The sequence below is a fragment of the Alosa pseudoharengus genome, unplaced genomic scaffold, assembly GCF_046254945.1.
Source record: "Alosa pseudoharengus isolate Yale_2024_CS ecotype anadromous, Long Island Sound unplaced genomic scaffold, YU_APseudo_1.1 YU_APseudo_1.1_scf_22, whole genome shotgun sequence".
Classification (NCBI taxonomy): domain Eukaryota; kingdom Metazoa; phylum Chordata; class Actinopteri; order Clupeiformes; family Clupeidae; genus Alosa; species Alosa pseudoharengus.
This window is the reverse complement of record NW_027468680.1, coordinates 30,289,138-30,348,938: the sequence shown is the minus strand read 5'-3', so window position 1 is coordinate 30,348,938 and position 59,801 is coordinate 30,289,138. Positions and strand designations below refer to the sequence as shown.

At 42.5% G+C, this 59,801-nt stretch overlaps 1 protein-coding gene across 1 annotated transcript; it reads right to left on the bottom strand.

Moving 5' to 3' along the window:
• Positions 1-438: 438 nt before the first annotated feature.
• snx9a (sorting nexin 9a) lies at positions 439-21,045 on the bottom strand. Its single transcript, XM_076299667.1, has 18 exons — positions 20,736-21,045; positions 18,520-18,606; positions 17,779-17,853; positions 16,505-16,594; positions 10,108-10,219; positions 8,679-8,814; positions 7,991-8,075; positions 7,738-7,863; positions 7,480-7,597; positions 6,785-6,915; positions 6,318-6,421; positions 5,869-5,972; positions 5,705-5,782; positions 5,516-5,592; positions 3,473-3,562; positions 3,059-3,173; positions 1,721-1,812; positions 439-1,568 (listed from the first exon to the last, which is right to left on the bottom strand). Exons 1-18 carry the CDS (start codon positions 20,745-20,747, stop codon positions 1,521-1,523), a joined length of 1,680 nt encoding a protein of 559 aa, XP_076155782.1. The 5' UTR covers positions 20,748-21,045; the 3' UTR covers positions 439-1,520.
• Positions 21,046-59,801: the final 38,756 nt, after the last annotated feature.

Genomic DNA, 59,801 nt, shown 5'->3' with positions numbered 1-59,801 from the left:
CTGCAGAAATGAAAACATCTTTTACAGAATTACTCAAAGCCTCTTGGAGATTGCAGTGAAGGAAATAAGATTTTTTTCAGGGAACTGGAAGTAAAAACAAATAACACCAGGTGACAAGAAAACCACAACAGCTACCACGCTACCACACACACACACACAGACACACAGACATCTGCTCCAGAGGTTGACATTGGATAAACCTGCTGTTCATTTCCTTCCCTTCCTGTTTAGTGCCAGTTGGCTGTTTCCTCCTCCAGACTGTCTCTCACCAATCACTCTCTTTTTCATCCTGCTCATCCAGACTCACAAGACTAACGGCCATCTAAAAGCATTCTTTGGATTCCCTGTCAAGTCTATCAGACTGTGCCCTAGTATACCTCTGTGAATTATGAAACAAAAGCTTTACACACCAACAACAAAGTACTCCTGCACACATGGTAAAGTAGTACAAATAGATATTATTTATTATTCCATACAATATATAAAGTTACATTCATTTAAGTGTAATGTGTATTGAGATGAGGATGAATATGATGACTTTACAATATAAGTATTACGTTGAAATGACACCAAATCTTACATGAAAATGAGAACTTTCAGGTAGAATCTGGATTATCAGCTACATAACAAACTGTGTATGACATAAAAGCCCTTTCAGGATAAAAAAGATGCATTAAAGACATAGGGTATTAAGGGTTTTGCATTTGGTCACATGCCCCATAAGGACCAGCCTCAGTGACTTAAATCAGTGGAAATGACATAGGACCCTAATTGAAAAGGCCTACAGATTAACTAACGGCAATTTAATTGCGAGGCAAAATCCTTTGCTAATTAAATACGATGAGCAAGATCTTAAGATCAAACATCAGTGGGTTAACTCAGTGTTTGCCCACACCACACAGTGTTCATGCATAAGACACTTAGCTCACTGAGAGACTTTTTTGCCCATCATTTAAGTCAGGGCCCATGGAATCTACAACAAAAATGGAGATAGGAGCAGGAAGCAGCACTGCATCTCTGAAGGCAAACTTAAATGACTGCCAATGAGATCACAGAAGGAGAAATTTAATGGTGAATGTGAAAGTACATGTATGTTACACATATCTGTTACTAGTTGCCTCTTTGAACTGAATTCTAATGTTGTCTGGTGGCTCAGCAATGTTTAATGGCTTTAAGACACTAATTATTTGTCCAAATGCCACATTACCATCTGGACATGCTACACGTGGTTTATTAGATGGATGGACATGTATTCATGTGATGGCAAGGCGCAAAACTCGATGGCATCCTCAGTTTGCTCTCAGTTCCTCTTTTCAAAGTTCAGTTCCTTGAAATGTCAAACCAAATTCGTCTGCAAGACTCAGGTGCATTTGCTTATGTATCTATTTTAAACATCTGACTCACGTCACACTGAGAAAAGGCATTGGTGCATTGCACAGATTTCTGGTCATGTTAAAAAGAAGTTTTAGTTTGAAAGTGAAAAGTCACTTGAGTTACGCGGGAAGTTGAGTTACGCGTCTTCATAAATCGGCATACTGACCGAGTGCCTGCCTCAGTTTGTCAGCAATCTAAAGTAAAACACAACAAAGGACACAGAGGAATCCATTATACAAACACATTCAGACAATGACCAAGCATGTAATATGTACAATAAAAAAGGAACAAAGTTTTTATTCCACAATTACAGTTAACATTTGCTGTCCAATAAAGCAGTCGTTACCGTTTCATAGAACTTGACCTGTTGCTCAAGGTAGAGGCGCATGACCCTGTTGTAGTCATAGATACGGTTGCTATGGAAGTGGTTCATCTCGGCTGGGGAAACAGATGCCAGGTTAAAGGTGTTGGGTTACACCACACACAGGTGAGAAACAACACCACACTCTCGACCAAATTATACGGTAGGTGACTAGAGAAAAACACTAGATGGCACGCAGGTCTTGTGACAGACTGTGGTAATGAATGACCACGCTTGACATGTGGCATCAGAGCTTCAACAGCAACAGGTAATGGAAACAGGAAGTAAAGTATACATACTCTTTTGATCCCTTGAGGGAAATTTGGACAAAAGGATGTTAGACATCCACATCCAACCACAATGGTATCAAGCCAATGAAAAGATCTGTTATGTAAACACTGTTGTGGTATATGACACGTAAAGGCAAAGTGTGGTCTGTGTCTGGTCTATGTCTGTTTTTCTTTTTTTAATCTGGAGTCCTGGCTCTATGAATGGGAAACAAACATGGTGGCTCAGACAGAGCCATACGCTATTATACCAAACAATATGTTGCTTTGTTGAGCTCAAATATCGCACATCTTTCCACCAGAATCGTGATATGTAGAGCAGTGGTTCTCAACTGGTCTGGCTTTGGGACCCACAATTTCCCATGTTCATTAAGTCGCGACCCATATATATTTTTAGCGTTCAAGCCAATGGATATGGTGAGCTACATGGTAAGACAAGCAAAGTGCCTGTAGGCCTACTATGCGGATGTTTGGCATTAGCCTACATTTGTGAAGTCTTCAACTCTTGATGTCACCTTTCAAAGTACTCGACAGGTATGACTATGACTGGGGTGCCTTGTTTCCATGTGGCATTGTAGTTTTGATGGTTTCATGCTCTCATGTGCCAACCATCTACTGCACACCACACAATGGGGTTTCTGCTCTATTTTGTCCATATCCAAGCCTAGGCTACTTCAAATAATCAGAGTAGCAGCTTACTTGCGTTTACCACTAAAATTATGTCTAACACGACATGTCACATAAACATTGTCTATGTCCATGGCAATGACTGAGGCTACGAATGAAGTTTATCAAAATAAAGGTCCGATATTAGATCTGATAAGGTAGCATTTTAAATTGGCAATTTTTTATTTATTTTTAACCACAAGCTCTGCGACCCACCCAGAACGGTTCCGCGACCCACTTTTGGGTCGACCCACCAGTTAAGAACCACTGATTCTACATTTAAGATGCCTTTAAGAGGCCACTTTAGACTGTAGAGAGTGTATGAACTCTGGGGTATTTAGCAGAGTGCTAACAGTGTAGTGTGACTTACCCTGCAGCGAATAGGACATGGTGCTCAGGCGCTTGGCCATAGTAAGTTTGTCCTGGTGGTTGATTTTGTTCATGGCCACCAGACGGTCTGCCTCCTTCCATTTCTCAATGGCTGCCTGCAGAGACATATCAATATCATACACTGGTTTCTCACTGATGAGATTAAATCTAAATAACACCAACTTCTGATAGGATTCTTCTGCATTTATATACTGTACACCAACCTGATTGAAGCCAACAGTAGCTTGAAGTGTACATATCTTGTGTGTACGTATCTTATTGTATTTGCTCTACAAAACCAATTGCTAAACAAAATGATCCAACTGGGCCTCTTCAGCAATAATGATGAATGTTACAAAACAGTGTTAAGTGCCACACATACTTGACAGAAGTGGGTGTGTGCTTTCTACTGTACCTTATGGACTCCTATGGTGTCTGGGAAGCAGCCCAGCAAGCCTTTGTATTCACTGTTTGTTTCCAGAAGGAAATGCAGATCTTGCTTGGGCTGTGATAAGATGACAACAATATCAAACATGCAGTCCTCTTTAGGATGTGTCTGTTTTGTTCCTCAAAAACCTCTGCGATAAAATATATTTAAAAATAGAGGCTGGTGGAGCTGCACCCGTGTTGTGTCAGGGTTTAAGGTATCAGGGGAGGAAGTGAGGAAGCAGGCTGCAATATCCGATGAGGGGGAGGAAGTGAGTGTGTTTTCAGCCATCGAAGGGTTCAAGGCCAGGGGGCCGCACAAAGGATGCAGATAGGGGGGTCTCAGAAATATGGGGCCTGTGTGTGTGTGTGTGTGTGTGTGTGTGTGTGGTGTGTGTTTAATGACACTATGGTATTGTGAAGGTAACTGAATAACCAAAGAGAAGAAATATGAAAGATCTACATAGGCTTCTGTTAAATTCATGAAAATAACTAGATGTACCGCAGAGCGGTACAAAATATGACCGCCGCCCAGTCCAGCACATTTTTTCCACAAAAATAAATCACGCTGAAAGGCCTATATGATTCTAACTGTCTCACTAAATTGCATTATCCACACTCAATTATCACTGGTATCTGCTAGACAACAAGTACCAAAACATGATTAGTTCATAGATTTCACATGTGAAATTCATTTTATACAACCCCACCTCCATCTTGCCTGTTCATAATTCTGAGAAATTCTTGAATTGTGTGCATGTGTGCATGTACATGTTTATGTTATGTGTGTGGGTGTGTGTGTGTGTGTGTGCTTGTGTGTGTGCCTGCGTATGTGCCTGTGCATGCATGATGCATGCGTACATATGTCTACTGTGTGAGTATGTGTCATACGTATGATTACTGTGAATGTATGTGTGTGCGTGTGTATCTGTTTGTCTGGAGGCAAACATACGGAAAAAATTGGTCATCCTAGGCCCTACATTTCTCAAGATATTCACAGAGAACTGTGTCTGCCCTACCCTCCTTTCAGGGGGTCCAGCGGGGGGGCTACAGATCAAAACGAAAAACGACGGTTCCATGCTATCCATGTGGGGTTACATGCCCACCAAGTTTTGTGTACCCCGGTCTTTCAGTGTCCCGGGAATCCTTATTGGTGTACATCACTAAATTTACACATAAATTATTTTATTGTAAGGCCCCCCATTAACGAAAGTACACAAAACTTTGCATGCATTCGGAGGGTGTCATAATGATCCTACACTTTTAATTTCGTGCAGTTTTGACCATATCAGCCAGAGATATTTTGCTTTTTTGATTTTTTGCTTTTTCATTTTTAACTAGGTGGCGCTATACATGAAATAAGTGGTAATGGGATGGGTTGACATGCCCCCTTAAGACCAACATACATAAAAAAGGTGGACCTCCTAGGCCCTACGGTTCTCAAGATATTCACAGAAAACTGTCTCCAGCCACCTACAGGCCAGTTGGTGTATACTAAGATAAATTAATTTATTGTGTGGCCCCCCATGAACGGAATTCCACGAAACTTGGCGTGCATACAGAGGGTGTCATAATGATCCTACACTTCGTGCAGTTTTGACTATGTTAGGTCACAGATACCTGCGATTACAACATCTCATTTTTACTTTTTTGTGTTTAACTAGGTGGCGCTATACATGAAATGAGTAGTTATGGAATGGGTTGACATGGCCCCTTAAGATCAACATACAAAAAAAAAAAGGTCCTCCTAAACCCTACGGTTCTCGAGATAATCACAGAAAACTGTGTCTGCCCTACCCTCCTTTCGGGGGGTCAAGTCCAGCGGGGGGGCTACAGATCAAAACGAAAAACGATGGTTCCATGCTATCCATGTAGGGTTACATGCCCACCAAGTTTCGTGTACCCCGGTCTTTCAGTGTCCCGGGAATCGTTGACGGAAAAATTTGGGCATGCGAAAAAGAAAAAAAAAGAAAAAATCTGACTAAACCGCTTCGCTGCGCGGCGGTCATAATAATGCTGTACATTCTGTTACCTGTGATGCCACGATTTCCGCAATTTCTTCATAGGTTCTTCCTGTTGCAGTTAATGCTTCTGTAAGTGTGGGTTCTCCTGTGTGCAAAAAAAGGAAAACACTAAGTGTACTTTTTCTGTAGAGCACATACTACAAAAGAGTCTTAAAATAGGTTTTTGTCTGACAACAGTGTCTGTGTGCATACATTACCTGTATATCCACTGGTAGTGAAAACGTTGGAAAGGTTCTGAAACGCTTTCCCAATTTTTTGGTATTCTTTCTGTAGAGCTTGAGGACACAAAGTGACAACAAAAGTTTAGTTGAATGCTGATGTTTACTTCATGAAATAAAGCAAGCCTGTAACGGACACTTACGCCCTGTACACCTCTTCCAATGTAAGTGCCCAACGTTGAGCAGGTCTTTGACTCCATCGTCCATGGATTTTGTGAAACGGCTGTACATGTCACATTTCTGTTCACTGTAGTAAATAAGGAAGAGAAAAAGAAGACTTCAGAGGATCTTCACAGGAGCTGTGCAAAGAGATAAGGGAAACCTGCACACCCACCGCAGTTAGAATGCAATATCATTCCTCACGATAGTAAGTTAGAATCTACCACAAGTTTCTTGTAACATTAGCATTTTAGCCAGAAAGCATGGGATGCATAGTATGCAGCAACTGTGTTCGCTACAGTGCCTTACTCATGAGGTGGTGCTTAAGCCCCGAGAGTGGTTAAGCACCACCGTTACACCTGCTTTAAGTCAGGACAAGTGCACAGGTGGGACCAGTGATAGATAAATGGTCAAGGGGTTGGAGGTCACTGACACTTCTATGGGATCCAGATCAGGTGCCTCGGGCTCTATTGTGGAGAAGATCATCACGCCCATGGTTTCGTCTTTCTCTGCTTTCCTCTTCCCCACTTTCCAATCCTAAACCAAAACAGAGATGAATTCACGAGACTTCAAACCAAAATATCAGCATTCAATCTGTTAACATTGATGTAAAGTACTACGGAAATAACTGCTTTTTCATTTTTTTATTGTCAACTGAAACAGCTTTCAAGATATCAAGAGACTATCACCATACATTCATTTAAACAATCAAATACTTGAAACAGCTGTAGTTGTCCATTATTTTTTCAGCTTTGAAAAAAAAATGCCACCAGAGGCAAAGGCAAAACCACCAACACACAATGCGACAAAATCTATGTGCCTGCCTTATATTTTGCTCTGTAATTCTACATGATCAATAGCTTGATAAATACTTCTGCAACATTATATAAGCGACATTACCCTCTCATCCTTGTAGTTGACAAAAAGCTGGAAGACTTCGCTTTCGCAGACGACAGGATGCCGACACATCCTGCTCATCCAGCCCTGCAGGCGCTCCATTCGAATCTTAATAAAGTCATCGTCAAAGCGCCCTGGGCACACACAGACAGAACAGGGCAGTTTGCATGCCTAGTTTGTGTGGTTGGCACCGGGCAATGACTTACAATGATTCGAGTTATGCAATAGTAGATATACCTCAGCATCAGGCTTTCAAAACAATCCAAAAAATGCTATGGCTATTTTATGTAGACTTCACATATACAGTGGCAAGAAAAAGTATGTGAACCCATGCTAAAGAAATTGCCTTAATAAAAAAACCAATTTTCTTTATGAATGAATAATGTTTCGTAAATAAATAAATAAATGTTCTTTAGAATACAGGAGGCAGTATATGAACTCCTATGTTAAATTCCCATAGAGGCAGAAAACTGGTGTCCTTAAAGGTTGGATTTTTCCTTATTTTTTTAATTAAGGTATTAAGATAAATTTGTATTCCTCTTTTTAGTCAACTTTGGCATGGGTTCACATACTTTTTCTTGCCACTGTACATTGAATGAGCATCTTTTTACTATTCCCTTGCAACAAAATGCTTTGATATCTTCAAACAATTGACAAAAATATGCACCAAACAAACAGCTTCCGCAGCTGTGACAGACCTGTGATCTGCTTGTCTGGCAGACAGGGGATCGGGATTGCTGAGCCAAACTTTTCCAGTAGTCTCTCATACAGCCAGTCAAAGTGTTTGTATCTGTGGTTGACAGCTCTGTTTGTGGTCTACATAAAGGACAGAGCAACATAAAGGAAATTCATATATTCATTCACAAACAACTACGCATATAAACATACTTGGGCTGTATTCTGGAAAATTAGTTAAATACATCAAGTATGCGACCAATAAGCAATGTCTGACTTACACTTGGTGTGATTTGATATTCAATGTAACTCTTCAAGCCGTACATTTTGGTGCCCTTTTTGGGATCTGCAACGATGCAGTCGAGAGGTGTTTGAGGATACAGCCACACAGGACCCACCTCTCCCATCTTGACATGGAAGACAAGACATTCAGAAGTCCACATCACTGCATATTTATTAGAACTCATCAGAAAGCAGAGCCTATGCAGAGTGTGTAAATTATGTTACAGCAGGTGGCCGCCAAGCCTTTCTTACAAATATCGATAATCTTTCTTTTCCTTTGTTGGGAAGTTTTCCAAGAAGGTAGACCTCTGGATTTGGGGTCTTTGAAAAGGGAAACCTGCAACACACATGAAAGAAGACTTCATGAAAGATGGCCACAAAGGCTAGAGGAAAACCAGGCAGGTTTCAGCACTTTCTTGACTGGTCAAAAGATTTTTTCAAGATTTTTAAGATTACCCATATATCAGAAAGTCACCTATTTACGCCCGTGCCCTATTTTTTTTACCCTTTTACGTGTATGTGACACATAATACTAATTTCTATACAAACCAAGACAGCGGATTCCTAAAGAAGCGCATGCCATGCACCCATCCCATAAGTGTATGTAAATTAGCTATGTACCAAAAATGACATTGTACAGTGACTCGAAGCTGTAAACAGTGTTGTAAAGCTGCGTGTACAAATCTGCTTGGAGCTCCAGTGGGATTTTGATTTCCCAACGAGAATTCTCAGTCTAACCGTTGATGTGCCGAGTGAGTGGGGGAAATAGGGCACCCACCAGCCCAGCACCAAAAAACAGATTTTGTTCAAATCTACACACCTACAGTATGGCTACTGAAAAATCCTAATTCCAATAATAATTATCGCTTGAATACAAGTGTATGCAACATCACTGAATGTTACTGCCAAACTGCGAGTGGTGTGGTTCTGTTAGCCTCACTTGTTGAGGGAGATTTTCATGGAGGGGTGTGAGGTACCCCCTCTCTGTGTGGCGCCCCCATCCTCTGCCTGGGAGTAGCCACCGGCTGACCTGCCATCATCAGATTCATCATCCCACTCGTCGTCATCTAAGGACCCTGTGAAACATACCCACGTAAACACACACACACACACACACACACACACACACACACACACACACACACACACACACACACACACACACACAGTCAGGATGAGACTTCCAAGAGCAGTATCTCAGGTCTCAAGCATGGCCCGCAGTGTAGTGTAGTAAATGGTCAGAAACTACACAGACACCCAAAGCTAGTTTAGTTCACCTATAGCCTAAAAATAATGTAAGCAACTTTATGCATGTACATGATTTTTTCTATTTTTGTATTGTATACATACAAAAATAAATGTAAATTATTATAGTAAATTGTTATTGCTGTAATTTTATTTAGAATACAATATTAATTATATATATATATATATATATTTATTTATAATAGGCAGAACAAGACAAGACATGCTGTATTTAAAATATTTAATAGGCTGCTGCTATTTACCTTGCTCTGATTAACGAGAAAGTAAAAGCCTCCATAATTTGTCTAGATTTACAAATTACCCGGATTGTCTTGAAATCGTCTTCATCAATAATTGAAAGATCCATTGTGGCAGCATATTAAAAAGAATGTAATAATAACCTTACTTTAAACACACAACCATGTTTTTAAGTGTTTATATATTTCAGTGTGCATGGCACATACATAAATATTATGATGACCATTTATAGACAAAGAAATACACACGGGTACTATCTCAAGAGGTAGCAAAACATCCCAGTATGAACATTATTTTTTCCACCGCTTAGTTCAAAAGGTCAGTATGGTGTGAAATGAGTGCTGTGTGGAATGAATGTTTGTTTTCTAAACTCTGAGCTTCTCTGTGTGCCCAGTGTCTCGGCACAGTCTCCCCCTCGGTGGCCCCGACCCATCTTCATTCACTGACTCCCACTGACCCCTGTCTAATCTACAGCCACAGTAGCCATGGCTCTCGGGCGCCGGACAGAGACTGATGAGATTCACTGCGTTGGAGAGGGAGAGTGCCCCTTTCCTTGCTGGCTGTCTTTTTTTTTTTTTTTTGAGAGGGGCCAGAGAGAGGGGCTAGTCTGTCTGCAGGACCACATGAGTTGTGAGCGCCTTGAAAATTCTTCCGCCCCGAGAGCGGAGAGTGGCCGAGAACACAGAGTCCAATTTGAAAAGCTGCCAACACTGAGCTGGGTGTCAATGTTTGCCTTTCGGTTTTTAGTTCAGTTGTGTTTTTTGTGTTTGTGTTTATGTTTTTGTTTTGTTTTGTCTTTTTTTAATTTCAAAAACAAGTCATACAAAGGGTGCAATAAAAGGGCGTAAAATAGAGCAAAAGTTTACCCTGCTGTTGGAAGGCGGGTGTTTGTTGTTGTCCACCATAGTCCCAATTCCCAGGGGGACTGTTATTGCCTGTCCATGCTGAGGAAGACCAAGGGTCACTGCCATTTGTTCCCTGCAAATGTAAAACAAGTCAACACAAAGCAATCAAATGTGCAACAGACTAGCAGGCTAACATGGTAGTTTGTATAGTTTAAACTCTCTCAAACTTTTATTTTTCTGGCCTTGGGAGCTGACTACACCACATACATGAGACAAGGTTCTCTTACATGGAAAAGTTCCTGTCAAGAACATTTACTATGTTCGGTCACGTAAAGATGTCAATTACAGTAGTCTTTTTTTCCGGCAGTCTGCAAATGGCCTATGAGCACAGAAATATTACCACAGGCTCTGCACTTCATCAGAGAATGGGCATTAGGCAGGGATGTGTGGTGGCTCATTCCTCCTAGGACTAAATACAAGGTGGCTCTTAAGTCCCCTCTTCAGACGACTATCAGTGGGAGGGATGTGTCTTTAATGGCCCATCTCTCATTGATGTGTGCAACCTTGAAGCTCCCTAAAATGAGGACTCCTGATGCGACTGCCTGAGAGAGCATTTCCATTTCTCTTTCCATCACTGGTGAGTCATGCCTCTGGTTTCTAGTTTAGTGGTGGAGCAAACTTGACTAAAAAAATCAATGCAATGCTTTGCCATTTATATGACTCTGAGAGGCAATGGATTTCTGCTGAGGGTCTTTGGCCATTCCTCAGATTCAGAAACATTTCCGACAAAAAACTATACCATTCCCATTCACAAAAACTTCAGCTGGCTTTCTCTCTGCTGAGATAGTAGAGGTCATAAATCTAGCTGCAATGCTTTGCCATGCAAGTGGTTCTGAGGATGGCTGAAAAATGGGTTTTGGCCATTCCTGTGAGAGACATTTCCTACAAGTGTGCGGCCCTGTCACAGTCTTCCTGTCTACGGAGAAAGAGGTTGAGAGCTGCACTCATGCCAGAAGACACAGTGAGAGCAGAAAAGCTGAGGATGAATCTGCAGGCCAAAGTCAGAAACCATAGGCCAAAGTCAGAAACCACAGGCCAAAGTCAAAGACCACAGGCCAGAGTCAAAGACCACAGGCCAGAGTCAAAGACCACAGGCCAGTCAAAGACCACAGGCCAGAGTCAAAGACCACAAGCTTATCTCAGACAGAATTGTGCTTATACTGCCCATGCACTTGACAGCCCGTCATCAGGAATAGGATACATCCTGTCAGTAGACTGTAAGGGGAATACTTTACATGAGCCTGAAACCAACCATCTGACCCTCAACCAGACACCCACAAAGCTTTTGGTACGCATCATGACCATGTCCATGTGTGCAACATATTGTACACTTGGCTGTGGCTCTTCTGTAAGTGTGAGAATGAACATAGCAAGTCAGAGTTCAGGGTTCCCACTCTAAGTCAAATGTACAATTCCATGACCTACAATATAATGAATGGTACAATATAATGACCAAAGATTTCAGAGCAGCCGTGTAGCGTTCAATAATCTTTTACTTTTTTGCACGGAAGATGAATGGGCATTGAATAAACAAAGTTGGGCTAACCACAACTACTCAAGCAAGCAGTAAAGCTAACTAGATGTACCGCAGAGCGGTACAAAATATGACCGCCGCCCAGTCCAGCACATTTTTTCCACAAAAAGAAATCACGCTGAAAGGCCTATATGATTCTAACTGTCTCACTAAATTGCATTATCCACACTCAATTCTCACTGGTATCTGCTAGACAACAAGTACCAAAACATGATTAGTTCATAGATTTCACATGTAAAATTCATTTTATACAACCCCACCTCCATCTTGCCTGTTTATAATTCTGAGAAATTCTTGATTGTTTGTGTTATGTTTATGTTATGTGTGTGTGTGTGTGTGTGAGTGTGTGTGTGTGTGTGTGTGTGTGTGTGCGTGCGTGCTTGTGTTTGTGCCTGCGTATGTGCCTGTGCATGCAAGCGTACATATGTCTACTGTGTGAGTATGTGTCATACGTATGATTACTGTGAATGTATGTGTGTGTGTGTGTGTGTATCTGTGCACATGTGTGCACATGAAATGGGTTAACATGACCCCTGGAGGCAAACATACAGAAAAAAAATGGCCATCCTAGGCCCTACAGTTCTCAAGATATTCACAGAGAACTGTGTCTGCCCTACCCTCCTTTCGGGGGGTCCAGTCCAGCGGGGGGGCTACAGATCAAAACGAAAAATGACGGTTCCATGCTATCCATGTGGGGGTACATGCCCACCAAGTTTTGTGTACCCCGGTCTTTCAGTGTCCCGGGAATCCTTGTTGGTGTACGTCACTAAATGTACACATAAATTATTTTATTGTAAGGCCCCGCATGAACGAAAGTACACAAAACTTGGCATGCATTCGGAGGGTGTCATAATGATCCTACACTTTTAATTTCGTGCAGTTTTGACCTTGTCAGCCAGAGATATTGTGATGAAAACACCTAATTTTTTGCTTTTTCATTTTTAACTAGGTGGCGCTATACATAAAATAAGTGGTAATGGGATGGGTTGACATGCCCCCTTAAGACCAACATACATAAAAAAGGTGGACCTCCTAGGCCCTACGGTTATCGAGATATTCACAGAAAACTGTCTCCGGCCACCTACAGGCCAGTTGGTGTATAGTAACATAAATTAATTTATTGTGTGGCCCCCCATGAACGGAATTCCACGAAACTTGGCGTGCATACAGAGGGTGTCATAATGATCCTACACTTCCAATTTTGTACAGTTTTGACTTTGTTAGGTCACAGATACCTTCAATTACAACACCTCATTTTTACTTTTTTGTGTTTAACTAGGTGGCGCTATACATAAAATAAGTGGTAATGGGATGGGTTGACATGCCCCCTTAAGACCAACATACATAAAAAAGGTGGACCTCCTAGGCCCTACGGTTATCGAGATATTCACAGAAAACTGTCTCCGGCCACCTACAGGCCAGTTGGTGTATAGTAACATAAATGAATTTATTGTGTGGCCCCCCATGAACGGAATTTCACGAAACTTGGCGTGCATACAGAGGGTGTCATAATGATCCTACACTTCCAATTTTGTACAGTTTTGACTTTGTTAGGTCACAGATACCTTCAATTACAACACCTCATTTTTACTTTTTTGTGTTTAACTAGGTGGCGCTATACATGAAATGAGTGGTTATGGAATGGGTTGACATGGCCCCTTGAGATCAACATACAAAAAAAATTTTTTTTTCGAGATATTCACAGAAAACTGTGTCTGCCCTACCCTCCTTTCGGGGGGTCCAGTCCAGCGGGGGGGCTACAGATCTAAACGAAAAACGATGGTTCCATGCTATCCATGTGGGGTTACATGCCCACCAAGTTTCATGTACCCCGGTCTTTCAGTGTCCCGGGAATCATTGACAGAAATTTGGGCATGCGAAAAAGAAAAAAAAAAAAAAAAAAAAGAAAAAAATCTGACTAAACCTATATGACCGCCGCTTCGCTGCGCGGCGGTCATAATAACTAGATATAACCAATCCTGCGTGGAAATTTATTTCTATTAATGTATTTTGGCAAGAAGATTTGAAACTGCTACAACAAAATTCCCTGATATTCCATGACTTTTCCCCAACAATGATGTCTGGAATAGACTTTCCAAAATTCAATGATATTCCAGAAATTCCATGAGTTGTGGGAACCCTGTGAGTTACACATAGCTCTTTCCCACACTCGACTGCATGTGAGTGCTGTCTCTCTGGGCTGCACGGACCCAACGCCACCACTCCTTCTGGGGGAGGAATCTGACTATGTGCGACAGATGATATTTTACCAGAGAGCCAAGACCTTACAAAACCCTTATGGAACTGTTTACCAGAGTCCTCTTCTCTCTTTCACAGACCATATTTTTCCATTTGTAAGGCACTGGTATCCATCTACAAGGTCAACTCATCTTACACCACTAGGAGAGTATTTTGATTTATCTAGAGCGTCTTTATTTTATTTTATGTATTTGTTCTTTCTTTTTTCCATTTCTAGTCAATATAACAGCTCAAGGCATGAAACTGTATCATTAGGCTTTGTTATCACTGTTTTTGTGCATATTAGGTTGAGCTTACAGATTACATTCTTATTATTGGCAATGGTTAATAAAATGTTCATAACAGGTTAATTTTCAGACTGTGGCCATACATGTATTACATAATACATTTTAACACTAAAATAATTCACTAGATAATGCTTGCCCATTACATTCAAGTGTTTCCCAAATGGAATGGTAAACAGCCATACATACAATGCCTAGAGAGCTAACTGGGGATAATGCATGTGGGTCTTAAGGTCATTCACTTCTGTTGACTTTCACATTATGTTCACATTATGTTCACTTTCACATTTCCATAATGATTCAAGAACTAGGGAGCCCTAGGATAGCCCTTTCCACTAATCCAGCGGTTCCCAAACTTTTTCCCCCGCGGACCACCTTCTACATCCTGACTCGGCTCGCGCACCCCCACCATCCAACACATAAAAAAGTAACTCATTCTATTGACGCATTCCAGGCATCGTTGTTTAATTAGCCGCCCTACATGATAACATAATCAAAATGTGCAACTGGTCTATGAGCTCTCACGTTACAAAAAACAGTGGAGAACCACATTAGAATGGTTAGGTAGCATCTCACTGCAGACCACGAACTGTGGCTTTGGGCAGTCTGTCTCCCAATCCATCATACTTTAGCTTTCTTCGCGCAGTCTTTTCTGTCTCGTTCTTTCTTTTATCCCCCTGCGCTCCATCTCCACCTTCATTAGTCTGCCCCCATCCAATTCCATCGTTACCTGTGTCCTGCTCTGTTTCTCTCGCTTCTCCTCTTTGATCGCTTTAATTGGGCCTTTTGGACAGTGTCCCTGTTTTTAGCCAGTTTTCCATGTTTACGCAGCCTTCTACCTAGCCTATACTTCAACGAAACTAACGCGCCAGATATTCTGGCTGCCCGCAGGAAATCACGTGTAGCCTATTGTGTGTAGCTTATTTTTTAATGAAAACATACCCTATTATAGAGTTTACAAATGATTTCCTTTAATTTCACGTTTCCATATCATTATAACCCGATTCAAAATTATGTATTATTTATGAATTAATTAGAGTATTAATTAATTAATTAATCATTTTCAACTCCTTTCCGCCATTGCCCTTTTCATCTCGCGTACCCCATAGTGGCAGCTCGCGTACCACCGGGGGTACGCGTACCACAGATTGGGAATCCCTGCACTAATCCATACACAAGGACTTTCCTCTGCTGGGAATAGTGAAGTATTTACTGCTTTTGCGCTCGAATGCATGTCATGCAATTTTACTGGGGTTTCCCAATGGCCTAGCCAGCTGCAAGATACAGCCACTGCTGCACACTGACTAGAGGACCACCACACTAGCCACTAGCATGCATGTGTATTGTACAGTATGTTTTACAACAGAGACATGACATTTCCTTGACAAAGGGACATCCAGATGCAGTACACACAAACAATGTGTGCATACAGAAACATATTGTCATGTAGCTTCCCCAGCAAAAACCCAGGAATGGTAATGTTACAGGACTACATTTAGTTTTCCACTTCTCCTCTTCACTTCGACTCAGCAGTAAACACAGAGCAAAAATGGGCCACTGTGACAGTGAATTAGGAAAAAAATAGAGCAAGAGCAGATCACTGCAAATCCTGCTCGCTGATGGCGTTCAGATGTCAGTGGCTCCTCAGCAAGGGGTACAGCTCAACAACAATCAGCGTGCATTCAGTCAGGGCTACCCCCCCCCCACACACACACACACAGACAGACAGATCTCTAGAGAAGAAAGCCATTGGACAGGATTCCCTCATCTCTAGATCCATAATGATGCCTATTTGCGATCATTCTCATTTGATTTGGCATGAAACAGAGGACGACAATAGCTGAGCACACAGTGGCCCAGTCTCATTATGCCCACACTGACTTCAGATACACAAGGCCAGCCGATGAACAACACACCGTGGGGCAACAAGAAGGTGGAGGATTTGGGGTATATGATGACAAATAGCATCTAATCTTTTCCCAAGACAACCAGAAACCTAATCTCAAGCTTGCAGCTGCACACTACACAACACAGGATGAACCACAGACAGGATGTCATGCAAAGACATCTGAAAAGCCTATTTGATACCAAGCAACACAGGCTTTTGTTGTATGTGAAGGCCCTTGATGGTATTCCATGCAAGATTTGCGTGGATATCTCTATAAGGGCAAATACACATCGTACCAAACAGGGACCAGAATCAATGCAGGGACTTAACCGATGTCCTCATAAATCAAAGATTGTGCTTGCTGAGCTGCTGGGCCGGAATCTGCATCTGTACCTGAGTGTGTGCTGGTTCAGAGCTGTGAGCATCATAGGATCCTATTGTGGCTTGTGTTTGCTGTGCACTGGGAGCTGCACTAGAGTTCACCTGGGGTGGGGGAGAGGAAAAAGGGAGAAAGAGGTTAGCACCCTCCACAACATTATACATTTAGTAAACATTATATATTTAGTTAACAGAATATTAATATATAGAAAATAATATATATATATATACACACACTGAACACTTGGTTAAACCTCCTAAAATATAGACTCTAAAATACAAAGAGTTCTGATTTTAAAATAGAACTTCCTAACATGGGTGAAGTGCTTAGCCTGAGATTGCCAGAGCTCTGAAAGACACAGCAAGCGTTGCTTGCTCTTGGAGCATGTGGGAACAATCTGTTATGAGTTGGAAGCATGTGTGTCGGGGGCCCACAGCCTCCATTCTGCAGCCATAATCAATAACATCTGCTCCACACAGTGATGGTGACTTTGCATTCTTCCATGGACAGATGTTTCTTTGCTTACTACACAGAGGATTGATGTGCAATGAGGAGGACTAAGAGACAGATGGATAGATGCATGCAATTCAATTTCAGTTCAAGTTGCTTAGTGCCGTTAGCAACTGACACCGTCTCGAGGCACTCTGTAGAACACCTCCCCTACTCCCTTTGGAGCAACAAATCAGTTCTGAAAAGAGGAAACCATCTGTCTCAGGCCATCCCAATACATCACAATACCGATAGAATCTGATTCATAGTGATGGTGATGATTGTACATGATTGTACAATGTTTTTTTTTTCTTTGCCTAATATATACAAGTTTGGTGAAATACGCATAGCACTAACAGAGGCAGATGTAATGTTATTCTGATGTATATGTGCTCCTGATCTAGCCCAGAGTTGGCAGATTAAATGCCAGATCAGAGTCTCAGATCTGATCGAGAGTGCAATGATGTATCGCCGACACCCTTGTCACAATACTGCAAGGCCTTTCTTAATTTGTGACCGATGACACACTTGCTGTGGATGTCTGCTTTGGCCTAAAGTCACCACTTGTTCTAAAGACAGCTTATTTTAAAAGTATTTAAATGACATAGAAATGTGTCTCCTTGCTGGTAAAATCATTTCATGGCAAGTACACAGTCACAATTCTGAGAAAGCAGACTCACTTTGTTCAGATATATTGATCAACAGAGACATTTTTCAAATAGTTTGCATGAAGAGTCACAATGGGCAGTACTGACACAACACTGCTGCAGTTCTCTCTGGCTGACTCCTTTTCTCCTACCTCTATGTAATCTTCCGGGACAAGACCCACATCCCCGTTTGAGTTCTGAGCTTCTATCCAACCACCACCTACATTCTTGGAAAGAGATATGAAAGGACTTTTTGTAAAGGATAATGCAAAGAATAAACAACATCAATTTATAACTTTATAACACTACATAACTAAAAGAATAGTTAGTCATAGTTGAGAGGAATGCTTCATACTGCTGTGATATGGTAGACTGTATAAGCGCAGAGAAATCTAGGTCACTCAGAAGTGAACACTGCAGGAAAACATGCAGTCACAGATAAGCATGGAAATGCACCGTGAACGCATGTATTTGCATATGGGACTATTCTATACTGAATGCAGACAATGTTTTCATACACAGACATACTGCAGTTTCCTATTGATTGAGCAACTTCTTATCGCAGTAAAGAGCATAAAGGGACACAGGAAACTGCATGTAATTAAACCTGCTATAATTAATGGATTAAACACTCGACTATGAAATGGACTGATAGATCGATCGGTGTAATTAGTATGAAAATTCAGCTTCTTAATCATAGTTTCTGGGTTGTTTGCTCCTTTGTGGTTGTAAACTGAACCACTTTGATATGTAGACAGAATAAGACATTTAAAGACATCATTTTGCAGTTTGGGAAATACTGATAAACTTTATCTGACAGTGTACCCCGAATAACTAATTGATTAATTGAGAAAATAATCAACAGATTAATCAAAAATGCATTAATCTTTTACCTGGTTTATGATTGTGATGGTCTCTCCTTCTCTCACAGAAAGTTCATTGTTACCTGCTTCAGCTATAAACTCATACAAAACCTGCGCCTATACAAATACAGAAGAAACATGTTAATCCACTGTTAGTATGTTATGTTTATAAGTTCAGTAAACTCACACAGACCTGTCCCTATAAAAATACATTTCAATGAAAGAAAAATACACTATTGTGAAGCACTATGAGTTTTATGAGCAATACACCACATTCCCAACAATACACAACAAAACACAGATTGGAAGGTGGAATGCGACCGACACCTTACTGTAGAGGCCTGAGGTGCAACATGTGATCTTCCACTAACATAATTACAACAAAGTTGATTTCTTCAGAATGTCTGTGCAGAGCAGGGAAAACCACAGCTGTTGCGACACCATGACAGGACAAACAAGTCGACCTGGATGCATTTACACCAACAGAAAACATTGCTTCTGGCATGGGGGCACAGCAGAGAGTAAATAAAACAGAATGAGAGTGAGAGGGAGTGTAAAAAAAAGAAAGAGAGAAAGAGAGGCCGTAACCCTACAGTGTGGAATTCCTCTTGCTACACAAAACAACCAACAGAAGCACTCATTTTACACACATATTTTATGTACTGTAGTGGGGTCTTGCACCGAGGAGACAATGAGGGGACTATCCTTGAGCGGTTTGTCTTTACCACTCTGTTCCTGACATACCGTTTCCTTTTCCTGTTCAGCAAAAATCACAGCATGAAAACGACACACCAGTGTTCAGGCATGTCTAGGCTTTTAGGATCAAATGCGAGGCATAATAGTAAGGATGCCTGCGATGGAGTGAGTGTCTTTCTCATAGAAATACAAACTATGTTTGGGCCATGACATACATACATGTATCTGTGTGGAGCCAGAAAGATTGAGGCAACAATGGGTGACAATTAGCCACTTTTTGAAGTATGTTTCACTAAGCTGTTGGTAAATCATCAAACTAATTTTGATGTTGGTCAAGTGAAGACATATTAACACATTCTCATTGGCCATCCAGACCACACACTATAGGCCTAATTTAATTGGTTGGGTATTGTTTGGAACATTCCCAACAATATCTTCAAAAGAGATCAGTTGACACTGTTTTAACTGAAGTGGCTTCAGACAACATGCAGCACTCAAAACTAATCTTTACTCAAAACTTTACTATAACTTGGAGAAGCTATAGACTGGCTGTCCTGATAAATATCAGAGGGACAAACATAAGTTTCTGTTGACATAAAGTATTTTTGTAACATTTGGTTTGGTTGGAATGACTTGTCATGATAACTGCAGAAGTGACTAAGCACAGTTCTAAGATGTCAGACTGACATTAGGCTACTGATGATGGGAAGTTTTGTAGGGTACCATGGGTGCTGATTGTCTAGAAAACGTTTTGTCATCCTGGCATGTCATGCTGGCCAATTCCAAATGAGAAGCTGTCATAAGCTTTTGTAAACAAAAAACAACCTTGCATAGGCGTTATGAACTTGATATAAAAGTTGATTAAAAAAGACGCCTTTACATGACAGGTTGGAAAATCCTGTAGGTCTTATAGTTGTAGATAGTTAGTCTCATACTTATGTATGTTGGTTATAAAGTCACGAAGGGCTAAAGTGTGTGTCATGTAGCTGGGTCAACCCATGGTATTAAGTAAAAAGTTGCTACACTATAAGGATGTTTTTGAAGGATATCTACTACATTACCTTGCCTATCCACCCACAAAGTAAACCTTAGGTTATGGCTTATGTCTACATTGTCCTACCATTCAGCACATGTCCCTAAATCAACAAAATGCACAGGGGACTACAAATAGCCTTCTTCTCACTACTGTTGTGGCAAAATGACGTTTCTCAATGCGTTGGCCTCCTCTACTACGTTACCAACTCCATCACAACATACCATAACAGTCATGTTTACAACACAGTCACAAGAGCACAACGCTCACATTTATTTTATCTTTGCAATACACTGAAACAGAAACAGCAACACTACAGTAAGAGACACAAACAAACATTCTTCAGGGACAGATAAATTATGTTTCAACTCTGAGGTTTCTGTCACTATAACCTCTTCAGGTAGACTATCGCTATTCAGGGGAGTAACTTCACAGCTAAACAAATATGTTCACCTATAATGCTGTTTTGGTATAGTAGGCTATAAAAGAGTAGCCTAATGCCAAGTATCATACGTACCTTGTTTGCCATCTTAGCAGCATCTATCTTTCCAATGTGTGAAGGGGCAACAAAACACTCGTAGTTTCATATATCCGTTCGGGAAAATATCAGGAAAACGACGGAGGAGCAGCAGTTCACTGAAACACGCAGTTGTCGCCAAGCAAATATTTACCACACGAACGGAATGCACGCCCCGTTGGACTGAACAACGTTACTTACAGTAACCTATTCTTCGTTTAAAATCCCAGACCCATGGACACCCGGAAACCACATTCGCTTGCCACAAAAACTGACAGGTTGCAATCCTAACCTTACCGATGAATAGTGGTTCCTCCTCCACACATACTTGCTACTAAGTATCAGTTTTCAGCACTGAAGTTTCTGACAAAATGTAGCTTGAAGATGAAGGCGTAAATGTGGCATAACATCGTTTATTTGGTTATCTATGGAAAATATTAGGCCAAGGGACAATAAAGAAAATGTAGTGAATTTGAACAATTTTTTTTCTTGTTGTATGCTTCAAAAGTGGACTGGGTTACTAATAATTGGTCATTATTAGGCTGCTTTCAAGTGATTATTTGAGGAACGATAGCCTAAATGACACTCATTGGCCTTCCTAACACAAAGGCGACTGGTCGCTGAAGAAACTAGAAGAAACGGTCAACAAAAGTAAGATTACGCGAAAATAGGTGTGCCATCTTTGTCTGATGTTTTTCATGAGTGCTTTGGATGTGCACTGGGCGCCATCTAACGTCTAGGTATCACAATGCAATTTCCCAACAAAAGGCCTTTCATGAAGTCATATGCGCAGACTTGCAATAAGAAGATACATTGTTTTTCATCCATGAAAAGAGGCATTGAGAGAAAGGCTTAGGCAGAGAGGAGTTCTTTTTGGCAGATATTCGATACAGTAGTCTTTGGATTTTGATACAATATGTGATACTAATTCTAAGCCATGGCCTTTTTGTGGTCCTGAGTGTCAAACATAAGTAAAGATATGTCTAATCTGCAAAAAATGTGGTTATTGTTCAGAAAAAAAGCTGTTTGACAATTTTCAGCCAAACCAGGAAAAACCTCATATGGCATGACTGTCTCAAGCCCATTACAAGTTGGACTTTGAATAAAACCAATTAAACGAATATGTTTTCCCTTTATTTAGGTACATATTAATACCACAGATGTCTACTTGTAAGTCTGGAGACCTTTGTGGATAGGTCCTTCTTCATTCAGGAAGTATAATAACAGGACATTGAAAGATTACCAGGTGAGTTACTTCTCATATTTATTTAAATAAATTAAATATTTCTAGCAGTACTTCATTACCCCTTTTCACTGTCTTTTGGTGTGACCCATTTTACAGGAAAATGTCAAAAGTAAATTACTTTTTTGTCAATATTACCTTTAAATCTATGTTACCATGTTGCAGTGAGCATATAATTTGGGTGCTAGCATGTAGCCACAAGACTCATTGCTATGCTAAGTGCTTGAATCCTCATATGTGTGACCCCATATCATTGTGACCAGGTTTTCTCGTCACACCATATGATTTATTTGTCACACTGTACAATATAAACAGCATTTTCCTACATAATGTTTTTTTCATACATGTTAATGTGAAGTGTAATATATATTTTGACAAACATGTTGTACCATTTATTATTTAAGATGTGTGTGAGTGAGTATAGTGATAAATATAGTGATCACACGCACACTATTTGTTTCTCCAGCACTGGCTTTGCAAATAATGATGTCCACAGACAAGGTAGAATATTTTGCATGATTTTATGAAAGTACGATGTATTGCGACATCATATGCAAGTCAAATTTGTAGTTTCTTATGTCTCATTCCATCGGATCCGCTACCCAATTTGGCAAACTTACATAGTGCGGTTATAGCTGATAGAGGGTCGCGAAGTGAATGCAGAAGTGCAGCTCACCCTGTTAGGAGTTGATGAACCACTAAAACCAACTCCCTGCTCAACTGAAAAACTCAACTCCCTGCTCTACAAGATATCTATTCCAGAAGAGTACTCCTAAGAGCCCAAAAGATTCTGAAGGACTCTTCTCATCCTAACAATGGATTATTCCTACCGCTGAAATCAAGAAGATGCCTATGTAGACACAAAGCCAGAACTGAGAGACTCCGGAGAAGTTTTTATCCCCAGGCCATCCAAACTCTGAACTCACACTATACTGACTTTGCACACATTCACTCCTCAGTACTCATGACCCCCCCCCCCCCCCCCCACACACACACACAGCTACATGACTTTTAGCACTTTTACATCCCTCTCCCTATGTTACAGACCTTTTATTTAATTTCATCACACGTCAAAACACACACACACACACACACACACACACACACACACACACACACATATCTGACTTTCTCCAACTTTTGCACATCTCCATAGCACTTTGTATTTATTATTTTTGATTTCTCCTCCATCTATCCACCCATGTCCTTGATTTCCTAGCCTTTCTAATAATAATTTCTAAATCATACAAATCTCAATGGAACAGATGGGAAATAGGGTCAGCAAAAGTCAAAAGTCACAAGCATTTTCTTTCATTTATATCAAGGTATGTCAAAATGAATATGAAGTTTATTGAAAGGTCGAGGACAAATGCCTTACTTTGTGTATTGATGAAGAAATATACTGTAAAATGTAATACATTTGCACAAGTAAATGTTAGATCTTGATGAAGTAATGATAGAAGATTATGATACATTGACTCAGATAAAAAAGTATACCCCATTATGATTTTACACACAATAACTTTCATGTCACACCACATGACAATTTTAGTCACTAACACAACAAATTACAAAAAATCTAAAAGACCATACATATTTTTGAGTCAGTACAATACAACAGGACTAAGTGATTTCAATGCCTAATATCTGATTGTTATTTTCCAAAAAAAATTCGGCCTAAAACATCAACCACCCATATCCGTGTCTCCTTAAATCAATGAAAGATTGCAGTAGCTTAGCCACAAATATCACAGACCCTCTTTCATTTATGTACTCAGAGTGTGTGACGTGATCTGAGAAACAATTAATTATACTTTGGACACAACTGTGAAATTACCATGAAAAAAAGTTATGAATGTTACTAGGCCTAGTTATTACAGTAGTAGATGTGCTTATGTAAGTTTTTTCAGTGTGGTAACATTTTCCTATTGTATGTCTGTTTTTTGCCAGTTATAGTAAATGCTTTAATCTCTGACTCCTAAACTTCAAGGCCACTTGGTGTCAGCCACTTACCCACAGCGTCCCATGGCAAACACACTTGCACTGTTTGGGCACATTCAGAAACAGGAGGGAACAGCATTATCATTTGAATGACATTAGAAGATGTGCAAAAAATGTTTGTGTGTGTGTGTGTGTGTGTGTGTGTGTGTGTGTGTGTGTGTGTGTGTGTGTGTGTGTGTGTGTAGGTGTAGGTGTAGGTTTGTGTGACTATGTGTGCCCATGCCAGTGATTTACTGTTCCCCTTGGATGGAGCCCTTGCTGTAGCCGAGGGGGATTCCCGTTTTGGTGAAGGTTATCTGGTAATTTGCGTGGAGGGTGAAGGAGATATGGAGAGACTCCAACCACTGGCCAACTGATCGTGTCCTACTTTCTGTTACCCCCCAGAGTCCTCAAGATCATCTCACAGGAGGAGTCGCATCAGGAGGGATGCTTAACAGGAGGTGCGCCCTCTAGTGCCATATTGCAGGTAAGCAGGTGCGACTTGGTGCTGGAACACAATGGCACCATTTAACATGGGGCAAAAACTGGTATAGGGGTTCCAGTATCCAAATTTGCGACAGTTGTGTGCAATATCTGTACCAGAATCAGCAAAAAATTGTCACTCCACCCTTTGTACAGTATATGGAGAACAGTATCTAATGAATGGCTGTGCATGTAAACTTGTAAGGTGACTCCTATTCATTCAGATCTGAGGCACATTTCACTGTGTGAATAGATATCAACTTGGTGTTGGTAGAGGTATTCAGATGCCTGCAGAACTTTAGAATGCAGAAATTCTAAGCAATAAGCCCAAAGAGGTTGTGATTTAGAGTAATTTGCACATTTAACCGTTCATTTCTGTCAGACACATGTACCAATGCAGGTAAGCATTGGTTGACAGCACACCAGCAATGTGATGCAAACTAAATATCAATGGATTGATAATTCATGATTTCTTGTAAGAAACTATTTTCTTTTGGGGCAGCCACTTCGGACTTGTAACCGGAGGGTTGCCGGTTCGAAACCTCGACCAGTAGGCACGGCTGAAGTGCTCTTGAGCAAGGCACCTAACCCCTCACTGCTCCCCGAGCGCCGCTGTTGTTGCAGGCAGCTCACTGCACCGGGATTAGTGTGTGCTTCACCTCACTGTGTGTGTCACTAATTCACGGATTGGGATAAATGCAGAGACCAAATTTCCCTCACGGGATCAAAAGAGTATATATACTTACTTACTTACTTATTTTTGATCTGAAGTTGCAGACATTTTTGATTAAATATTTTTAAATCAAACAAACATTCAAGCACAAAGTATGTTCCTACTGCTGATAAAAGGATATTTTGCAAGTTGTGAAAAATTGTATGAATGTACTTACATATGATGTCCAACAGAGGTCTCTATTGCATCACTTTGCTGAGCTAGATTGACAGGACATTTTTCCCACAGTAAGACTTTGCATTTTTGTGAGTTGTATGTATTATTTATGAGGTGTTAATAGCTAACAAAAAAAAACAGATGAAGTATGCACTTTAATTTGATTTAATGAACTGTTTCTAGTTTTAATGTGTCACTAACTATCCGCATATTGTTTATTAATAAAACATTGAATGTCGCTTAACCTCTATTATCACAATAAATTGCCCAAAATAAAGATTGGACAGTCAGTTCATTAAGCTGTGTGAGGCAGCTGAACTGACATTACAGATATCAAACCTCTTTGAATTAATGTTGTAATATTGGTTGCACTGATCTCATCTCTTACTGCATGGTGACAGAAGACTTTTATCTGTTGGAAAAAGGCCTTTTTGAAATGTTCACTTGCACAACCAAAAACTTTCTCTGACAGTATTATTGCTGTGGAATTGCTTTTTTTTTATAGAAAAAAATGTCTGTTCATGTCTGCATTTGATGATTCAAGTTTTCACTAAACTGGTTACATGCACATTTAATAATTTCAAGGAGGGCTTTACTGATTCAAGTAATATTTTGTCATGAGGAATTATCATGTTTGTATAAAAAAACATTTGTCAATGAGCTGTCACTTATTATGACACTTGTACAACTTGTATGTATTTTGTGGTGCCATCGATGTCTACCATCCGCTATGTTTGTCACTGCACTATCAAATGAGCTGCAGGTGTTTCCTGTACCCTCAAGGTAGTGCATTGGGGATTGTGAATCTTGTTGGGATTATAGCTCCTATTTAGCACTAACAAGCTTGAAAAAAGGGGAAGATGTTTGGCATTTGTTTGTTTATTTGAGCCTGAGCTCAGAATTTTAACATGAATGCGCACTTAAAAAACTTATGAAAGCAAAAAGAGCAGGCAGTTGGTTCTCTGTTTTTAGTGGTGACTGTGTAGTGAACCTGAAAGAAGCAGAAACAGCGGCAGATGAATGCGACAGGAAAAGAGTGCAGTTTTCCATATCCCCTCACCCATTAACATAGCACTCTCACTTTCTCTCCCCTCATCACTTTCTCACTAACATTCATGCACAACCATATAAACACACATTCTCACATACAAACAGCTGTGTTTTACTGAATAACAAAGTGCTACATTTGAGGATGCCACAAAAGACTGGTCAACATTAGATATAAATGCATATAGATGAATAAATTATACATTTATAAGAGTGAATGGGGTCATTTGTTTTGTTTATGTGGTGTTATTTGTAGATATTTCAAAAACAAATTATTGTGAGGAGGAATGGGCCTCTATTTAAAATTTGACCAGAAGAATGCAGTTTAATGCTATTATCAGTACTGAACCGTATGGTATGGGACTGTGCATTTCCACATAATTTTATTGTAATACAAAATATTCTATATTCACAGTTTTTAACATGTAAAGAGTTATATTAGATACAAATTTTGTCATCACACTATTCCCATTTATGGGTTTTTATACAAGTTGACCTATGTGGCAGGTGTTATAGACTAATGTAAGCCATGGGAAAAAGCAATGAGAACAAACCCAAAGAGCTGTTTATTTAGAACAATGGACCGCAAAGTCCCTGCAATCCCCGAATGCTAAATACTGTGTGTTGTTTGGGAATGTGTGGGGTGTGTGTGTGTGTGTGTGGTTGTGTGTGTGCACACACACGCCAGTAGGTCACATTGTGTAAATCTGTATGCAGTGTGTGTGTGTGTGTGTGTGTGTGTGTGTGTGTGTGTGTGTATGTGTGTGTGTGTGTGTGTGTGTGTGTATTTGTGTGTTTCCTTCCCTCCGTGTGCATACATGTGTCAGGCGGGGCATATGTCTGTGCATGTGTGTGAGGACAGAGTGCTTTACCTCAGTGGCCCCCAGAGGGGCTGGGGTCCCAGGGTGGCTCTGTTTGCCATGGGAACATGGGGGTTGGTGGTGTGTGTGTTCTTAAATTTGTGAGAATGTGTGCATGCATACCATGTCTGTGTGTGTGTAATATGTGTGCATGTGTGTGTGTGTGTTTTTGTGTGATAAAGAGGGACATACTGAGTGTGTGTGTGTATGTGTGTTGGGAGTGGTGGTGGTGGGGGAGTTGCAAGGGTGGCCCGGAACAGCTGTGACCCAGAAATAAGGTTGTTGTCATCCTTGTTCGCCGGCAAGTCTCCCAGTACTAAGAACATCTCTGTAACTATCACAAGGGTATTGTTGTAAATCCGAGACCTCTCACCACCTCTCTTTGTCTCTCTCTGTCTCTCTGTCTCTCTCTCTGTCTGTTTCTCTCTCTTTCTCTCTCTCTTTCTCTCTTAAGTGTTTGCTTTGTGTGAGCTGCTGAAAGCGAGAACGGGTCATTCATCCTACCCCAAAGGTAATTTAGAAACACTATTAAGGAGACCCCATGCCAACTTCCAGTCAGGATTAAGAACATTTAAGAACATTAAGACTATTTAACAAGCTTAAAAAACAGTTAAGAACATAGAATGCTGGTTGTGGACATAAGCATCCTGTCCAGTGTGGCCTATAATTTGCGTCCTGTGGTACACAAACAGCAATCTGATGGTTGTCAGAGGGCCTTTCTTTTGGTCAGAGTTTAATACATGCTCAGAGGTGTCTCTGGTGCAATACTCTCTTTTCCCTGCTCAGTTCACAGCTCAGTCAGGGGCCATAAAAATGAGTTTGAAGAGATCATGCTCCTAAACGACTAAATTATGGACTTCATTACATCCCTCCGATGCGCCTGGGCCTAATTTTCTGGGGCGTGATAATCAGATGAAGGTAGCTTTCTGCGGAGAAATAGTTGAAGATAATCTGTTAATTCCCTGTTGTCCCGCTGCTCCGCCGAATCCTCTGCTAATTGAATCGGCTGACATGTTTATGAAATGCATGCTGGTTGATTGCAGGTTGTTAGTGTGTAGGTTTTTCATGTTCCCTAAATGTGCAACAGAGAGGCAAAGGAATCACATAATTCAAACAATGTGGGGTAAATGCCTGACAGGATAACTAACCGGATCAGAAATGAATGTTTCAAAATATTAGTGAAAACTGACTGCTACCTACAGTAAAACTCAGATATCAGATTCACCTCTGTGTATGCAATATTTCTGTTTTTATATGCACTGTCTATAATACTGCTATTACATTGCATAACATTTGACTTTTATTGCATAATATGTGTTCAGACACATATTCAGACTCGATTTGTTAGAACAAGAAGAAGCCATTTGGCATTGTGCTGCTTCATTCTTGTTGTGATATTTGAATTTAGTTTGCCTGTGTCTCAAGGCTTTCTCTGTGGTGGAGTGAACCCTGGATTAGTAGAGTGCTGTGACGTTCCCCACGCGCTGCCAGCGCTGAGTCTGTGATTCATCTCCCGAGTAACTGTCTTTGACAAACATGGCTCCCCTAAGTGTTTTTGTATTGACTCGGGCTCTTCATTATACTAACAGAACAGATTAGTATTCGCAGCACCTGCATTAATATATGAAGTCCCTCACTCCAGCGTTGACCTCCACTTTGGTGCACTAACACGTGTAATTTATGTACGCACCGCAGAATTGGCCCGCATTAATTTGCTGGTCACCTGAATGCTTTGTCGGTTTTAAAGGATGATCGGCGAGCCAGCTAGAAGAGTGGCCGGTCTCGAAGTTCTTTTGCGGAATGAAGAAAAAGAGCGGAACATTGTGTGCGAGAGATTCATTCTGTTGCTAATTATGAAATCAACTGATTGTGTTAGTCGCAGCGACCTGCGGAGACTAAGAGGTCGTGCCCAGTGTATTTTGAAAGACAACAGTTACATTACAGGCTCTGAATTAATCAACCCATTTTTTACAAATCAGTGTTAAATGCCTGCCTCATTTCTTTGAGTCATTTATTTTAAACTCCTTTATTTCCTCAATTAAAAGTTTAGGACATTTAATGTTACCAAATTGCAGAAACCTTGTCATAATTCACATAAATTATTCTCATGCATATTCAGATGTTCTTTTAGTGGTGCTTCACGTCATTGTACCAATAATATGCTGGCTTATGGATCCTAATGGAAGGCCATTCTGTGTTGAGGAGATGTCCTTCATTGTGTAACTGGTGAGGAGGTCAGTTCTATCAGTGCACTCTTCAGACCAGCAGAAGATGAGATTATGAAAGCCACAAGCACCATGATGTTCATCGAAATTCCTCAAGGTTAGAGCCAGCAAGTGAGTACCTCCTCTCTCTTTCTCTCTCTCTCTCTCTCTCTCTCTCTCTCTCTCTCTCTCTCTCTCTATCTCTCTTTTGCTCTCTTTATCTCTCACTAATGCTGCACATGACGGACGTCATTAAGATCTCTTGCTGTTGTGCTTTACCATCCTTTGTGCTATTTTGGTGAAAACCATGATAGCACTTATTTACAAAGACCCCTTATAAGAAAAAAAAACACCTTCAGTATTTTGTGGTGTGAACTAAATGTAGTTGAAGTTTAGTGCACACATATGTATAATGCATTGTTCTTTTGTCTTTTGAATTGAAAAATAGCATGATGTCTGCATCAGGTCAATCATGATGTTACAAAATTATAGATTTGGAATTATGGATTTGCTTATGTTACATACCATGTGTCATTTTTTTTGTACGCTCACAATATGCCTATTATGATGGTCAGCTATCTGTTGTGAGCCATCTAAATTACCTGCAAGGCATAATCTGTCCTGAAATGGAGGTAGCGGAGAATTTAGCGTCCATTTGAGGCCACATGTGGCTCCTGAGGCGCTTCCTGGCACGGAGCTGCACCATGCTGACATGTTGGCTGAGCACCGCCCCTCGCCCCTGTTCTCCCCCACACCCCTCTCCCCTTCCTCTAAAACACACTCACACCTGTCCATGCACGCTGTCTCTCTCTCACACACACACACACACACACACACCTACAGACAAATACACACTTCACTCACACCACCTCTCTAGGTCTGTCACATACAAATTGTTCATACAGTCTACATATACACACTTACTCACACATGACACATGCACATATGCCACTTGCACTCAGATACACTTACACACAGACACTCACACATACACACACAGACTCACACATGCACAGATGCCCCCTATGCACCAGCTGAAGCACACTCACATACTGTAGGCCTACACATACTTACATGCACCCACACACACAGACGCACAGACTCACACATGCATAGTCACCTGTATAGACTGGTTTACGCTCAAATACGCTCAAATACACACTCTCTCACACACACACACACACACACACACACACACACGTACACACACACACACACACACACACGTACAAACAGACAGCCAGATTCTGGCCTGTGAGACACAGCACATTTAAACAGTGTTTCCATACCCATCCGCCGCAGCAGCCCTCTACCCCCCCCCCCCCCCCCCTCCTGGCTCCAGCTCTGGACTGGCCTGCTCCACTCCGCTCCTGTCCGCTCCTCTCCAGTCCCGCTGACCCTCTGAAAGGGAGCCTCTCCCCGGGGACCTGGCTGCCTCGGATTCCGCCGCTTGCTGCTCCGGCTGCTGGGGTCGGGGGGTGCGTGTGTGTGTGTGCGTGTGCGTGTGCGTGTGCGTGTGTGTGTGTGTGCGTGTGTGCGTGTGTGTGTGTGTGTGTGTGTGTATGTGTGTGTGTGTTGTGTGTGTGTGTGTGTGTGTGGGGGGGGGGGTTGAGTTGATGGCCTGGCCATCCTCTCTTGTACACTAAAGCACCACAAGACCATGTGGCTCTTGGCGACACCAGGCTTCACACTTCAGTTGTCAGGATGGGGGGGTCGGGAGGGCGGAAGATGTTAGTGAATTGAACAGGAAATCTGTGATTACACTGAAAAACATGCTCCTGATATACAAACATCTCTCAAGGTTAGACCGGTACTAAACTGACATCAGTTCATTGTTATGAATTGTTGAAAATGGGTTTCAAGTGGTTGTAGGTTTTGAAATTTTCATCGCTGATGAGACAGTCAAAGCCAATAGAGGAAAAACTGAGGGAATTATAAAAGCCCTAAAAAACAGGTTAGACCAGGACTGCAATGACAATAATGGTACCAGAGCTTACACATTTTTAGTGTTTAATAGTAATATTGGTGGGTTAGAGAGGTTAACTGTCATTTGTACAACTTTGAACACGCTGATTGTTTTCATCACAAAAATAGTTTGTGAATGGAAGATGGAGATAGAGGTATTTTGGCTGGTAATGTCAGCTTAGTTCAGTGCTAATGTACACAGCCTGTTCCACATGTCTCTCTGTAGCCTACTCGCCCATTCACTACACAGTAACCACTCTGTGAGTGGGATTGGACTGTGCGTTTTTTTTTTTACCTGGAGGAATTTATATGATGCCATGTTGCTTATTCTTTTCATTCATGTACATGTAGAATTATCTGTGCATCTTCACATTGCATGGGTATATACTGAATAGCAAAGGGCAACTCATCAGCGATATCACCTCACCTCACCTCACCTCACCTAAAGTTTCAGAGGATAGAGGTCATGAAAAGGGTAACAAAAGTGCATCCTGCAGCCTAATACTGACACTGCCTTCCATGTCACTCCTCCTAGTCTGTCTCTTTGTTAGTCAGTCAGTGTTTTTGTCTGTCTGTCTTTCTGTCTGTCTGTAATCGGTCTGCCTGCCTGTCGTTCTGCCTGGCTGTCAGTAGCTGTTTTCAGAGACGACCTCTGGACAATGCCCGTAATTAGGTAATTAGGTCCCGAACTCAGATATAAATCTTACACACGGACATTGCAGGGGTGGTAGTTATTCACACCTGGAGTAAATACTCTGGGTGGTTTATGTGAGGGGATGAGCCAGGGTTGACGTACAGTATATTGCCGGGGTATGGCACACAATATAGGCTCAATAATGATGATTAATAATGCTAATAAGGCAAGTCCAGATCGTTAAAATGAATAGAATGTCTCAAAACATCTTATTTTCTCTTTCAAGAGCAACACATTCCGTCCCCAAGATGCACTCGCAATGAAAAGATCCTGAGGACCGAAAGTTGCCCTTTCGAGACCGTCTTTTCTTATAAGTCTGTCTAGAACGTCTTTATCATTCAAATAGCCTAAACCCTGCGTATGTGAATGGGTTAACTTAGCACTTTGTTCACGTGTGATTCTATCAATACATTACTGTATGTTAGTATAGGGACTTGCTGTAGGCTACTTAAAAGAAACAAAGTTTTTTCCTGTCTGTTTATTTTAGTTTCATAATATTTTCACCTGTCATTGAGAAGTCAATAAAGGAGCAAGATGCTCCTTATCCTGGCTCAAGTAAACAGAGTTTGGCATGCTTTTTTAACTGTGTTCACTTACTGAATGTGCATAACACACAGGGAGAACCGTACAATGGTTGTTCATGGGAACTTCCCAGATTTGCCAATTAGTGCTAGTCTATCATGAACGAGAATTAATGGATGAACTTTGTTATCAATAAGCCATGAACTTATTGGCTACAGGTAAACCAATGGAACACCAACAGTTTCGCGCAGAACCTCATCACCACATCCCCTCACTAGGTGCGAATCTGCCCGTGCTTTAACCTTTTATGTTCAGATATGCCCTCACCCTGTCAGTTTGTCTGTTTGTCAGGGAGTCTGTCTTTCAGTCAGTGATTCTGTCTGTCTGTCTCTCAATGAGCCTGTCTGTCTCTCAATGAGTCTGTCTTTCTTTCAGTCGGTGAGTCTATCTGTCTGTCTGTCAGTGAGTCTGTCTCTCAGTGGGTGGGTGTGTGGGCGTGTGGGCAGGTTGCCCCTAGCGTCTCTGGCAGAGGCAGAGGAGAGGCTCAGCCTTCAGGCGCAGACACGCGGGGAATGTGTTGGACACCGAAGTGAGCAAGGAATAAACGACTGCCCCCTCTAGGCTCCCCGTTGTAGCCTTGTTTACACTGTTAATTATTAGTTTTATTTATTTTCTCTCTGGTGAGAGTAAATAGGAGGCTGGATTGAGCTAGCAGTCAGCTCCCTGATGGCAAGTCTGCCGCAGTATAGTCCTCCAGTTCACTGGAATTAAAACAGACAAGTTTAGTTTAGTTTGGACAGTCAAGCATACTGATTGTGTTTTATTTGAGATATTGAACACTGATTTGTGGCACTTACAACAGCTCCTGGTTAGCAGTCAAAGACCAAAGGCTATATTGTACTGTATTACGGCTACTGTATTTAGGTATAGATTTATGGTATACAATGTATATGTATATCGGCTCTGTCTATCTCTGCATCTATAACTATCTTTATGTGAATGTATGTGCAATCAGGATTTCTATCTATCAGTGTATCTAAATGATGTTATATATTATTTAAAATGAAATATCTCCAATTAAATATTATTTAGCTTTATATGACTTTTATTTTCATATCTCATGTAATCATAAATAGTTATCTATTATGAAAGCATCCAAAGCAGTTAATGCAGCATTTCATCAAGATGAATATTGAGTGTGTCTACATGTATCTCTGCATATTTACTATCTTTAAGTGTATGTGTAATCCGGATATCTATTGATATATATCTAGATGATGATGTTATATATTGTTGAAAGAAATCTCTCCAATTAAATCTTATCTAGCTTTTTATGACATTACTGTTCATATTTTATTAATTTATGTAATCTTAAATAATTATCTATTATCAAAGCATCCAAAGCAGATAATGCAGCATTTCATCAAGAAGCCTAATTGCTTTAAAAGAGTAATTCAGCTGACTGAATAGCATATGCTCATCGAGGGCTGTTGTCAATTTTCTGTTCAGTGAATGATCACAGCAGTGGCAAATGCATCTGAGCACACTCTTCACAAATAACCACTTACATGTTACATGAAGCATTATCCAACAAGTAATCATTTCCAAGGGGGGGTGTGAGAGAGAGAGAAAGAAAAAGAGAGATGGGGAGAGAGGGGGGGGAGAAAAAAATGTGTCATAATTATAGCCAGTGAAGCATAGTCTCTATGTAAAACACATTAGTTTGGTGTGACACATTAATTACCTGTTTTTGCAGATGTTTTCCGACATTGTTGTGCAAACAGTTCAGGGAATAATTACGGGAAAGTGAGACGAAAATAAAATAAGTGGGAGGTGTCTTGCAGATTTACCTTCAGGCGTGCGTGCAGGCAGCTATGGACTGCAGCTGGAGCAAATGGATGGCCAAAACGAGGAGCAGCCTGCGAAGGTTGTCATTAAGACCGACGGCGCCTGATCATTTTTCACTGCGGGCCTCAGTCCCGTTTTCTTAGCTGTTTTTTTTTATTTTTGCGTTTTTTGGTTTTTGGTCTTCATATTTTTTTGCGCTGCTGATTGGGGTATGTTGGCAAATGGGGTGTGTGTGAAAGTGTGTGAGAGAGGGAGAAAAAGTGTGTCTTACTCAGTGTGGAAGTGTGTGTGTGTGTGTGTGTGTGTGTGTGTGTGTGTGTGTGTGTGTGTGTGTGTGTGTGCGCGCGCGTGTGGGTGTGTGTTTGTGTGTGTGTGTTTGTGTCTGTTAATGTCTATTTGGGAGGTGTAGGGCGGGGGTGTTGGGTTATTTACTAAGGCTTTTTCATTTAATCACCACAAAGTGCTTTAATCGGGAAAGATAAAGAAATTACACCTCATAGATTTCAAAAGGAGATAATGGATTATTTGTTTGCTTCTGTGCTTATTTGTGTAAATCGTAGGGGCCTGATGAAAACCTCATAGTTGTCAGGAATTTTGTTTTTCCATGGATCTCTCTCTCTCTCTCTCTCTTTCTCTCTCTTAACATATCTTAATTACAGCACTGACAAACAACTCTGTTTTTCCCCGCCCCAGTCGAATGGTGGAAAACCTCATTGTCTTTGTATTGCAGCTGACAAAAGGGGAGCTATTATGGCTTTTAGCCTTTTGCTTGTCCTTGTGTTGTCTGAGAGATTCCTTTCTCTGTGAATATGACGGGATGTGTGTTCAGCTGCGATTCACTCTCTAACAGCAGAGGGTCATATTGAAGAGGCTCACCTGCGCGCTCCAACTATCTCTTTCTCCTTTTTAACCATCCCATGTATAATGCCTCTTTGACACAATAAACACACACACACACACACACACACACATACACATACACTTACACACCCACACAGATTTAAATGCTTTTATTGAGTTCTTTAGTAGCAAAAAGCATACACACACAAACATACACACACACACGCACACATAAATATACATAGGCAAACACATACATTCACCCACATAATTGTTGTTTATTAGGCAGTGAGTGCCGTGCTGATATATTTGGTTGCTGATGCCTAATCAGTGAGGTGGCCATGCTGCCAGAGGTGCCAGGGGCTCAGCCAGTAAGGAGGGCCACTATACTGGCGGGCATCGCTGTCTGGTGCTGCCAAAGCAATCTTAGGAAGTCCTCTGCCCAAGCTTGGTATCCAGTGCCCATCGGCCAGCCCATCGCCTCTCAGCTTTTGTTCTTGGTCGTGTGGTTGCACTTTTTGGCCAATTTTACGAAGGCTGATTTTTGTCTTTAGACCTATTTGACTTGGCTAATCACACAATGATTAGGTGTCTCACATTAATCACCAAATTAAACGAAGGGTGATGTGTTTAAATGTCAGTGAAAAAGCTCTCAATGGGGCTTGTTTGACAGGTGTCTAATGTCGTTGTCTGGGTATTTGGCGAAATGGATGTGTTGTGAATTTGCAGTTTGCACAAGAGGAGATGGAAGGAGAGGAGGAAGAAGAGGAGATGGAACATTGTCACTGCCACTATGATTCTGAATATTCACCTTCCTTTTAATGTTGTCATCAGTTAACTTTATTCAACTGTACTTGTGATTGAACTGAAGTATACGTTCAGTTGTGAACGTTGACAAATTCCGGTAGAGGGCAGAGAAAGGCGCTGATTACACGATAAGCTACAGGTATGATAAATAGCACGTAAAGATCCAAAGTATTCGCTTTCTGCAGTTTGGCCATGGTGCTGATAATGCTACGTACGCAAATGTACGTACATCAGAGTGTAGTGACATACATTTTGTAATTCGACTGGCTTCTAAACACTTGAAGAAAATGTATTTAATTCTATAGCAATAATGTAATCATAAAAAGAAAGTGACATCTCTTTAGATAGATGTATGTTGATGATGATATCTCGACAGCAGTCTAGGCTTGAATGAAACATAATCAAAATACATTTTAAAAGGTCTTAAAGAACAGGTCTGGATCATCCAATAGAATATAATAGAGGGCTCATACTAAATGTCATTCATTTTGAGCACTGATTCTGAATATCATTTTGAATTTGCACTCATCATTGCTGTTCAGAACCTGTTACAAGCTACAATTGTCTTTATTTAAACGGCAAGCAAAGTGCAAATTAATTAGCTTTAGTTAGACTTAAGTTGCAGTTTGCCCATCATTAAAATAAGTATGTTTTACAAGTGCTTAAGGCTTATAAGTTTACCAGAAAAAGGCAAAGCACGCTTTGTAAATATGACTCCTAATATCTAAGAGACTGTGTTTGTGGCCAGCTGTGGCCTACTGGTTAGTGCTTCGGACTTGTAACCGGAGGACTTGTAATCGAACCCCGATCAGTAGGCGCGGCTGAAGTTCCCTTGAGCAAGGCACCTAACCCCTCACTGCTCCCCGAGCGCCGCTGTTGTTGCAGGCAGCTCACTGCGCTGGGATTAGATCACCTCACTGTGTGCAGAGTGTGTTTCACTAATTCACAGATTGGGATAAATGCAGAGACCAAATTTCCCTTACGGGATCAAAAGAGTATATATACTTATTACTTATACTTATACTGTTTACCGAAAGCAAATCACATAGGATGTGCAGTGCTAGTGTACTCAGTTAGGACTTTTACTGTAGGAAATACACTTCCAGTGCACACAGTCATAATGACAGGTTTTGAGGCAACACTCATATTTTACATATTATGCATGTAATCCATGCTTGCTCTAATTATGTAAAATGCACTTTCTCTTGAATATGTTGAGAACGATTCGGAAAATGTGAAAAAAAAAATTCTAAGTTTCAGTTTCAGCAATCATTTTCAATTTTAATAAACATTATTTTTGATTTTCCAGTTATTACAGTCTCAAACTACATGTGTGAAAGATAGCCCCATTGTAAGAACCCTATTTTATGGGAAGTGGTGATGAAGGACATTTTTGGAGTTTATTTTATTTATCCGGTTGTGTGTTTTGAAAAGCTGCTTAATAAGAGATTTGTTATAGTATCTAGAAAGGAATGGCTGATAAGCCTGTTTAGCTGTTTATATCCAGAAGCTTTCTTAAAAGTGCAACAGCTTTCAACAGAAGAAACATCTACCATCATTTTATTCATTTCCCCACTTCCACATTCTCAGTCATATAGGTCATCCTCAGCAGGAATCTGTCTAAAACTTCCCTGCTTTTGTTCTGCCAAAGTGTCCATGTAAATGTTTTCCCTTTGTATTGTCATTTCGCTTTGATAGCCTAATCCACCCTCCAAGTTTAAAACATTGATTTTTTTGTAAAGTGAGAGTTGAAAGGCCCCAGAACAATAATGAATAAGTCATTGCAGATGAGTGAGCCAAATGACATGCTCTATCTCTCTCTTTCTCTTTCTCTCTCTCTCTTTCTCACTGTTTTCCAGTACATTCGTAATTAATGAACTAGATGGTGTGTGTAATGTGTGTGTGTGTGTTATGTCTAACCCGTGGCCCTGGCACCGTATTGGCTGCGAGTTTAGGCAGAGTATCAGAAGGATGGCTTTATCAGTGTATCAGACGAGGAAGCGCACAGAGCTGATGGCGATGTGTTCTCTCTCTGACGAGGGCTCATCCGGTCCGTGGTCCCCCTGTAAGCTTTATCAAACGGGAGAGCGTTTGGTTTTGGTTTTTGTTTGCTTGTTGTTGTTTCTTTTGTGTGCGCGCTGAAGCTCTGGATTTGCGCGCCGGTCGGGCTGTATCGGGCCCGCTCTCCCTGTCACCTCTAGTCTTCGCAGCATATTGTGCCATTTCGCCGGTTGGCTCCTACAAGCTGCTCGTCTTGGCCAACGGAGCCAGGATTCGCTGCCACTGTCTGAGTAGGGAGCCATCTCCAACTGCTACACCCCCCCCCCTACACACACACACACCACAACCACTATCCTGCCTGCATGCACACACACATACACACACACAATCTCCCCCTACCTACATACAAATACCCCCCTAACACACACACACACAATGTCCCCACCTCCACCCCCAGACCAGAGTTGCCCGTGTGTCCCCAGCTCATGAGCTGCTTATGGAAGAGAAAAGAGGGGTTGTGGAGGGGGGAGCTGTGAAATTCGACCGGCGGCCGGACACCAAAAGTGTGTGTGTGTGTGTGTGTGTGTGTGTGTGTGTGTGTGTCTGTGTGTGTGTGTGTGTGTGTGTGTGTGTGTGTGCGTGGTGGTGACAATGTTATCATGACATTGACAGGCACTCCAGGGGAGGAGAGGAAGGGACAAGATTTTTTCCTCCAGATGAGAGAGTTAGACAAGGATGGCAGAGACACACACCAACACCCTCCCCCAATACACACACACACACACACACACACACACACATTACCACACACTACTAACTCCCAGCCCCCCCCCCCTCCCCCCCACCTTGTCTCGCTTGTCGCCAATGACACCATGAAGGTGCTTAGAAATGTGCTAATCTTAGCATTTCGCCCTGATCTTCCAATACCTGCCCACGGAGCTGCAGGGAGTCGCTAGGGGCAGCCAACCGCCGCACATCACCTTGCCTCGCATCGGCTATCCAGCCAGCCGGTCAGCCGTCCTTCACTTCAATCCTCCGCCACGCTGGACCGGGCCGCACCACGACGTGCCGCTTTGCTACCGAGACAGGACATGTGGCCACGAGAAGACAAAAGGGCCTGGGCGCTAATGGGCACGCGCTCATACACATGAACACACACACTCAAAGACACACACACACACACACACACACACACACACACACTGACGGGCGATCCTCTGCAAAGCCTGTCCAAGGCAGGTGAAAAGGTATGTACTAATCCGCAGTGCCAGAGAGATGCCTTTGTATCGGTGCCTAAAACACAGACACACGCACACACACACAGACAGATGGACACACATGGACACACACATACATAGAAAGAGAGAGATACATAAACACACACGCACACGTACACACACACACACACATGGACACACATACAGAGAAAAGGAGTCTGCACATACACACACACACACACACACACACACACAGAGAGAGAACTGAAAGAGCGGAGACTCCCAGGCATAATTATGGGGAGATGGGTCTAATCAGTGGCCCATCCTCTTTGCTGCGTTCCAAGCTGTTGGACGGCGCTGTGGAGCTGTTGCTTGGGGAGAACTTTGAGATAAAACTAGGCCGTCACCAAGCACTGAGAGGATTGCACTTCTTACCACAAACAATCGCCTCCTTTCTCTCAAAGATGTAATCCAGAATTTTAACTCTTTATCTGTTCTTTTGTGTGTGCCGTGATGCCGATTGTGTCTTTTGTTTGCGTTTTTTGTGTGTGTGACTGACTAAGAGGGGATAAAGCTGCCTTGTCTTAACACCAATACCCTCCCCACACCCCCTTATCCTACCAAGACTATGGCCAGTGCTGGTCCCTGCCAATGCTCACAGGCTCTGTAGCAGCAGCAGCAGCAGCAGCGAATGCTGGACATGGGAGAGATGTGGATGGATGGACTAACATGCTCACTTTCAACATGCTCTCGTTCATGACATGTGGTCAGTGCATGCCTATTAATTGTGCATGCTAACTATGCTATGCCTTAATGTACGAGACTGCAGAACAAACCTATACATGTGATATGGGAATCTCCACTAAGAGCCAAGATTGCTTCCAAAATACCCATCTGTGTGATGTTCTCTAAGTCAGCAGTCAAATTGATCCACTTATCACATCAGAAGTTTCATCAAAGAAGCACAGAGCTCTTACTACTTACTTACTACTAACTTACTATCGATCAACACAACACAAAGTAACAACTAGTGACTCTAATGAGTATATTGCAAAGCAATTTAAATAGTATTAATAATATCATTATTCTAATGTGAAGAATATGACTGCTGTTGCTTCTAATGTAGTGACTGCTCAAGTCACTCTGACTGTCTCCCATGATCCGGTGACACCCACCGGCGTCACATTTTTCACGTGGCCTTTCCTCCGCCTCAGTTGTGCATCCTTCAAGGGCCTTTGATTGATGTTTAATCTTTGATATCCTCCGGTGGCCCCCGCGGCCCTCAGGGCTTAGCCCCCCCACCCCCCACACACACCCCCAGGGGCAGATGCAGGCACCTGTGGAGGAGCTGAAGGTCTTCGGGGTCCCGGCGGGCGAGCGCAGAGGTGAGTCTTGGGTGGCCTCTTGGGGAGTTCTGTGGCGTGGCGCGGCAAGGCTCCCGGCTTTTGAAGTGGCAGATCTTAAGGATATGAAACAAAAAAGGCGAGCGGATTGAAATTCATCTCTAGGCTCCAGGGGAGGGAGGGGGACGTGGGTGTGGGGTGGGGCTCGGGGGTGGGGGTGGGGGGGTGGGGTGCCTGTGGTGCACCGCTGGGGAAACAGAAGAAAAGGCCCCTTTAATCTGGCTACGTCTTGTAAGGTCAGGCAAAGTTCGCGGATCCCAAAAAGGTTGAGTCAAAGGTTGCACTGATTTATTTAGTAATTTATAGGTCAGACTTTCAGCTGTGGTCCTAGGAACACAAGGAAGATGAGGGGTGGAGAGAAGCGTCCAGTTTGCTAAGATTAAAGGTGGATAAAAGGAAAGGTGCATGTGAATGGTCACCTAAGGAGAGAGTTACACTTTCGGGCCCAGAATGAGAGAGAGAGAGAGAGAGAGAGAATGAAAGAGGGGTTGTTATCACTTCAAGGGGGGAAAAAATCTTAAAATATGCTTTGTTATTATCAGATAAAAAGAGTTCCATCTCACATTCAGAACTAAGGTCTCAATCAAAGAAGAATCTCTCCTTGAATGACTTAACATTTTCAAATGTTTTCAGACTATTAGAAAGTGACTCTTGCAAGGCAGAATCCACATCTCAAAGCTATGAAATGCTTTAGAATCCATCCTTTTGTTGTTGATTGATGTTATTCACACATTCAGTCTTGCCATTACATGCACTTTTCCTTGAGGTCAATGGTAAACAGACATCTTTGTGCACAGAGTATTATATACAAGTTTTATTTGAAAAAATAAAACATTGGAAACAGTGCTGTAGCATGACAACGTCTTTAAAATGGCATAATGTAAAAATATGTTTCCTACTGAGACAGCAATGCAAAAGATAGAAAGCAACTAGAAATGCTCTAAAACTTTTGTCACCATATCAGCATGCTGTACAGTTGAGCCATCAGTTCAAGAATCATAAACACTATCAAAACACAGCGTAATGACAGACTTAATTTAACTCTTTCTTCGTTCTAATGGATATATGGAGTACCAAATATTTTTATCTAAGAGAAAAAAATCTATCTGACGCTCTGACATGGATGGCTGAACGCTTAACAACATTAACTAAAGCGCAGGCAGATCAACCCTTTGGACTGACTATTAACCCTTCCGTCACCAGGGAACTGCCTCCAGGCTCTGCCACCCTCAAACTCCCATCTGTCTCCGAGGAGCTCGTCCAACACCACAGGCACAGAGTCGGGATCACTGACTGAACACACACACATACACACACACACACACACACACACACACACACACACACACATGCACTGTCTCTCTCACACACACATGCATATTCTCTCTCTCTCTCATATACATAGACACACACTCACACACTCAGCGACTAGGCTGAGTTGCAATGTGATTGCATTGCAAGGCTGTAAAAACACAGCATTGAACAATACAATACAAAACATTGAAATGTACATCATTGTGTCTGTAAATATTTGGAGAAAGTTGTTGGAAAACAGTTGTTTAAAGCGTTAAGCATGTATGGTGTTGTTCACAGTTCTGGAGAAGCTAGAAGTCGGGGGTGGTTATTGAGGTGGGGGCTTGGGGGTGTATTAGGAGGGAGGTGTTGGCATTTGGTGAATTATTTCTGCTGATTTGTTTGAGTTGGGTGGGGTGGGGGTGGGTTGTCATTTCATTTCATTTGTAAGTGAACATGAAAGAGAAGGCATCTTTTGAATAGTTTTTGAATCGTGAATAGTTTTGGCAGAGCGCTAACTGCACAAATGGACCTTACTTATTAAATACACTCACAGAAAGAGAGAGAGAGAGAGAGAGCAGGAGGGAGGGCAAAAATCTTTGTAATTCAAACAGATCTGCCCACTGCTGTCATAGCTTTCTCGTTTCCATCGCCACGTTTTGCTTGTTAGGTGAAAGCGTGTTTCTGTGTGTGTGTGTGTGTGTGTGTGTGTGTGTGTGTGTGTGTGTGTGTGTGTGTGCGGGTCGGTGGGGGTGGGGTGGGGGGGGGGGGGGGGGTTGGGTGTGACTGGGTTTTGTGGTGTGTGTGGATGGATGATGGGAGAGTGGGGGGTGGCATGATGAAAGAAAGGTATTTTTTTTCTGTTGTGCCCTGTGAGCAGCCTGTGGCCGAGAATGCCTGAGGCTTTTTTGCACTGAATGACTGAGAGAGCGAGAGCGAGAGAGAGAGAGAACGAGTGCTCAAAGTGCGTCTCAACCACTGCCAGACCCCCCCAGTCCTGTCCCCCCTTCCCCACCCCGTCTCTCCTTCTCCGTCTTGCCTTTCCCTTTCCCTCTGTCCCCCTCTTTCCTTCCTGTTTTACTTTACCCCTCCCTTTCTCTCTCCCTCCTTCCCTCCCTCTTTCTCTCCTTCTCTATGCCTTTCTTCCTCCTCTCTCTTTCTCTTCTGCTCCTTCCTTTTTTCCCTATCTCTGTCTGCCTTTCTCTCTTTCTCTCCCTCTCTCTCATCCTCTCTCTCTCTCTCCCTCTGTCTCTTTCTCTCTCTCTCCCTCTCTCTTCCCTGCTGTTCTCGTGGCTCTGTGTGGCGTGCTGTCCTCTCTGACCTTGGGGTGGCCGGGCCGCGTGCAAGGGACTGTGGCTGAGGGGATGGGAAGAGAGAGAGAGCAGAGCCGAGAGGAGGAGAGGAGAGAAGGAGAGGAGGAGAGGAGGAGAGGAGATGGCCACCAGTTCCTCTTGTGCTGGGCTGGCCTGCCTGCTGCCTGCTGTCTGCCCGCTACCCTGGGGCCCAGTGCTGGCCTTCTGCTGGTGGGCCGCAGGACTCCTCCTCGGTCCCCCTCACCCAGGGCTTTGATGCATATGTTCTGAAGGTGGCCGCCGCCGAGACTTCGAGAGGGTGGCAGATGGCGGACCTTCAGGCCTCCGCTAGTCAAACTGGTGCTCATTTCCTCCAAACTTGTGCATTTGTGTGTGTGTGTGTGTGTGTGTGTGTGTGTGTGTGTGTGTGTGTGTGTGTGTGTGTGTGTTGTTTCTTCTTCTGCCTGAAATATTTAGCTGAAGAGTCACCAGTGCAGAAGATCTTCTTCTGCTCTCAGGGAGGATAGGGGGTGGGGGCGGGTGGGGAGTTGGGTATTGTAGGGGAATGAGAGGATTGTTTAAGACTATATTAATTAAGATGCTTCAATAATGACAATAAAGACAAGTGTGAATGTTAATAATAACAAATTAATCATTTATAAACTATATATTTATGATAAATGCCTTTTACTGAATTCTGATGATTTCTGATCTGATGAACAAAATGTTTTCTTTTTCCTTTTCCTTTTGTGTGTCCTTAAAATATCACTGTCACCTTTAAGGAAGTTTTGATGTTAAAGCAAAGAAACTTGTGTGTGTGTGTGTGTGTGTGCGTGTGTGTGTGTGTGTGTGTGTGTGTGTGTGTGTCTGTGTGTGTGTGTGTGCGTGTGTGTCTGTGTGTGTGTGTGTGCGTGTGTGTGTGTCTGTGTCTGTGTCTGTGTCTGTGTCTGTGTCTGTGTGTGTGTGTGTGTGTGTGTGTGTGTGTGTCTGTGTGTGTGTCTGTGTGTGTGTGTGTGTGTGTGTGTGTGTGTGTGTGTGTGTGTGTGTGTGTGTGTGTGTGTGTCTGTGTCTGTGTCTGTGTCTGTGTGTGTGTGTCTGTGTGTGTGTGTGAATGTGTGTGAGAATGTGTGTATGTGTGAGTGTGTATGTGAGGATGTGCTGTGCGTGTGTGTATGTGTGTGTGTGTGTGTGTGTGTGTGTGTGTGTGTGTGTGTGTGTGTGTGTGTGTGTGTGTGTGTGTGTGTGTATGTGAGGATGTGCTGTGCGTGTGTGTCCTTGAGATGCGTCTCACTCTCTCCCCTCAGGCTGCTGGTCTGCTCTCCTCGGTGCTCCTCGCCCCTCATCTCTTCCAGACGATTACGGACGCTCCTCAAGACGCTGGCAGGTATGGGCCAGCTGCCATGCTCCAGATCAGGCCGGCCCTCCGAGCACTTGGCACAAGGTGACAGCGGACAGGTGTCCCTTCTGTCTCCCCTTTTCTTCCCTCACTCTTCCCTCTGCGTTTGTCTGTTTTTATGTGCCTTTTCTTTTTTTCACTCTTTTTTCTCTCGCCCTCCAACTCTCTTTCTCCATTTTTCTTTTTTCACTCTTTCTTTGTCTGTCTTTCCTCTAATCTTTCTCTGCTTTGGACGCTTTATACACTTCTTCTCTCTCTACTGTTTTCATTCTTTCTGCCTCCTCTATCTTTTCTTCATATTTGAATTCCCATGGCCTTCTCTGTTTTTGTCTTCTTGCCCTCTCTCTCTCTTCCCCTTCACTCTCTCTGCTTCTCTCTCCCCACCCTTTCCCCTCTCCTCTTCTCACTTTTACATTCATTTCTTCTGTATCAGTCTTCCTCCCTTTCTCTCTCTCTCTCTCCTTCAATCTTTCTCTTTTCCTCCATCAACTTTGACTCTGGCAGATGCTGTGGCGTGGTGACACTGCTCCACTCCACTCTGCAGTGCTGTTAGAGGAGAGGAGAAGAGGAGAGGAGAGGAGAGGAGGAGAGGAGAGTAGGAGAGGAGGCGAGGCGAGGAGAGGAGAGGCGAGGAGAGGAGAGGCGAGGAGGAGAGGAGAGGAGGAGAGGAGAGGAGAGGAGAAGAGAGGAGAGGAGGAGAGGAGAGGAGAGGAGAGGCGAGGAGGAGAGGAGAGGAGAGGAGAGGAGAGGAGAGGAGAGGAGAGGAGGAGAGGAGAGGAGAGGCAAGGCGGGCGAGTGGGACAGATGGGGAGGCCTCACTGCCCTGATGTTTGTGTTCTAATTATATTAGCTCCAGCCCTGCGCCGATCCACGATGAATGTTTATCCACCAGCTGATTTATAATCATTTAGCCAACACCTGTTTGGTGGAGTGAGGGGGTAGAGGGGGGAGGGGGAGGAAAAAAGACGTCAGGTCAGGGGGCCAGGTGGGAGGAATAGCGGTGAAAGTCGCATATGCTCCCTGCTACCGGGTGCCTGCCAGTGGAATGCAACGGAACGACCCTCGCTCCGGGAGACAGTTGCCGTGCGACAGGCTGCGGGGAGCCAGTAACTACCAGTAGCCTTGGTGAGACCTGACTCTGTGCATCAGTTAGGGGTGATTAAAGAAAGTTTACTGATACTTTTTTGGTTGACTGGTGGAGAATTGAATAAAAGGACACTGTGGATGCTGTTGAAAATCTTGATAAGTGGTGGGCAATGACAAATAACCAGCTCACTCAAAACAGCTGTGTAACATAAAGGATATGTATGAAGCCATCACATATAGGATGATGAGTGTGTAAATCATAGTTGAATCATGTTCAGTAAGAGGTCCAAAGTAATTGGGGAATTTAATTAGAGAGGGGCTCCCTGTGAAAGAATGTCCTCACTGAGTCACATTACAGGCAGATTTGTGCCTCTGCTGGACAGCACATCTTATACCACCCACCCCCTTATACCACCCACCCTTCTTCTCCCTTTAACAACGCCCCACACACACACATAGAGACACACACACACACACGCCCCATCCCTGCTCCCTCCTCAGGGGGGATGGAAGCTCTGGAAAGGTCAGGCACCGAGCGTGTCTGTTTGAAGCCTGGCCTTCAGCGGGGCACAGGGGGTGTGGGCGGCCAGGGAGGGGGGCTACCTCTGCAGCCCAGCTGTCCGATCCGATGGGCCCTCACAGGCCCATTTATTTACCTCCTTGACCCCATCCCGCTGTCCTAAGACTGGGAAAGAGAGTGTGGGAGGGGGCAGGTGAAAGGGGCCCCTGTCTGGTACCCCAGCATCAGGAGAAGGCTGAATCACCCAATTTAACTGAGATTTGATTAATGTATTTGTTGATATATAGTACCTATAACAAATCTACAGTCTTACAGTTTTTACAAACTGTTTCATGTATACATAAGTGAAATGATTTAATTGTCTTTTAAAGATCAGACAATTTATTTTTTATTTAATTTGAGTCATTATCATGGCAATTATTTATCAAGCTATATATGACAGTTGTGCCAATCTCATGGTGGCTTTACCTCACGTGTGTGTGTGTGTGTGTGTGTGTGTGAGAGAGAGAGAGAGAGAGAGAGAGAGAGAGAGAGAGAGAGAGGAGAAAAAAAAGAAAAATAGAGAGATATGGGGGGGCAACAATATGACCCGAATCTCCAATATCCTGGGATATGATATAATGGCTGCATGGCCTTGGTGTAACCATGACTTTTTCTCGCCGGGACAGAAACACTTTTGGAGCGAGTGAACATGTTCATGGCACAATGGCCGGTGAGAGATGTGATGGTCAATTATGAGCTCTCAGTGCTTCCCCTGCAAACACACACACAGATCCTCTGCCACAGGGCCGCTCAGTGGCTGTCCAGCACAAAGCCAAAAGTGATCTTCAGGCCTCTTCAAACTCTCCTGATAATTACTATTATCAATCACATTTATTTTAAAAATCTGTGATAAAGGAGGACTGCAATTAAAGCAACTGGAACTATTACTTTACCCATTGTCATCTCTCTCTCTCTCTCTCTCTCTGTGTGTGTGCGTGTGTGTGTGTGTGTGTGTGTGTGTGTGTGTGTGCGTGTGTGTGTGTGTGTGTGTGTGTGTGTGTGTGTGTATGTGTTTTATTCTTCTTCAGCACCTGAGATGACAGTAGAACAATTCATGCAATTCATTATTTTTCCCCATTCATTGAGATGGTGAGAGACGTTTTATTGTTCTGTGCCATTCGCCGTCTTTTTCAGCGGCACAACTGTCGTTAGTGTCCCATTCCATTTACAATTAAATACGCTCTTCAAATACTAAGCCTCTTCATCTAAGTACATAATACGGTACCGTGAGTGATCATTGTAACAGTCGCTACAATGGAGCAGATTTTTTTTTTTTTTGCGTGTTGGTTAGAGAGAGCGGGCAATGGATAATCATATTAATATGTTGCTTTGCCGAACAGCCTTATAAATATTCAAACAAAATAAAAAAAGAAGAAAAGGTAAACTGGCAAAGCAGCGACAGCTAATGATATACAGGCACATTTGTATTGCACGCCTGTGTTGCCTTCGGAAACTGTGGAGTAAACAGCACTCTTTGATGACCTCAGATCTCTCTTTTCTTTTTTGTCTTCACCTCCTGGAGTCTTTGTGCACGTGTGTGTGTGTGTGTGTGTGTGTGTGTGTGTGTGTGTGTGTGTGTGAGTGTGAGTGTATGTGCGTCCATGTGCGTGTGGCAGCGCTAGGGAAAAGACAAAAGGTTGTAAGCATGAAATAACAGTGCCTCGCCTTTCTGATGACTTAGTTTCGAGAGGTGTTTTGTGTACATGTTTGTGTGTGTGTGAGCTGTAGGGTGGGAGTGTGTGTAGGGGGGGGGGGGGTAGAAAGGAGGATGGGGAGAGAGTGGGGGGAGTGAGGGAGTGGGTGCGCAAAAAATCCTCTAATAAAAACATTGACCCATGTAATTGATTTTAATGGCAGCTTCGTGCCCATCTTTTTCCGCGCTCGCTGGAAGCCGGCCAGATGCCATCAGCGCGGCCCCTGGGGGACCGGGCCGGGGCCGCGGCGCTCGCAGATGAGCGAATGCCTCTGAAGTGGAGAGTAACAAGAATAGATTAGTTTGGTTGATAAACACCGCGCGCAGCGTGCTCCAAAGGCAACCGAGGGTAATACTGACCTTTTTGTTCTCTGTCAGGGGCTGAGGAGAAGTGGCGAGGGGGCCGGCAGGGGCAGGGGCAGGCGGGGGCAGGAGGGGCGGGGTGGCACAGGGTGGGGTGGGCTGGGGGGGGGACAAAAAGACCAACGGTTTTCCCCCGACCGCGCGCCTCAACATGGTGCGTCTGGTTTGCACGCGTGACTCAGACTCCAAGGATGGCTGTACTATCTCTCTCTCTCTCTCTCTCTCTCTCTCTCAGTGTCAAGGTATATCTGCATTAAACTAGCATTGTGTTTTTGTTTATCCATTGGCAGACTTTTGTATTACAAAAGCTGTTATTAAACCTATTCAGGGAAATGTGTTTGCTCCATGGGGGAGGTTTATTATTTCCCTATTACAGTAAAGAGAGAGGGAGAGAGAGAGAGAGAGAAAGAGAGAAAGACAGAGAGAGATGGTAATCAGGGGAGGGGGTGGGCAAGCGAAATGGAGAGGGACTTCAGGGGGTCGCTTTTATTTACCCGACTTTCTCCTGATACTTCCAGGGTCTTGGCAGCTTTTAGCCGAAGGGAAGTGTAGCCCCTACCTGGAAAGGAGCCGTTGTTTTAAGTGCTTCACACTGTTTGTTGCCTTTGTTGACTGCCACCGCTGTTTGGCGGAGCAACGGGGAGAGAAAAGAGACACGCTCATGCACACACTGAGCGGATGAAGGTTGCGGCGAGCGAGCCTCGCGTGCTGAGGCTGTGGGAGAGATCACATCTGCTCGGCGCCCAGGGAGGAGCTCAGAGTCACATCGACCCCAAATAAAAACACCCGGGTTATTATTATTGTTATTATGCCGCCATTGATTGTTTTAGCTGCTGCTTGCAGGTCCGAAAAAGTATAAACAAAAGTAATAAGGGTTCCTCCAGTGGGGTTTTTCAAAAGCTGTTGGTGAAGGCAAACTAAAACAATCTCAAATTGATCCTTTTTAGAAAATACAAATATTCAGTTTTGCTGCATTTCTAGTTAAATAAAAATGTCAATAATTTAAAAGTACAGTTCATTGAAATAATGTAGAAAATGTATTTAAAGACTGGAGAGAGGTGACACTGCACAACATTACCCCTTGGTAAGTTTGCGAGGGCAAACTTCAGTGTTTAATTTACCTTGCTGATGTCTGCCAGATGCATGTGAACTCAGATAAATTAGTGAGCGCGTGCCTAATGCTCAACCGTACCAACTAGAGCATCTGTGTCACCCTGGAAATGAAACGGCTGGGCTCCTCAATGAGCCTCACACACACACACACACACACACACACACACACACACACACACACTGCAGTCTCTCCTTGTTTCACATAGGCTTGGGAGATTATAGTTTCAGTGAACACATTCAGAACAATACCCATGTGTGTGAAGAAAGGAGGGAAAAAAGAGAGAGAAAAAGAGGAAAAAGGTACTGTGTCTAATTGTATTAATTTACTGCCTCAGCAGCGTGGAGGCAGTGGGGGGGAAAGACGGCGAGCCGGAGCCTGCCTAGCAGAAGGGGTTCCAGGCATGGTGCTAAGGGACAGCGACCGATACAGGGGCCTCTTCTTATTCCACATGGGTGACCGCTTTCCTGGCTTCAATCCCCCCCTCCATCCTCAATCACGACTGACTACGACCACAACCATAACATCCCCCACCCCCACCCCTCCGCCATTGCCTTGGGCTCGGCAGGCCAGATGTTGCAGACGGAAGGCGGCCTGACACAGTGAGGAGACTGCTGCTGCTCCCCTACAGCAGGTGCCACAGTGGGTCATGATTAGCGCTCAAACTTACCGCCACTCACACACACACACACATGTACGAGCCAGTGCTCCTCGTTTTTTCCCTTGATTGCGCAGATCAGCTGTCTAATTGGGCACCAGGTATTCGCCTGACAAGATTTCTTGCAAGGATACCTGCCTCATCAGCTGCCTAATGAGTCTCCTGTAAGATGCCTTCAAGGGCCACAGTGGTGGCAGCAGCAGCACTGAGACACTGAGACAGTGAGACAGTGAGGGGGGGCAGGAGGCTCAGTGGAGTGTTGATATAGCCACCGCTGCTGCCTTGAGGCCCACCAGCACGGCTCTACCAGACTACAGCCTGTGAGTCACAGCGTGGCCCCGTCTTCAGCTCAATTGCACGGCCCGACGTGATGTGCTCAGACCCCCGCCGCGGCGCTGAGGAAGCGGCGGCTAATGTGGATTTGACTCGGGGGGGCGTCATGATACTCAAGGAAGAGCCAGATGTGTCCTGGCACTTAACCTCTCCGGGAGGAAGTGTGAAGTTGCAGCTCCAGAACTGATGCGAGTGTCAGGTTAAACCTGTGGCTCTGCCTGGGTCCTGCGGCAGGATGATACTCTTACTGCTCTAAACAGCACATGCAGAATTGTCATTTTTGAACTCAGTGGGAATTTAATAAACAATACTAATCCTGTGGAAAATGTCGTTTTTCTAAACTATCTCATAATTTTAAAGCAGATTATTTGTAATTCTACGTAGATTTCACCACTGCCTCCACAAAACATTAACATGACATCTGTGTCCACTACAACTCTGACATTCACAGACAAAGAGGGAGAAAAACAGTCAAATATCCCTACTCGAATTCAAGATGAAAAACATGACTTGTTTAGCATGTGAACTAAAGAGGAGAACTGGTGCCAAGGTACTGGGTGGGGAACGGGAGGGGGAGAGAGAGAGAAAAGAGAGAGAAAAAAAAACAAGGGGAGTCTAACACTGTGCAAGTGAATTAACAAACTAAAGTGTTGGACGGACCCGAGGTGACATTTGGAACGCAGCATTCCCTAAATTATTAGACTACCGCGCTGTCATTATCATGGCACTGTCGGGCCAATTCATTTTCAAAGTGCACCAGATGTGCTCCAGCAATTATTCCAGCAAGGACCGGGTTCAGATGTGAGCGCTCCCACTCCCGGTCTTGCTGGAGCTGCAAATGTCTTCCATTTGAATTCCTGGCTGACCTTCTCGCGCTCTCTCCACGTTTGGATTCCACTTCGGATGCCCATATTAGAGACGCTGCTCTGGGCAGAGTTTATAACAGGTCAGTTCCGAGCGGAGTTCTGGGTATAGCGGAACCTTTTTTTGGCGAACTTCGGATAGGATTTCACAGTTTTATTTTTGGGCAGCACTTTTTAATGCTGTCAAACTTCATGTAAGATTTCATTTGTATGCATAGCTTTGACGTTTGGCATGCTTTATGGACTGTTTATAAAAGTCAATAGGTCAATAGGTAAACATGTTTCCTCTGATAAGACTGTTATGCCATGCATAGTATGAGAAGTGAAACATAAGTGTTGTACCAGATCATTCATTTCACTTTCTGAATTACTTTTAGAGCATATGACAGAATATATTTCGTATGCTATGCACTGAGCCTCAGACTAACCTCTGATAAGAATTTACTGGTATATTAGTGAACACACCCTGCCCCTGATAGGCCTATCCAGGTTCTATTTTGTAGAGTCTATTGGAGAGTCAGCAGTGAATTTAACATTTCTCTCCCAAAATCTTCTAATACAGTATTTGTCAAAAGAGTGCCGAAGAGCAAATAGACATACTGTAGAGTTAACCAAGGACATTTATTGTCTCATGACTGACAGTTAAGATTGTGCCAACAATCTCATTGCCAAAAAAGAAGTTCAACCCCAATCCCTTCAAGGTCCAGCTTTCTTCCTTTGAAAAACACTCTTATGTGACATAAGGTGTTTGAGATGCCAGGGGACTCCAGACTGCTTGCTCAGGACTGACGGGAGCTTAAAGGGCTTGGATCGGCTCCTTCAAGGAGAAGGTGGCGTATGCAAATAGCCTGGGTGAAAGTCACCTTCTTGTAGATACGCCTGCGGTTGAGTAGACGTTGCCAGGAGTACAAACATGAATAAATCAAATATGTTGGGTTAAATGTGTCTTCAGATCCGTCAAATGCTCTGTGCATTTTGGTAATGGGGTCAGTGACATATGAGGTGATGTTTTATCTTTAAAAAAGATACTGTATTGGACCAATATACAAGATGCAACCACACTTTATTTTTTAATTTCATTTAACTCTAATTTCTTTAATTTCAGTCCATTCATTTCAATATGATGGAGTTCAATTTTCAATTCAATTGTTTTTAAATGATGCCATTTAAAATGAACATTCTGTAAAGATGCCTAAGACATCAAGCCGTGAACATCCTGAACCAAACACAGAGGCCTAAGCTTTTAAGTAGCCTCCTACATCAGTTGAGTACTTAACAGTTTTAATACAGTACTTCTCGTGTACTTCTCTCCCAAGTACATACTTAACATAAAGTGTTTTCCTCCACTGCTCCTTCCGCAGTAATAAAAGCTGACAGGCTTTTATTCTCTTCCAGGGTGAGTTTTTGAGCTTGAACATCGTTTTTTGTTGTAAAAGGTTATAGACTTGTCTTGTTAGATTTTCCTCTTTTTTTTGGGGTGCAAATGCATTTCTTTTCAGCACCGCTCTTTGCTTCCAATTAACTGAGTAGGCGTTTTATCCCATAATTAGTATCTTCATTTCCTGTCTGAAGCCTCATTATCAATGCGGCAAATTCACCCGCAGTAATAGCTTCTAGTACTTAATGATGCCATTATTCTTAATGATACTGTTTTTAGCTACAAAGGAATAATTACAGTTCACTTCTGTTGGCAATGCACAAGGAGAAAAACTGTTTGGATTTCTCCTGTCATTTTGTTTTTAGGATGTGCACTGTAGACTGCTATCATATTTTTTTACAACCTTGTGCTTGCAGGGTAAATAAGAATCCCTGCCGTGAGATGATCACACGTGTACATTGGGCTACAGCTAGTCAATGAGCTGTGCATTATGTGGCTATCTTTTAGCACATAAAGGCCTATACAATATTTCCAAAGATGTCTGTATTTTGATGTATACTGTACCACTGAGACGTCTTCATATCAACATGTAATTCTGTTTAAAATGCCCCCCCCCCCTTTGCCCCATACATGCTCCTCCTCCTCTCACATTTTCAGGATGAGTCTACAACCATGGTACGTCCCCTTTCACTCTACCAATACATTACAAATACTCAATATCAATTTAATCCAGTGCACCTTGTGAATGGCTCAAAATGGAGGCCACTTGGAGGAGGGAGGCCAAGCTTTCAATCATTTTGACTGTGTGTAAGATGCTCTGTACTGCCGGACTCACAATGATTGCATTCATGGAAAATGTCCATGGCGGAGTTGGAGAACTCCCTCATAACTGTGAGGGGTCAACAGAGCTCCAGTAACAGGCTTCTCTCTCTCTCTCTCTCTCTCTCTCTCTCTCTTCCCCCCTCTCTCTCCCTCTTTATCTATCTCTCTCTGAAAGTTTCTGGCAAGCTTTCAAATGCCCTCTCATGTCTTCATTATGGCTGTCACAAATAAGACTTGGTTTCGCCTTTAATGGAAAAATGCACTCACAGTGGGAATCTTGTCTTTACGTGACAAATTAGGGTAAGTACAGCTCCTTTTCATCAGGAACAATACAACTTCTGTGCTGACATTAATGTTTATTATTATGCCTTTTTAGGATCGATAATATAATATAATATAAATATAATATAATATAATATAATATAATATAATATAATATAATATAATAAATGTTTTTGAGTGATAATGACATCAATAAAATTAACAGTTTAAAGTAGTCATAGACAAAATAATAATAATGATAAAAAGTACCAATATTAGTAATAGACCAAAAAAACAGAATAAAACAATAACCTTAAACATCTACAAACTACAACTCTGTGAGAATGAATACGTTGGATATAAGGTATACAAATAACACTTTTTGTACATCCCAAAATTATCGCTAGAATGAAGAGTAGTAGTAAGTGAATCACTTCACCAATGAGGGACCACAGAATAAAAGAGTCTTGACTGTGACCTCTTAGTGTTGATGGAAGGTCATCATAGCAGATGCTCATCAGAGGACCACAGTGGGTGAGAAGGGATGTAGAGTTGGATCCTGGAGTTAAGATATAGCAAGGAGCAGATCCAGTAAGTGTCCCATAGGCCAGAATGAGCAATTTGAATATAATTCTGGCTGCTGCAGGACACCAATGAAGAGTAACAGAGTGTGTCCTCTTTGGCTGATTGAAGACCAGACATGACACATTTGGAATAATGTGTCACTACACAAGCAGGTAGACCCACATGACTTTGTGACTGAGACTACATACTATCATGTCATATAATGTCATATAATGTCATATCATATCATATCATAGCATATCATATTATATCATATCCTAGCCTTGCTTGATATATGATATATGGAGTGACTCAGTTTCCATTTGTAAATCTCCGATACAAGTAAGTAATGAAGTCTGCTGAACTACAAAACCGCTGTGTAATTATCATATTATCAGGGCTGAGTGAACTTGAGCAAGATATGAAACTGTTGTCGCATACCATCAGACCACTGCAATACAACTGCTTCACAATGTAAAAAGTAATTAAAAAAAAACTTGCTGATCTGCCAATGTGGCCTCCATTTTGGATTTCACTGTGTTACTTTCCCCCTCTTTTTGTCTCTAAAGTGTGCTTCTCTCAGCTCTAGAAGTTACATATGTAGCATGAACAGTGGCATCAATACAAAGTGAGGGCTGGCAATGTGGAGTTAGCACATGCTGCATTATAGCGCTTTATCCAGGTCCAGCCCAAAAGCACTTGAAATTCTATTCCCCCACAACGCTTTAAGTTGCCGGAGTTGAGAGTCTTCCAAACCTCTGCCGATCAGATGGCTAGTGGGTGAAATCAGCCATTTTAAGTATTGTATTAAAATGCCCTTAGCAGTCATTACGCTCCGGACCAGAATCCAAGAGAGTGGGCTTTGCCATCCAGCGCCGCACTCAAATGTCTCACCGGCCAGATGTCCAAGTGTACGTCATAAAACGGTGAGAAGTCACCCAGTCCGTCTTTATGGAGGTTGTGTTTGCAATGATCACATGGCTGGGTCCAATGAAATTCAAAAAGAGAGACTTGCTCGGCTTGGATAATGTGCCTTATCGAGAGCCATGGGCAATTTAATGGCGCTTTGTGAGTGACTATGTTGCAACGGTTAATTGGTAGTGCTGAATCGTGCGCTGGGTGTTTAGCTGCGAATTCAAACCACGGCCTTCCACGCATATACACACACGCACACACACAAAGGCCCGGGGGCAAGCAGGGTTCTAATTGTTTCATGCTAAAAAGCCCTACATAGTGCCTCTAATGCGACTACACATTATAACACTTTTAGTGTTCCTTTATTATGACGGAAATAAATATAATCCATGTGTCTCGCTCATTTTCTGCCCGATTCGCTCACTTTTGAGACACTCTCAGGCTCTGGGGCATCAGTAGGCTGCTGTGGCGGGGAAACTCTGATGCTTTGAGGTGAGGTGGAGTTCTACTCAAACACCATGGTAAGAATATATGATCTTTGGGGGAAAAATAATAATGCTTTGTAAACGGCCTTTTTTTATTTTTTGAATTGGGGGCTGAGATAGCCTTAGGATTGCTCTCGCTGAGAAAGATGAAACAGTTCTGTGAACTGCAGTGCCACTAGATGAAGCGGAAAGTTTGCATGCAAATGTCCGAATGAATATGCATGCAAGTCATCTTATGGCTTAGAAAACATGGAATTGTAAAGCAACTAAACAAGGGTCTTTGTTGTTGCTCCGCTCTGATACCATGCCAGCGTCATTTCCATCTGTCCACTCACACTGAACTCCCTCCATTCTCAGCACTCCACCCTCCCTCGCTCTCTCCATGTCTGTCTATCTATCTATCCATCTATCTATCTATCTATCTATCTATCTATCTATCTATCTATCTATGTCTCAGTATATATAGCTCTCTGTCTCTCTCATGAATTCATCCACAGGCATACACACACACACACACAAACACACATGCACGCGTGTGCACTCACGCTCCAACCCCCCCACCCCATTTCCCCAGCCCTGGCATTCTAACCACAGGAAACAGTGTCCGTTCCTTTACACGATGCGACAGTCTGCTCAGCAACCCAGGGCTAACGCGGCGTGATGGGGCTGAAGCGGTGGTGCGGGAGCCGTGGCGCTGCACTCTGAGATGCTTGAGCTGGCTGAGGAGAGGAGGCCTCTACTGCCCACACCTGAGGCCCCCCACCCCATTACTGCTCTCTCACACACACACACACACACACACACACACACACACACACACCAACTCCCTCTCCCTCCCTCTCTCTCTCTCTCTCTCTCTCTCTCTCACACACACACTCCCCTCTCTTTCTGTCTGTCTCTCTCTCTCTTTTTCACACACACACACACACGCACACACACACACACACACACACACACACACACACACACACACACACACACACAAACACACACACACCCTTTCCTCTCTCACCCTATCTCTCTATCTGAGTCAACCTCTTCCTCAGTTTTTATGGCCGCTGTTTGTCTTTGCTGGTCACGCTGCTTCTAAATGATGTGTGTTTGTTTCTCTTACTCCCTGTCTGTGTACCTGGCCATCTTCAAACCTGTCTGTGTTCTGCTGAATATCATACCTGGACTGTCCCTGTTACTTTCCCTCCTCTATGGATCCTCCTTTTCTAGTACCATGTCCAGTGTTTGTGCCCATCTCTGTCTGTCTGTAGAATTCCCTTCTCCTTCTACACGTTTGTTGATTTCTGCCTCATCAATCATCACTCAAGATGAGACCAACTCACATGACACCAAATCACATAGTTTAATTTTTCCCAGCCCTGACATTTACAATCATGGCATATTCCTCAAATCTAAAGGAATTTGACTAAGAAGAAGATCACTAACAGTCGTCTTATCTTGTTTTATTAATATAGTGGTGAATCTGCAGTGTGCTGTACTGATTCTACAGTTTTTCTCAGTCGCTTTGGTGCTTTTCTCACATCACTATTAACATTTGCACAGCAGTTAGTGCATTTCTCAAAACAATTAGTGCAATCTGCAAAACCTAGTGGATAACCTGCAAAAGCACGTCACTTGCTCAAAATGGATAGTCCATTCCTCAAAAGCAAGTATTTATGTCAATGAAACTGCCAGTGTCATCAAAATGAGAAGTCTTGATACCATTGTTTATGAACAAGATAGTCAAATGGCTTTGTCATGTTTTCATTACGACAGTCTATGGTCTTTTCCCATCCAAAAAAAGGCCAGAACTCGGTGACACTACCTGAAAATGGTCAAGACAGCGCTATACAGTACTTGTACAGCCATTTGAAAACTACAGTAAAGTTACAAATTGCTGTAGTTAGGGGAGTAAGTGAGTACAAGACACTGAATATGTACATTTCACAGTTTTACTGTATATGCTCTTTGCAATTCTACAGCATTGTGACAGAAAAACTAGTTCACCAATTTTGTATGTAATGACTCAAGCAAGGAAATGAAGACTATTAGTTTTATTGGGAACGACTATTCAGCATCCATAAGTATAGTTAATTTTGACTGACATGACAAAGCAACTGATACATGTTCAAAACCATTTGCAATTTGTTCAGAGGAAGGAGAAATTGCTACTATGATGTGCACAAATGACTAAATGTTGTGGAGGTTGAACTAATAGTTATGAGAATTTTGATTCTGATCTGAGAAAAAACACAAAAGCGACTGAGAAAAACTGTACTTCCAACATGATGTTGAATAGATCTTATTTCCATTCAGTTGTATCAAGAAAATTAAAATGGCACACGTAAAGTAGATGTCAACAAGTGACATACTCTTGAAAATATAATTTTGGCAAAAAAAGATACGTGTGTGCTAAACGTGATCAGTAATGTCCAGTAAAAGTGCAATTTCTTAACGCTTTTGGGTTTAAGGTTTTAGTGGTCTGGAGATATTGGGCACAACCTCATAACATATATTACTGTAAGAGGGAAGATCTGTCAGTCATTTGAGTAGGAAGGTTAATCTTTATGGAACTTGCTCATTTGATCAAGTGTTCTGTCAAATGAAATGACCGAGAACCACAACACACCACAAACTAAAATAGATACATTAATAAAAAAAGAACATTTTCTCTTTTTTCTAAATCCTCTGAATCACACAAAGGATCTTACCACCACCAAAGGACGTGTAGATTCCTAATTTGACTAAAAACTGTTTCAGAAACAGAGGAAATGCTTTTTCCAATCAACTAGAGAAGCACTTTTGGGATTGATTGTGAGGAGGTAAAGAGCTTTCTAGGACAAGCGCACAACAGACTTGGGAAAGAAGCGGGCTAAAGGAGATTGGGCTCAGGCAAGCCATGCCTCGGAACGTATGGCTCTTCTAATAAGTTGAAAGCATAATAATCAGACAAATATTGAAATACCTAAGCTTTAGAGCACACTGCCAAGCCAATGGCAATAGTCCCAACATATGGCAGGAGAGTCTTAGAAAGATGCTCAAAAGGCATCATGGGAAAAAAAACATGAAGCGTGAATACACTCTGGCCGTGAAAGAAAGTTCTCATGAGATTCTGAATGTTGTTTGTGTGTTTGTGTATGTGTGTGTGTGTGTGTGTGTGTGTGTGTGTGAGAGAGAGTTTGTGTGTGTGTGTGTGTGTGTGTGTATATATATATATGTGTGAGAGAGAGATGAGTGTGTCTGTAATGTAACCTAAAATACATTAAGCTTTGTGTTACTGTTATAAAATGTCAATTTTATTTATTAAACCCATTTCAATTCATTTCAACGCTAAAGACACAGATCTTCACACCTGTCCGAGTGCTGAATCTGGGCATGACATCCTCTGCATGCCAGCAGCCTTGTCCTCTCTGCCACCCTGCTTTAGCTGTCCTGCTTTATCTGTGGATGGGGGAGTGATTAAAGAGTGGTTTGGGGAGAGCTTCTCCAGAGACTGGATTAGGAGGACTGTCGGTCGGGGAAGAAATCCGGGAGATAAAGTCAAACTCCTCGTCCCCAGATTTGCTTTTCACATGCGACACTCGATTGAGGTCAGTGATGATGGTCTAAAGACAGAAGGTCACTTCTGAGATGATTTTTGTCAGATGCACTGCAAAGCTACATGGATAAGAAATGTTTTTAATCCGTGAGACAGCATAGATAAAACGTAGTTGTAGATTTTCCACGAGTTTATACAAAGCTTACAAATACGCCTACCATCTGTAAGACATGTGTTACCATTTGGATCATATTGTGTGGATATAGATGATGCATTTCCAGGAGATTCCTTTGGAAATGGTAAATGGTAAAATGTAATGACAAAACCAAGTTTAACATATAATATAATAATTTTCCACAGTCCCACGCTGCAGTTATAAATTAAGCCATGAGCAATTTTGTGTAATGGATCAAAAATCACTTTGATGAAAGAGACAATGTACTGTGGAACAAAACACAC

What these genes read in the sequence shown, in the direction of transcription:
- snx9a (XM_076299667.1), bottom strand. An exon ending in CCATCACAATCATAAACCAG is followed by an intron (nt 17,854 to 18,519) that starts GTAAAAGATTAA and finishes TCTCTTTCCAAG; the next exon opens with AATGTAGGTGGTGGTTGGAT. An exon ending in AGGTCAAGTTCTATGAAACG is followed by an intron (nt 1,569 to 1,720) that starts GTAACGACTGCT and finishes GTTTTACTTTAG; the next exon opens with ATTGCTGACAAACTGAGGCA.